General features: G+C 37.9%; 1 protein-coding gene across 5 annotated transcripts; it reads left to right on the forward strand.

The window, feature by feature from the left end:
• Positions 1–5934: 5934 nt before the first annotated feature.
• Positions 5935–47977, forward strand: MATCAP2 (microtubule associated tyrosine carboxypeptidase 2). 5 transcript variants are annotated; one of them, XM_082693167.1, is made up of 7 exons: positions 5939–6249; positions 6336–6631; positions 35291–35434; positions 35991–36123; positions 36648–36953; positions 40151–40248; positions 45224–47977. In XM_082693167.1, the coding sequence occupies exons 3-7, from the start codon at positions 35303–35305 to the stop codon at positions 45383–45385; spliced, it is 831 nt and encodes a 276-aa protein (XP_082549293.1). In that variant the 5' UTR covers positions 5939–6249; positions 6336–6631; positions 35291–35302; the 3' UTR covers positions 45386–47977. The 5 variants fall into 5 exon arrangements, with proteins under 5 accessions (XP_082549292.1, XP_082549296.1, XP_082549293.1 ...); XM_082693169.1 differs by lacking the exon at positions 5939–6249 and adding an exon at positions 33146–33309 and having other exon boundaries at positions 6552–6631; XM_082693168.1 differs by lacking the exon at positions 5939–6249 and adding an exon at positions 33146–33295 and having other exon boundaries at positions 6552–6631.
• The last annotated feature ends 13740 nt before the right edge of the window (positions 47978–61717 follow it).

A 61717-nucleotide genomic window follows, 5' to 3' on the forward strand; every position in this document is an offset into this window, starting at 1 on the left:
ACTGTAAAATAACACAACACTTTGTGAGCAAAAAATGATAGCATCACATTATAAAGAATCGTTACTAGTTGAGTAACACTGAAGTGCTCCTAACTGGGAGTGTGATATTTTTGGGAATCCTGAGGTAAAGTTGACTTTCTTAGTTCCTGAATGACATGAGCAGTGCCTTTTCATCTCTCTCTCTCTCTCTTTTTAACTTACAATTGAGAAACTATATTGGGTTCTGTTGAATTTAGAGATACTAAAATTAGTAGGTTATCTGTTATAATGCAGACAAGTTGGGCAATAAATATGTTTTAGAGATTCTGATTTTTTCATATACCATGTAAATGATTAAGGTGTAACTGAGATACATTGAATTTACAAGTCTTAAATGTGTAGTCCAGTGAATCTGTGCATATATAACCACTGCCTTGATGAAAATGTAGAACATTTCTAGCACCAAGTACCCTGGTGCCTTTTCCTAGGTTATAACCCATCCCTCAGTGGTAACCACTGTTCTGATTTCTAATACCATAAATGAGTTTTGCCTGTTTTTGAATTACTTAAAAATGTAATTATACAGTATGTACTCTTTTGATCTGACTTCTGTTGCACAGTATTGTCTGTGAGATTCATCTGTATTGTTGCTTGCAACCTCAGCTGCTGTTGCAATGCAATATAGTAATCTGGTATATAAGTTAGCACAGTTCATTTTTTTTCTGCTGTTGGTGTTCTATCATTTGAGTTTTAAGTGATGAAGAAGTACTTGATAAAATTAAAGTGTTAATTTTGTCCAGGGACTATACTGTTTTGTTTTGCCTTTTCTTCTGTTTGTAATCAAGCAACCTATGGCCTTGTTACGTAGAATTGGGCCAGGCTCTCAGGTTTTGTCAATATTAGTGAACTGTATGACATTGCCATTTGGTAGGTCAAAATTGATTGAATGGTATTTTCCACCAGGCTTGTTTCTGATGATCTGATCTTCCTTTTAGCCATAATTACTGTGAAACCTTGCCTCTTCACAGTTGTGAAAAATAAAGTTTAGTGAGTCCCTCTCTTTCCCATTCCTTTAGATGAGGAACATGAGGCATTGATGGGGTTTAATGATTAGGTTAATATTACAGAGAGGTCATTGAAAGAACTGGAAAGAGAAGCCAGGAATCCTGGTATCCTTTTCTCCTGTTCTAGATACAAATTAAGCTTTCATTGTGTTGGTAATTTCAGTATATTCACCTACTTGTGCATGTACTTAGTATCAATTTTAATGTAATATTTCCCCTTTTTTCCTTCAAGATAATCAGGTTGGGGTGAATGATTTCTTTGATTAACAAATTATTTTTGTTTACTCTAAGGTTGTAGTGAAGTAGATTGTTGATGGCTAAAATGCCATATAGTGACTTTTAATATAAGAAAGTAGGATTGATTGCCTTACTACTTTTCTGAGAGAAAATGAGTTCACTTCCTCCAAAGAAGCCTGCATATGCTTTTCTTGATTTTTCAAGAAAAAGAATAGGGTATTCTTTAATGAAATCTTCTTATTGACCTTTTATTGTTTTTATGCATTTTAAAAAATATTTTATTTATTTACTTGACAGAGAGGGAGAGAACACAAGTAGACAGGCAGGCAGAGAGAGAGAGAGGAGGAAGCAGGCTCTCCACCAAGAAGAGAGCCCGATGGGGCGCTTGATCCCAGGACCCTGAGATTATGACCTGAGCCAAAGGCAGAGGCTTACCCACTGAGCCACCCAGGCTCTCCTGTTTTTATGCATTTTTAAAAGTTATTTTTTCTTAAACAATAATAGTTAAAATTATAAAAACAACCTCTAGAGTCTCTATTAGTACATTTTAATGAAATAAGATCAGTGGGACTCTGAGAAATTAACTTGTATTCATCTTGTATGAGTTATTTGATCACCTGTCCCACTTTTATGAACTTCATAAGAGATCAGCATTTGGCAAGATTCGTGTTTTATTAAATAAATATACCTTTGGCACTCCCAAACCTTACACATCAGCAGATGGAGCTTAAAAAGGACTGATGTTAAACCTCTCAGGTAGATAATTAGCAAGTGAGCTGAAATGCCATACTCCTGGGGGAAAAGTATTCTGCCCTACACACACTGTCACATCTCTCCCATTCCCCACTCCCCACTGAGGGATTTGGCAGATGGTTTAGGATTTTTATTAAGTATCCTGAAATATATGTCTTGTTTGAGATGAAAAGAAATTCTGAATTTAGGGGTCACTGATGCTTTATGACAAAACAAAAGAACCCTTGGAACTCTGTGGTCATAGAGCCACTGAGTCTTAGGAACGAAAGAAAGCATTTTTACACTGAATATTCATTTTTTTAAAAAATCAACAAAATTGAGGCACCTGGGTGGCTCAGTTGCTTAAGCGGCTGCCTTCAGCTCAGGTCATGGTTCCAGAGTCCTGGGATCTAGTCCCACATCCGACTCTCTGCTAGCCAGAGACCCTGCTTCTCCTTCTGTCTCTACCTGCTGCTCTGCTTACTTGTGTGCTCTCTCTCACTTTCTCTCTCTGTGTCAAATAAATAAATAAATAAATAAAATCTTTTAAAGAAAATCAACAAAACATACATGTAATATGCCATCAAAATTGGATTTTTAAAAAAATATTTTATTTATTTATTTGACAGAGAGAGATCACAAGCAGGCAGAGAGAGAGAGGAGGAAGCTCTCTCCCTGCCGAGCAGAGAGCCCGATGCGGGACTAGATCCCAGGACCCTGAGATCATGACCTGAGCTGAAGGCAGCAGCTTAACCCACTGAGCCACCCAGGTGCCCCTCAAAATTGGATTCTTTAGAATAGTTTTATTCACTGTGTGTTTTTTTTTTAAGATTTTATTTATTTATTTGACAGACAGAGATCACAAGTAGGCAGAGAGGCAGGCAGAGAGAGGAAGGGAAGCAGGCTCCCTACGCAGCAGAGAGCCCGATTCGGGGCTCGATCCCAGGACCCTGGGATCATGACCGGAGCCAAAGGCAGAAGCTTTAACCCACTGAGCCACCCAGGTGCCCCTTATTCACTGTTTTTAATTTGGTTTAACTTTCTCTGTTTTTTAGTATGAGAACCAAATGAGAGAAGAACCTGATTACCTCCCTTTACCTCCCTGGCTGTGCCTACTCCTCACCTGACTTTTCTAAGTTTGGAATAGCCTTTATTCTTATCTCAGTTTTCTTGTTCTTTCCCTTTTAGTATCCATTTCAGTCTTCCTTTCCTAATCACCTTTTGTCTTGTAAAGTTGTATCTTTTTAGGGAAACTGACATTATTCATGGGCATTAGGCTACAGCCTGGGTTCTGATGTTCCTTAGCCTATGTTTGCCCAGCCTGCCCAATTTGGACTACCATTTGGCAACACTTAAGTCTAAAACTCCTAAGGAATTGAGACCTACCAGCCCATACTGAAAGTTTTATTTGTTCTTTTTATTTTTGGCTGTTTTTTTCCATTTATTGAATGGCTTCTTTGTGCAGTCAACCTTCGACATGACCCTGTGCAATCTTGCTCCTATCTCTCAGCATGTACAAGTAGTAGGCATTTAGCCCCTGCAGATTTATGCTTTTATGTTATCTTTAAGACACTGGAATTCAAATTTAAAATGTTCGCCTAGAAAATATTAACTGGCAGGACTTTTAAGTACCTCACATATTTGGATTGTTATCCATTTTTGATCTGGTACTTAACCAGGTCTTTACCCTAAACCCTATGACTATTAAGCTTAAAAAATTTATGTTTAGGGCAGGGTTTCTTTATCATAGCACCAGTTTGGGATGGATATTTTTGTCATAGAAGTCTGTCCTATGCATTGATGGATATTTATCATCATCCTTGGGTTCTAACCGCAAGATGCCTTTAGCACCTGTCCCTCATTGTGACAACAAGAATGTCTCTAGGACTGCCATATGTTCCCTGAGGTGGGGGGCACAACTGTCTCTGGTTAAGAACCATTGGCTCAGGGTTTTTCCCTGTTGTATTTTCACTTCTGCAGTGATCTCCTGGAACTATAGAATGGTTCCAGAACCAATACCTAGCAGATACTTTTTTATCTAGAATGGTTGGAGAGTGATATGTTTAGGGTCCTGTCATTCATTCATTCATTCATTTATTCAGTATACATTTATTAAATGTCTACCAGATCCATGCTAGGTATTGGCAGAAATGAATAAAACACAGTTCTGGTACCTATCTTAGTACATTGGTTATTCAGATTACCATGTCTTACTGGGGTCTGTGTTCTGTGCAGAGGAAGAAAAGATGCAGTGCTGTGCATGTAGCAGACTTAATATTGAATATGTGTTGATGAACGAATGGCCATGCATAACACAACATGCATGGCGTCTGTAATCACATACAACTGCATTTAAATCAGTTTGCAGTTTATTACTTTATTGTTATATAACCTTGAGCAAATAATTTAATATTTCTGAGAGTTAAATGATATAACATGTACAGTTTTCTGTGAAATCCCAAACTCCTATAAAAGTGTCAACAAATGGTATGTCATTATTATTGCTACTAGTATTTACCATTGCTTACTATAGAAAGGATTCCTGAATGTCTGATCTTAATGAATGACAGAGGAATGTGGAGAAAATTTTCAAAAAATTGAAATCATGTTTCTTGGCAAGGCAGGCATCTGTCCAAGTCAGGTAGCATTGAGAATGTTTCCATAGTAGGAGCCAAAGGTTGGGGGATAGAGGCATAAGGATCCATTGAGACTTGGAAAAGAGAACTAGTTGAGAGAATTATATGTCATTTGTAGAGAATTATATCATTTGTAGGAAAGGTTTATAAGCAGGCTTGGCCAGAGATCAGATTTGTAGATAGGAGTCAGCTTGGAATAATATAGTTTTGGTGTAAGTAGGATTTAAGACAAACTCATTTTGTCAGTTTAGAATTAAATCTGAAAGTTCTTAAGGGCCTAGGTGCAATCTCATCTGTTTTTCTTCGTATTGCTTTTGTCCTTCTCTGATTTCTAGGTTATTGTCTGTATTTTCTATTTTTCACATTTAAACTTACACTACCTTGGATGATTATTCAGATCTTCATAGGACTGCCTTGCTTTCAGAGCTAGATTAGAAGCTGGTTGAAGGCAGAAACAATGGATTTATAAAGATGTTTCTCATAGCCATGTACCTAATTAGTAGTATTCCATCTATTTGTGGAATGAAAGAATGCAGGTCAACACAGTTTTAAAGCAGTGCATGACCACCAGTATATCATGTGATTCGTACCTCTTTAAGGCACTGATGAAATCTAAAGGCAAAACTGACCTCTCCTTTATTTATCACATGATATTCTAATATCTATGTAATAGTAATTATAATTTTTTTCAGACTTGGCAAGAAAAAAAAATCTTAGTTTTCTTTCCTATTAACCTATAGCCTAGAATTCAGAAAATTAACCAATCAAGTGACATTACTAAAACATGCTTTAACATACACATATCATTTATTTAATTTTTAAAATGATTTTTGAGATAAATAGGGCAGTGTCCTTCTTTTACTGATGGCTATCTTTATTTATAGCATCCAGTTTGAAGATTGTGTTGGCTTTGAAAATGCCTTCAATTTTACTTTGATACTGGTGACACTATTGAAAATGATATCCTTTCTGTGAAGTCGTTCAGAGTTGACGATACAAATTATTTATGTACATTATCTCACATTGATACTAAACTTTGATCATCTAATAGTTGGAAGATGATAATTTTCATAGATAATTTAGCATGTATATGCTTGTGTTGAAGTGACACTGTCTAGCATGACCAAAGTGTAGTAACATATTTTAATATTTAAAATATCTTTTCTAAAGATTGTTGCAAAATTATACAATTTACAGAACCTTCAGAATACTTTTTGTATAATAAGCAGTTTGCTTCATCTGGTATCTTTGTTATTTCTTTTGTTTTGATTTTTTTTTATTAACACAGAAAAGCTTCACTGGCCTGAGCAAGAACTCGCTAAGAAGTCTGTTCTAAATGCAGAAGAGTCATTGATCATTGACAGCAAAAGAAGCATTTCACATTTATCTTCTGGGATACTAAAGGACATTTTCACAACTGGAACCAGTAGTTATAATGTCCTACTACAGAGCAAAGAGGAGAAAAAGCATCATTCACAAAAACAGTCTTCCTCTACCTACTCCAAAAGATGTAGAAAACCCAGCAAATCTCCTAGTTCTTCTCGTAGCAAAGATCTTCGCAAGATGAAAGCCCCGGTGTCTATGATGAGCAGTGGTACTTGGTATTGCCTAGAAAGGCAGCCTGGTGTCTTTGTCACTAGTTCAGTGTCGAGTCCTCTAAAGTTTACACATGATATCTCTGTTACAGGGAGCAGCATAGTACTGCCACCTAAACCCAAAAACAAAGTAAAGCGACGCCATTTCTCTGCTCTGCCAAAGCCAAAACTGCAGCCTCAGTTGTCTAGAAGTTTTGAAAAAGGAGATGACTTTTCTGGGAAGAAATTTTGTATACTGACTGCTATAAAGCCCACCAACTTGGAAAAAGAGAAACTGAGATTCTTCAAATCTGATTATACCTACAATCCTCAGTTTGAATATGCAAACCCATCTCTGCCAAGTGTGTTAGCCAAACACAGCAATGCATCAGACCGATTTCTTAAACAGGTAAAACACTATTTCAGTAGTGGCGTTTCATTTCTATGTAACTAAAGCAATTATCTGCAATCTTAGAAAAAGAAAAAAAATGACTTCAAAAATAGTTCAGGTATTTGTTTGCAATAGTTAACTCCCCTCCAGGACATGTGAATATGTGACAGGAGATCTCCAGGTGAGTGCCGTAGCCTGTATGTGAACTACTTTGCACTAGTCTGAATCTATGAAGAGTCTGTTAGATAGACTTTGTGACAGGAAGCAACTATATTTGGGAAAAGTTTCAGATTCTGGTTCCAGGCTTATTTTGGGGAGTTACATACTTGCAGTCCATTAGCCAACCCACAGATAAGTGCTGTTAGCTCACACTGTGTTTGTGTTTTCTATTTGTTTTTTTTTTTTAAGATTTTTATTTATTTATTTGACAGAGAGAGATTACAAGTAGGCAGAGAGGCAGGCAGAGAGAGAGGAGGAAGCAGGCTCCCTGCTGAGCAGAGAGCCCGATGCGGGACTCGATCCGAGGACCCTGAGATCATGACCTGAGCCGAAGGCAGCGGCTTAACCCACTGAGCCACCCAGGCGCCCTTCTATTTGGTTTTGAGTCTTCCTTAGATGGATCATAGTCTTTTAGTTCCCCTGTTGTATTACATTCCCATCTTACTTAGGCTCCAGAGGCAATTTGGAAAGTTAGGTTGGATACTTGCCCATGAACTTTTTAATGCTAATGAAATTGTTTTTCGTCATCACATATTTCAGCACTCATTTAAAGAAGATAATAATGGAGTTTTAAAAATTATTTTCAAGGGTAGCAAATCATGATCTAAATGATATGAACAATACTTTCCAAATTGCTCATTTTGGACACTTACCACATAGTTTTGTGTGTTACAGGGCTTAAGAAACTTTGAAATCCATTTAAGTTATTGAGGGAAATTGGCTGAAGGGGGCATAGTGTTGAGTTCATGCAGGTACACCATATTTTGTTCAATTAACTTTCTATATATTTTTATAATACATGAAGTTCAGTTTGGGTTTGTGAGTGATTAGAAATCTGTCTGTAGGCTGGGTGAAACTGCATGGTTCCATTTGCCTGTGCTGTATGCCTAATTTTAACATTTTTCCTACAGAACAATTCCTGGAAGTACTTGTGGTCAGCAGATTTTTGTTGTTAGAAATGACCTAGAATCTGATCAGTCTTTTAAAGCCATTATGTAAATAAAGCTTAAAAATTTAGGATTACAATAGTTTTAGTCTTTCTGTTTATTTTTCCTTTGTTAGAAGAAACCTTTTCATATACTTCTCTGGATTTTTAATGAGTATTCACTTTTCACTTAAATGTGGTGTGTTAAACACTAATAAAAAGGTCATATTATTTTTATTCCTGTTTTGGCAGTGATTTTCTGATTTTTTTATTGTTTGGAAATTGCAATTGATTGAATAGGGCTTTCACTCATTTAAAATTTATGATAATTATAAAAATGCTATTTGCTTTTTCCACCCATTATTGCTGAAAGAGATGGCTGAGATTTACTTACCAGTATTCTTCAATTTGGTCTCCTATCCTAACCCTGGCCAGTTGGGAAGGACATTTTCCACCACTGGATCAAAATGAATGTTCTCTCATTTCCATGGAAGACAATTAGGAAGCATCAGCAGCTCCACAGACTGAGAATTGACACTACTTGACCTATGACTTTACGATCTATTTTAACTCAATTCCAGCTTGAGGAGATAAACCTGTAGTTAGGTTTCTTGAGTATGTGGCACCAGCATAGTATACTGTTTAAACCACTTTTGTCAAATAAAAGAGATTCTTTAGAATAAGCCGACCATAAAATATGCTTAAATTCCTATTTAGCATCTCAGTGAATTATGACATGATGGCATACATCCTTCCCCTCCCTAGCTGTGAAGCAAAAGCACAGCTTCAGGGCTAGTCTCAGGTTTTAGAAACCTGCTGCACAGAGAGAGGCCAGGATAGCGAAGTCGCCTGTTGGTCTCTGGCCTCTACCCTGAAGTGGAGTCTCTAGCAGATTGTCTTCCTAGTGTCAAGATCTGAATCCTTCTACATCGTTGTTGGAGAGTGAGTGACCGTGGTCCTCCAAAATGCACAGACCAGCAGAGCAATGCAAAAATTTCCATGCACAGGGGCGCCTGGGTGGCTCAGTGGTTTGGGCTGCTGCCTTTGGCTCGGGTCATGATCTCAGGGTCCTGGGATCGAGCCCCGCATCGGGCTCCCTGCTCCGCAAGAAGCCTGCTTCCCTCTCTCTCTCTCTCTGCCTGCCTCTCTGCCTACTTGTGATCTCCGTCTTTCAAATAAATAAATAAAATCTTAAAAAAAAAAAAAAAAATTTCCATGCACAGATAATTCTGTCAGAGTAGAACCAAAGGAATGCTCAAGCTCTGGTCATTCCCAGTTGATTGTTCCATCAATGTCAAGGAGTTCCAGGATTCAGGTTTTTATAGTCTAGTTATTAGGTTCCCCAGGAGACAGTCAGGTCCTTTAGGTGGTTCAAGTGATCTAGCAAAGGCTGTAGGACTTGAGCATAACTTTAGGTGGAGCCTGCTGAACCCTTCCAGCCCCTTGCTAACAGCCATGGTGGCTCTCAGCTCCCCAAACCTTGAGTGTGTTTAAGCTTGACAGAAACTGAGAATATCTGTTTTCTCTGGCTCTGGACCTTTGCAGGAAAGAATACAGCACTTCCTGGGGGCTGAAGGGTTCTGGGATGAGAGAATGCTGGAAGCTGTTAAGCAGTGGGTCAGAAGTGGATTTTCAGCAGCACCCTTGTGCCGTAAAATTGACAGCCAGTGCACTGTCTGTCCTACTTCACAGAGGCCGACTACCTCTGTGAAACCTAGATATCAAATCCATTTGGCTTTGCACTCTGCACTTTGTTGAATAAGATTGATAGTGAGAGATGAGAAGAGTCTTCAGGGTGGTAATAAGAGTCCTTGAACTATTTTCAGTATTTCCAGCAGTCAAATGGAAATTATATATTTACATGATAAAGCCAATGGACAGCTTAAGTGATTTGTTTTCTAGCTCTGGCTGAAATCCTATCTCAGTGTAGATCCAGGCTAGCTCATGCTAACTAGAAGTTCTGATTGGTAGAGTGGTATTTAATAACATTGGGGAAAAAAGTCAACTTTTGTTTGGCTAGATAAGCTAAAGGTTAGGGATTATTTTCTTATGTGTTAATAAAACTGGAGCAGTGGGGATAATTAGCACTTGGTAAATGGCGAGCGTTTGTGTGAGAGAAGGCAGGCTTGGGGTGTTGGGTAAAGACCTTGGGACAAGGCTTTGGTTGGCAGGGAAGAAAAGTTAAAGGTGGATGTGCAGAAGTTGCTGACAGAGCAGGCCTGACACTGCTGACTTTAGAAAGGTCTGCCTTGGCCTGGTATCTGGGAACTTGATTGGTAAGGTTTTCTACACTGAAATAAAACTTCCTCTAAATGATAAGTGTAGGTTGCTGTGCTTAAACTGTGCAAATGGTGTTTATATTAGCACTGATTTTTCTTTTGGGAATCTGTATTTTGGAACATGCTAGGTATAGGGGTACTTATGTACCCGCCCCCAGTAAAAGCCTTGGGTGCTGATCTGTAACGAGTTTCTTTGGTAGACCACTCTTTATGCATTCTTAGAACTCAGTTGCGGGAGAAATTAATTGCATTCTTTGTGATTTCATTCAGAGAGGACTCTTGGAAGCTTGCTTCTGGTTTCCTTCAGACTTTCCTGGTTGTAAGAAGTGGGGAATGGTGGGCTTAAGTTGATCTCTTAAAGGCATTCAGATTGACATTCAGATTTTAGAAAAGAAGAAGAAAAAATTCTGTACTCAAAACGTCTATTTGAGGAGTGCCTGGGTGGCTCAGTGGGTTAAGCCTCTGTCTTCAGCTCAGGTCATGATCTCAGGACCCTGGGATCAAGCCCCACATTGGGCTCAGCAGAAAGCCTGCTTCTCCCCATCCCCCCCACCCCAGCCTGCCTCTCTGCCTACTTGTGATCTCTGTCTGCCAAATAAATAAAATCTTTAAAACAAACAAACAAAAACATCTCTTTGGGCTGTTGTACTCCCTGATGGTTTGAGATTCCTGATCAGTTTTAAGGTCTGGTTTCTATAGCTTTGTAAAGTGCCATTGTTTTACACAGTTCTATGGGGGACTGTTCACAAATTGAACAGTCCTGGGCCCTACATTTATACAATAAGGATAACATTTACCATAAGCATGGGGTTCTTTGGCATCATAGTACTTCTATAATTGTTTTCAGTTGTATGATATCTATACAGAACATCAAGGAAATTAAGTGTATGCTAAGTTAGAAATTTTACATTAAGGGTAGCTGGGAAAGAGTGAACAAAAACATATTTCTTCTCCATATACTCGTATTATTATGAAATTGCTGACACTGTTTTTTTTTTTTTTTAAGGGTTCTGTTATTCCATTAATATTGCTTTGAAATTTAAGGACAAAGTCACATGAACTTCAGTGTATGGTAGATTACCGGTATTGATAGGTTACTTAATACTTGCTTGTTACTCTGTTTGCTTAGTACTTTATACCTATTATGATCTTTAGTTTCTCACTTGAGGTGCAATACTTAGAGTTTTGCCAGTTGAAAAAACTGATCTAGAGAAATGAAGTAACTTTTACTGCGGTCACATATAGTAAATTGCAGAACCAGGAGTCTGTTCCAAGTACTACTGTTTTCCACACAATAGCATGTTGGCACACTAGCTCTCAGAGTCCATGAAACAAATATGAATGCTTCCACCATGGCCTGTTTCAAGCAATGGAATATCAACTGGCTTGCAAATTAATAAAAACTCAGTGAGTTTTCACAAGCCAATATGATAAGGCTCCAGCATACCACTGTTTCACACAGCGTGGTTTTAGCCTGGCTTTTCCAAACCCTGATGCCACCACCTCCTGCACCCAAAAAGCACCAGATGAAAAGATCCTCTCATTTTGCTGGCTAGGATCCATGCCTCTGGCATGAGTTTATTATAGGGCCATTGAAGATTTTTTTTTCTCTTTATGGTAAACCTATGAAATAATGATTATTACTGTTTTGGGGGGGAAGCTGTAAAACAAAAATATCTCCCTATAAGGGCACTTTTCAGTTATGGCTTCAGTCTCAATTCAATACACTGGTAATTAGTCCCTTAGGAAGACTTTCAAGGTGAAAATTGTCTCCTCATCTGTAAACTGAGTGAAGTTTCCCCAGAAAGACTATTCCACATTATTTCTCTCTTCTTACCTCTGTGACGACTAAGAATCAAAGCAGAAGCATCCCTTCCATTAAAGCTCCCAAGGTATATACCTTTTCTCTTTTAGAACTGTCCTAAATTGTATTTCATTTATTCCCTTTCTGTTTGATGTGGAGTACATACAATCCAGAACTGTTAAAGTAATTAAAATGAAACAAAATAATTGAAAATAGTTTTCAGTAATTTCTTCTACAATGAAATTGTGTATCCAGTGTCTTCCTGTTTCTAAGATCTTATATTTTTCAAAATAACTCTTTATAAAGATAGCTTTTTTAGGGACGCCTGGGTGGCTCAGTTGGTTGGACGACTGCCTTTGGCTCAGGTCATGATCCCGGAGTCTCGGGATCGAGTCCCACATCGGGCTCCCGGCTCCATGGGGAGTCTGCTTCACTCTCTGACCTTCTCCTTGCTCATGCTCTCTCTCACTGTCTCTCTCTCAAATAAATAAATGAAATCTTTAAAAAAATATATAAAGATAGCTTTTTAAAAAAAATATTTATTAGAGAGACAGAGCATGGGGGGAAGGGCAGAAGGAGAGGGAGAGAGAATCCCAGTAGATTCCATGTTGAGCACAGCACCCAACACGAGGCTCAGTCTTGTGTGCCTGAGATCTGAGGTCTGAGATCATGACCTGAGCCAACCAAGAGTCGGATGTTCAACCACCTGTGCCACCCAGGTGCCCCAGTAGTTAGTTTTTTATTACCCATGTTAATGGAAGGAAGCATTTATATGAATTAGCTAAAGTAGGAAGATACTCCTTCTCTCTCTTTGTTGAATTTTTCTCATCAAAGCAGTCACCTTTTCTTTCCTGCTGGGACAGTGCTCTACCAGCCATGAGTAATTCATTAGAATCAGTAGTAAGTAATAAATGCAGTAATAGAAAAAGCCACAAGCTGGGGCATGCAATAGAGATTATAGAAGGAAATGTTGCTTAAAATCAAGCATCTAAATAAAAATAAAGCCCTGAATTGATGTATAAAGAAAGTTTTTGAATTTTGATTTAGTTCTAGACATCTTGCATCATAACCTCTGGGCGAAAAATGCAATTAGGAAAGACACAAGATTAAATATTGAGGATTGTTAGTATTGATGAAGAACAGATGTTGAAGGCTTGTAGTTACTAGAAGAAACTAGGCTTGTAGTTACTATTTGCAAAATATTTTATGTCAAAAACATACAGTAAAACATTTTCATCATGTCTCCATTGTAGGATACCGAAGTACTCCATAAATGTGTACTTGTTAATCTTTATAATATCTTAAAACCTAACCTTCTCAACCAATAACAAAATGGATTTTAGCTGTTTACAGAAATTGCTATCTTAAATATGAGGTTTGTCAGACATTTAAATGTAACTAAGAAATTGGAGAATTGCCTTCTTTTAAAAATAGTCTTTTTGGGGGGCCTGGGTTGGCTCAGGGGGTTAAATAAAGCCTCTGCCTTCAGCTTGGGTCATGATCCCAGAGTCCTGGGATCGAGCCCCACATCGGGCTCTCTGCTCAGCAGGGATCTTGCTTCCTCCTCTCTCTCTCTGCCTGCCTCTCTGCCTACTTGTGATCTCTGTCAAATAAATAAATCTTTAAAAAAGTAAAAATAAAAATATTTTTTGATTTGGGGTTGATTTGTAAGACTCTTGCTCTATGGGAGAGAGATGGCTCAATCTCTGAAGTTTTCTTTGCACATCCTGATGCAGAATGAGTATATTTTTATTTTTATTTCCAGACTTCATATTCATGTAAATATTGCAGTTTCTGCTTCATTTCTCCCACATACATATTGAGGGAAATAAACTAAATGATTATTGAGAACTATTTCTAGGACAACACAGATCTCTCATTTGAGACCTAAAAATACTGTAGCTAATTAAATCAAGATTCTGTGTCATGTCACATTGTATATCTAAGTTGTGTCATTTATTTTATAAAAACATTTAGGTCGTCTTCCTATTGCATACTAATCACAGAATGGCTCAGTTTTTACCAGCTTTGTTAACTGAAAATTCCTTTTATTTCAGATAGTGCTTTAGTACATCATAATCAGCAAGTGATTTAGTTTGTTAAAACTATTTCTAAGGGTGCCTGGGTGGATCTGTCAGTTGAGTGGCCAACTCTTGATTTCAGCTCAGGTCTTGATCTCAGAGTCGTGAGTTCAGGCCCCATGTTGGGCTCCATGCTGGGCATGGAGCTTGCTTGGAAAAAACCACAATAAATGAATTTTCTAAATAAGTGAAATTTGGTTTTTAAGAATAAGAACCTAAGATTTAATAATTCCAATGCAGTTCTTTCTATAGTGCATATTCAATTTGACAGCTCAGGAGAATGCTTTTCAAACTTTTCTAAGACTGTAACCTAATAGCAGAGATGTAAAGAGAATAATCCAGGAAATCAGGAGCAAATCTATGTTTTATCTTAAATTCATGTAGATTTTACATTATATTTCGTAAAGTATCTTTATGCTAACATAGATATAAATTGCTTATCTTCAGATAAATGTTGGCTGCTAATTCAATTAAAGAAAGACTGTCTAGACCGAAGAAAACCTATTTGATATGAGCCACATTTACCCATTGGGTTGCTGGTTCATCACCTGTGTTTTACCAGATCTGTTAAATATAAGCTCTATTGTATTGGGAGCTATGCTTAGCATAACATAAAGACTTTTAGGTGTGGTCCTCAGACAACAATGTCATATGAATGGAATTGATAATTCATTGTTATGTTAAAGCTCATGCATTGAAATAAGTATTATATCATGTTCTAAAGCAAGACAAATATTTATTCTACTTTTTTGATAGAAGCAACCTAAATGGAAATCAGACTCCTTCACTGTTGGCAGGATGTCTTGATATAATATTTCTTTAAGCCTAAGTTTTCTTTTTTAAAAAAAAAATTATTTATTTATTTGACAGAGAAAGAGAGATCACAAGTAGGCAGAGAGGTAGGCAGAGAGAGAGGGGGAAGCAGGCTCCCTGCTGAGCAGAGAGCCCGATGTGGGACTCGATCCCAGGACCCTGGGATCATGATCTGAGCCAAAGACAGAGGCTTTAACCCACTGACCCACCCAGATGCCTCTAGGCCTAAGTTTTAATTGTACTGACACTGAAGGTGCTTTATCTTGGTAGACCCCCAAGTTGTTCAGATTTAAAAAGGGAAAGGAAAAAGCAAGTCTCCTTTAAATTAGACCTCTCCTGGGGCACCTGGGTAGCTCATTCATTAAGTGTCTGCCTTCGGCTCAGGTCATGATCTTGGGGTCCTGGGATCAAGCCGGGAGCCTGCTTTTCCCTCTCCCACTCTCCCTGCTTGTGTTCCCTTTCTCACTGTCTCTCTATGTTAAATAAATAAACTCAACCAATAAATCAGTAAATTAGACCTCTCCTTCATGACACAGTTTTCTGTTTAGAAAATCACAGACCTTTCACAAATAGCCGAAAGTTATGAGATTTTTTTTTTTTTAAGGATTGAATTTAGTATGGTCTTTATTAGATTGGAGAAGTTTTTAAAGATTTATTTATTCATTCATTCATTCATTCATGAGAGACTGAGAAAGGCAGAGGGAGAGGCATGCTCTCCAGGGAGCAGGGAGCCCAATGCAGGACTTGGTCCCAACTCTCTGGATCATGACCTGAGCCAAGTGCAGACCTCTAACCACCTGAGCCATTCAGGTGCCCAAAGTGGGATCATTTCTTAATCATTTTTTAAAAAGATTTTTATTTATTTATTTGACAGAGTGAGAGACACAGGCAGAACAGCAGAGGGAAAGGGAGAAGCAGTCTCCCCACTGAGCAGGGAGCCCAATGAGAGGCTCCATCCTAGGACCCTGGGATCATGACCTAAGCTAAGGCAGTTGCTTAACCAACCTAGCCACCCAGGCACCCCCTTAATCATTTCTTATATTCAGAGATGGACATACCCCATCAGATTTTATGTCTTTGGAAGAAGTTATGACCTTGATTACTTAAAGAGTATTTTGTTGATTTGCCTTTGAAAATTTGCCTAACATGCATTCTTAGGTTGTTAACAAGGTCTTTGCTACAGAGTAGCTTGAATATCTGCTTTATCCTGGTAGGTGGTAAAAGAAGAGTCTTTGTTACTAGGCTGTTTATAAATATCTTATCCTGGTAGCAGTTACAATCTGATACACTCAGATTGTACATGTTGTATACATTCAGACTACCCCCAACCCCGTTGACACAAACATGCAAAGGGGGTGGAGAGAAGGCAGCAACAGGAGTCATCTTTCTTTGTCCTACTGTGTTCTTACACTTTTCCTTCATTGACATTAGATTCAGTGTCTCAGACCTATTTATTTCCTGGATTCTGCATTTGTAGAGTATAATTTTTGGAAATACTTTTATTATTATCTGATCATAGTCTGTAGGCTATTTCATAGATTACTGAATTATATGTTTGCAAAAGTATTTGCTTCAGTCTCCCCTGCTCTCCATACTGCATTAATGTCTATTTCTATGATACAATTCTGATGTCATTTGCCTTCCTGAAAACCTTCATGGCTCCTCCAATGTGTAGCATGGCCTACTGGTCTTTCATCTTTCATGATCTGGTTTGTGCTTACATTTGCAAGTCAACTCTGTACCACGAGCCGTATGCATCTTGGGCTAAGTATCGTAGTACTTATCATACTGTTATTCACAAATTTTGTTTTTTGGGGTTTTATTTTGTTGTTGTTCTCATCACTGTACTGATTGATAAAAAGTGTATTTTATTTATTTCAGCTATTCCCAGAATCTAGCACGGTTCCTGTGAGTCTCCTGATTCCTCTTCAACCTAGAAACTCTGTATTTCACTTTCTTTACTTTGTATACACGTTTGACTCCATTCTTATTGCCTGGAATGCCCTCTGTTTCCTCTAGTGCCCATTTTTATTTACTTTTCCCTATAATCTCACAATACATATACCTTCAGCAGACTATTACTAAAGTATGTTGATTTATATGTCTTCTCTGCCAGTCCAATAGTTAGGCAGGGATTTAGAGTCTAAAATATAAAAATGAAAAGTGTCAGTGATTAGAGTTGCTTGGCTGGCTCTGTCATAGAGCATGCAACTCTTTTTAAAAAAATTTTATTTACTTGAGAGCACAAGCAGCAGGGTTGGGGGGAAGAGGGGAGAGAGAGGAACACTCTCCACTGAGCAGGGAGCCCCCACACAGGGTTCAATCTTTAGACCTGGGATCATGACCTAAGGCTGAAGGCAGATGCTTAACCGACTGAGCCACCCAGGCATCCCTAGAGCCTGCAACTCTTCATCTCAGGGTTGTCATTTCAAGTCCCATGTTGGGTGTAGAGATTACTTAAAATCTTTAAAAAGAAAAAAAAAAGTACCAGTGATTAGCACAAAGATGATGAATGAATAGTCTTTATTGATAGTATTCGGGAAATTTAGTAATGTACTTTTCAAACAGTGAATTTATATTTGTGGCCCAAGGGTCAGATTTAACCTGAATGTATGTTTTTGGGAGATCAGCATCATGTTTTTTTAAACCATTGGAATATAAAGATGGTCTTCTGTTGCTTCTCCCACATGTTATACTCAGTGGCTTTACACATTGGTTACTGCTTGCAGCTGAACGCATCTGAGTATATGACTGCTGCTGTAGTCGCCCACCAGTTTCTGGTTATTGTACCTTAAATGGAGGCCTAAAGATCTGATTGAGTAATCCAAATCTTACTTTTTTTTTTTTTTTAAGATTTTATTTATTTATTTGACAGAGAGATAGCACAAGTAGGCAGAGTGGCAGGCAGAGGGAGAGGGAGAAGCAGGCTCCCCGCTGAGCAGGGAGCCTGATGAGGGGCTCGATCCCAGGACCCTGGTATCATGACCTGAGCCGAAGGCGGAGGCTTATCCCACTGAGCTACCCAGGCTTCCCCAAATCTTACTTATTTTGCTGCCAAGAAGCAGCAGCTACCATTAAAAAATATTCGACATTTGGAATTTTGCTTTTTATTCTAAGAATCTAAAAGTACCTCTGTGTGTATGTGTACGCGCACGCACGTGTATACCTCATGCTTATCTGCAAATTGATCTGAGGGATACTGCATGAGAAAGAGGGTCATGTAAGTCGGAAAACACAAAATACTATATTCATCCCTCAGTTTGTTTCTCAGAGTTCACAGTCTCTCATGGTTTGTCTCCCCACCTCCAATTCCCCCAATTCACTTTTCCTTTCCTTATCCTAATGTTCTCCATGTTATTCCTTATGCTCCACAAGGAAGTGAAACCATATGATAATTGACTTTCTCTGCTTGACTTATTTCACTCAGCATAATCTCCTCCAGTTCTGTCCATGTTGATAAAAGAAAAAGTTGGTTATTCATCCTTTCTGATGGAGGCATAATATTTCATTGTATATATGGACCATATATTCTTTATCCGTTCATTTGTTGAAGGGCATCTTGGCTCTTTGCACAGTTTGGCAATTGTGGCCATTGCTGTTATGAACATTGGGGTACATATGGCCCTTCTTTTCACTACATCTGTATTTTTGGGGTAAATACCCAGTAGTACAATTGCAGGGTCATAGGGTAGCTCTATTTTTAATTTCTTAAGGAATCTCCACACTGTTTTCCAAAGTGGCTGCACCAACTTACATTCCCACCAATAGTGTAAGAGGGTTCCCCTTTTTTGACATCCTCTCCAACACTTGTTGTTTACTGTCTTATTAATTATGGCCATTCTAACTGGTGTAAGGTGTTATCTCAGTGTGGTTTTGATTTGAATTTTCCTGATGGTTAATGATGATGAGCATTTTTTCATGTGTCTGTTGGCCATTTGTATGTCTTCACTGGAGAAGTGTCTGGTCATGTCTTCCACCCATTTTTTTGATGTGATTGTATGTTTTTTGAGTGTTGACTTTGAGGAATTCTTTATAGATCTTGGATATCAGCCCTTTGTCTTTAGTGTCATTTGTGAATATCTTCTCCCATTCCATGGGTTGCCTCTTTGTTTTGTTGACTGTTTCCTTTGCTGTGCAGAAGCTTCTTATCTTGATGACGTCCCAAAAGTTAATTTTTGCTTTTGTTTCCTTTACCTTTGGAGACATGTTTTGAAAGACGTTGCTGTGGCCAATGTCGAAGAGGTTACTGCCTATGTTCTCCTCTAGGATTTTGATAGATTCCTGCTACATATTGAGGTCTTTTATCCATTTTGAGTTTATCCTTTGTGTATGGTGTAAGGGAATAGTCAAGTTTCATTCTTCTATACATAGCTGTCCGGTTTTCCCAGCACCATTTATTGAAGAGACTGTCTTTTTTCCACTGGATATTTTTTCCTGCTTTGTCGAAAATTATTTGACCATGGACTTGTGGGTCCGTATCTGGGCTCTCTAGTCTATGTGTCTGGTTTTTTAAAATTATTTTTATTAACATATAATGTACTTGCCTCAGGTTCAGGTCTGTGAATTATCAGGCTTACACATTTCACAGTACTCACCATAGCACATACCCTCCCCAATATCCATAACCCAACCATCCTATCCCTATAATCCCCCACCCCCTAGCAACCCTCAGTTTGTTTTGTGAAAGTAAGAGTCTCTTATGATTTTTTTCCCTCCTGATCCTATCTTATTTCATTTTTCCATTCCTTACCCCTGTAACTCACCAGCCCTGCCTCTCAAATTCCTCATATCAGGGAGACATGTGATAATTGTCTTTCTCTGATTGACTTATTTCTCTCAGCATAATACCCTCTAGTTCCATCTATGTCATTGCAAATGGCAAGGTTTCATTTCTTTTGATGGTTTCATAGTATTCCATTGTATATATACCACATTTTTATTCATTCATCTGTTGATGGACATCTAGGTTCTTTCCATAGTTTGGCTATTGTGGACATTGCTGCTATAAACATTCGGATGCATGTGCCCCTTCAGATCACTACATTTGTATCTTTAGGGTAAATACCCAGTAGTGTGATTGCTGGGTCATAGCGTAGCTCTATTTTCAGCTTTCTGAGCAAACTCCATGCTGTTTTCCAGAGTGGTTTCACCAGCTTGCATCCCTGCCAACAGTGTAGGAGTGTTCCCCTTTCTCCGCATCCTCTCTAGCATCAGTTGTTTCCTGACTTGTTAATTTAAACCATTCTGACTGGTGTGAGGTGGTAGTTCATTGTGGTTTTGATTTTTATTTCCCTGATGCCCAGTGATGTTGAGCATTTTTCATGTGTCTGTGGCCATCTGGATGTGTTCTTTGCAGCAATGTCTGTTCATGTCCTCGGCCCATTTTTTTTTTTTAAGATTTTATTTATTTATTTGCCAGAGACACAGGGAGAGAGAGCGAGCGAGCACAGGAAGAGGCCGAGAGAGAAGCAGGCTCCCTGCCGAGCAAGGAGCCCGATGCGGGACTCGATCCTAGGACCCTGGGATCATACCTGAGACGAAGGCAGCTGCTTAACCAACTGAGCCACCCAGGCGTCCCCCTCTGCCCATTTCTTGATTGGATTATTTATTCTTTGGGTGTTGAGTTTGATAGTCTTTATAGATTTTGGATACTAACCCTTTATCTGATATGTGGTTTGCAAATATCTTCTCCCATTCTGTCAGTTGTCTTTTGGTTTTGTTGACTGTTTCCTTTGCTGTGCAAAAGCTTTTGCTATTGAATGTTTTTCCATTTCCCATTAGTTCGTTTTTGCCCTTGCTTCCCTTGCCTTTGGTGATGTTTCTAGGAAGAAGTTGCAGTTGAGGTCGGAGAGGTTGCTGCTTTTGTTCTTCTCAAGGATTTTGATGGATTCCTGTCTCACATTGAGGTCTTTCATCCATTTTGAGTATATTTTTGTGTGTAGTGTAAGGAAGTTGTCCAGTTTCATTCTTCTGCATGTGGCTGTCCAATCTTCCCAACACCATTTGTTGAAGAGACTGTCTTTTTTCCATTGGACATTCTTTCCTGCTTTGTCAAAGACTAGTTGACCAGAGTTGAGGGCTTATTTCTGGGTTCTCTACTCTGTTCCATTGATATATGTGTCTGTTTTTGTGCCAGTACCATACTGTCTTGATGATTACGGCTTTGTAATAGAGCTTGAAGTCTGGAATTGTGATGTCATTAACTTTGGCTTTCTTTCTTTTCCTTTTTTTAAAGATTTTATTTATTTATCTGACAGAGATCACAAGTAGGTAGAGAGAGAGAGGAGGGAGCAGGCTCCCCGCTGAGCAGAGAACCTGATGTGGGGCTCTTTCCCAGGACCCTAAGATCATGACATGAGCTGAAGGCAGAGGCTATAACCCACTGAACCACCGAGGTTCCCCTTTGGCTTTCTTTTTCAACCTTCCTCTGGATATTCAGTTTTTTCTGGTTCCATGTAAATTTTTAGGATTATTTGTTCCATTTCTTTGAAAAAAATGGATGGTATTTTGATAAGGATTGCATTAAATGTGTAGATTGCTTTAGGTAGACATTTTCACAATATTTTTTCCTCCAATCCATGAGCATGGAACGTTTTTCCATTTCTTTGTGTCTTCCTCAATTTCTTTCATGAGTACTTTGTAGTTTTCTAAGTACAGATTCTTTGTCTCTTTGATTAGGTTTATTCCTAGGTATCTTACAGTTTTGGGTGCAATTGTAAAGGGATCGACTCCTTAATTTCTCTTTCTTCTGTCTTGTTGTTGGTGTATAGAAATGCAACTGATTTCTGTGCCTTGATTTTATATCCTGACACTTTAATGAATTCCTGTGTGAGTTCTAGCAGCTTTGGAGTGGAGTCTTTTGGGTTTTCCACATAAAGTGTCATATCATCTGCAAAGAGTGAGAGTTTGACTACTTCTTTGCCCAGTCAGATGTCTTTAATTTCTTTTTATTGTCTGATTGCTGAGGCTAGAACTTCTAGTACTATATTGAATAGCAGTGGTGATAGTGGACATCCCTGCTGTGTTTTTGATCTTAGCGGAAAAGCTCTCAGGTTTTCCCCATTGAGTTGATATTTGCTGTGGGTTTTTCATAGATGGTTTTGATGATATTGAGGAATGTACCCTCTATCCCTACACTTTGAAGAGTTTGAATCAAGAAAGGATACTGTACTTTGTCAAATGCTTTTTCACCATATATTGAGAGTGTCATATGGTTCTTGTTCTTTCTTTTAGCTATTAATGTACTGTATCACACTGATTGGCTTGCGGATGTTGAACCAACCTTGCAAGCCCAGGAGTGAATCCCACTTGGTCACAGTAATTAATCCTTTTAATGTACCATTGGATCTTATTGGCTAGTATTTTGGTGAGAATTTTCCCATCTGTGTTCATCAAGGATATTGGTCTGTAACTCTCCTTTTTGGTGGGGTCTTTGTCTGGTTTTGGAAGCAAGGTAATGCTGGCCTTATAAAATGAGTTTGGAAGTTTTCCTTCCATTTATGTTTTTTTGGGAACAATTTCAGGAGAATAGGTATTCTTCTTTAAATGTTTGGTTGAATTCCCCTGGGAAGCGGTCTGGCACTGGGCTCTTGTTTTCTGGGAGATTTTTGATGACTGCTTCAATTTCCTTACTGGTTATGGGTCTGTTCAGGTTTTCTATTTCTTCCTGGTTCAGTTGTGGTAGTTTATATGTCTCTAGGAATGCAACCATTTCTTCCAGATTGTCAAATTTGCTGGCATATAGTTGCTCATTATTTGTTCTTATAATTGTTTGTATTTCTTTGGTGTTTGTTGTGATCTCTCCTTTATCATTCATGATTTGATTTATTTGGGTCCTTTTTTCTTTTTGATAAGTCTGGCCAGGGGTTTATCAGTCTTATTAATTCTTTCAAAGAGCCAGCTCCTAGTTTCCTTAAGTTGTTCTACTGTTCTTTCGGTTTCTATTTCATTGATTTCTGCTCTGATCTTTATTATTTCTCTTCCCCTGCTGGGTTTAGGCTTTCTTTACTCTTCTTTCTTCAGCTCCTTTAGGTATAGGGTTAGGTTGTATACTTGAAATATTTCTTGTTTCTGGAGAAAGGCTTGTATAGCTATATACTTTCCTCTCAGGACCACCTTTACTGTGTCCCACAGATTTTGAACAGTTGTGTTTTCATTAATTTTTGTTTCCATGAATTTTTTAAATTCTTCTTTAATTTCCTGGTTGACCCATCCATTCTTTAGTAGGATGCTCATTAGCCTCTATGTATTTGAGTTCTTTCCAACTTTCCTTTTGTGATTGAGTTCTAGCTTCAGAGCATTGTGGCCTGAAAATATGCAGGGAAAGGTCCCAATCTTTTGGTACCAGTTGAGACCAGGATTTGTAACCAGGATATGATCTATTCTGGAGAAGGTTCCACATACACTAGAGAAGAATGTGTATTCTGTTGCTTTGGGATGGAATGTTCTGAATATATCTGTGATGTCCATCTGGTCCAGTGTGTCATTTAAGGCCTTTATTTCCTTGCTGGTCTTTTGCTTGGATGATCTGTCCATTTCAGTGAGGGGAATGTTAATGTCCCCTACTATTATTGTATTATTGTTTTTTTGTTTTTATGTGTTTCTCTGATTTTCTTATTAGTTGGTTTATATAGTTGGCTGTTCCCATGTTAGGGACATAGATATTTAACATTTTTAGATCTTCTTGTTGGACAGACCCTTTGAGTATAATATAGTGTCCTTCCTCATCTCTTATCTTAGTCTTTGGCTTAAAATCTAATTTATCTGCTATAAGGACTGCCACCCCACCTTTCTTTTGATGTCCATTAGCATGATAAATTGTTTTGCATTCCCTCACTTTAAATTTGGAGGTGTCTTTGGGTCTAAAATGAGTTTCTTGCAGACAGTATATTGATAGGTTTTGGATTTTTATCCATTCTGATACCCTGTGTCTTTTGATTAGGACATTTAGCCCATTTACATTCAGGGTAACTATTGAAAGATATGAATTTAGTGCCATTGTAATGCCTGTAAGGTGACTGTTACTGTATATTGTCTCTGTTCCTTTCTGGCCTACTACTTTTAGGCTCTCTCTTTGCTTAGAGGACCCCTTTCAATATTTCCCATAGGCCTGGTTTGGTGTTTGCAAATTCTTTTAATTTTTGTTTGTCCTGGAAGCTTTTTATCTCCTATTTTCAATGATAGCCTAGCTGGATATAGTATTCTTGGCTGCATATTTTTCTCATTTAGTGCTCTGAATATATCATGCCAGTTCTTTCTGACCTGCCAGGTCTCTGTGGATGAGTCTGGTGCCAATCTAATATTTCTACTGTTATATGTTACAGACTTCTTGTTTTGAGCTGCTTTCAGGATTTTCTCTTTGTCACTAAGACTTGTAAATTTTACTGTTAGATGATGGGTGTGAACCTATTTTTAATTGATTTTGAGGGGGGTTCTCTGTGCCTCCTGGATTTTGATGCTTGTTCCCATTGCCATATTAGGGAAGTTCTCTACTATAATTTTCTCCAATATATCTTCTGCCCCTCCTCTCTCTCTCTCTCTCTCCTTCTTTTGGGATCCCATTATTCTAATATTGTTTCATCTTATGGTATCACTTAGCTCTCGAATTCTCCCCTCGTGATCCAGCAGTAGTTTGTCTCTCTTTTGCTCAGTTTCTTTATTCTCTGTCATTTGGTGTTCTATATCACTAATTCTTTCTTCTGCCTCATTTATCCTAGCAGTAGGAGCCTCCATTTTTTATTGCACTGCATTAATAGCTTTCAACTTGGTTGAAATTAATAGATTTCAACTTGGTTAGATTTTAATCGTTAATAGCTTTCAACTATTGGTTGAAATTAATAGATTTCAACTTGGTTAGATTTTAGTTTTTTTATTTCTCCAGAAAGGGATTTTATTTCTCCAGAAAGCGATTCTCTCATTTCTTCTATGCCCTTTTCAAGCCCAGCTAGCACCTTGATAATCATCATTCTGAACTCTAGTTCTAACATATTACCAATGTCCATATTGATTAGGTCCCGAGACTTTGGTACTGCTTCCTGTTCTTTATTTTGTAATGAGTTTTTCCACTTTGTCATTTTATCCAGATAAGAATATATGAACGAGAGGGTAAAATACTAAAGTGTGGCAAAGACCCCAGAAAAATATACGCTAACCAAATAGAAAGAAACCCAAAATGGGGGGAGAATATTGGGGGGGTGTGTAAAAATAAATAATAAATTAAAATTTAAAATTAAAAAAAATATATTTATATGTATATATATATTTTTTAGACCAGTGGATAAAACAGAGCGACCCATTTGAGTTTGGGTGTAATCTGGTCTCTTAGAAGAAACTACCTCCCAAAAGTTTGAAGAAAGAAAAACTTATATATATGCAAACATAAGGGTAAACACGATGAAGGGATGGAATATGACTGTAAAGATGAAAATTTAAAACAATTCTAAAAAGGGATTGACAAGTTGGTTGGAAAAAGGAATAAAAAGAGGAGAATGTGATCAGGCTGGAGCTAGATTTAGGGTATAATTTGATCTACTAGAAGAAATTCTATCAAAATTTTAAAGGAAAAAACCCTGTATGTATACAAAAAATGTTAAATACAATGAAGGGATAAAATATGATTATAACAATGAAAATTTAAAAAAATCTTTTTAAAAGTGATAAGTTAAAATAGTTAAAAATGTTAAAAGAGGAAAGAGGAAAAGTTAACAAGGATAGAATAAGAAAGAAATAAAATTTAAAAACTTTAACTTTGCAAGACTAAAGCATCATGGGAGAAAAGCTATGAATTCGGTGTTGCTTTCCTCTAGCTCAGAAGTTCTGCAGTACTCATTGATTGGTGAACTTGGTCTTGGCTGGATGTTCTTGCTGATCTTCTGGGGGAGGGGCACATTGCAGTGATTCTCAAATGTCTTTGCCCAAGGTGGAATTGCACTGCCCTTGCCAGGGGGCAAGCTAAGTAATCTGCCTGGGGTTTCTCTCGGTAGCTTTTTTTCCCTAAACGCTTTCCATACAGCTTTGGAGGATGGAGTGAAGATGGCGGCCTCCCACTCTTCCCATTGGAGGAACCAAGAGCTCAGGGCCACACTCCTCAGTGCGCCCTCAGAAAAAAGCAGTCAATTCCTCCCATCTCCCCGGCTGCACTCTGTGCTCACCTGGCTGATGATGGAGCATTTCTATCTTTGGCACCTGGCCCCCTTTGGAGTCTCCCAATCCAGCAGATTCCTGCCACACACCCCTGTGCAGATCCTCCAGATCTGCCACTTATGGGGTCCCTGCTCAAAGAGCCGTGACTCAACTCTGCCTTGGATCATGGTTTAAGGTAACCTTGAGCTGAGAGCCCACTGCTCAGATCCATCTCTGTAGCCAGCTTCCCTGCTCCTATACCTGTCAGCTCTGCCACACTCAGACACCCCCAGGCTTTCTGTGACCCCATGGGTCCCACACTGTCCCCACGAGAGTTCCACCACCACTTAGCCTCTGGAATGACATCCCTCAGTGGAGCAGACTTCTGAAAGTTTTGATTTTGTGCTCAGCTGCTCCACCGCTTGCCTAGAGCCAGCCCCTCTCCCTGCAGTCTATCTTCCCGACTATTTGGATTCACTTTTCTGCATGTCCTGCCTTCCAGAAAGTGGTCGATTTTCTATTCCTAGAATTGCTGCTCCTCTTCTCCTCTATCTCCTTTTGAGTTTGTAGGTCTTCAGAATGGTTTGATAACTATCTATCCGAACTCCTAGGACCTAATGTTGTTTCAGTCTTTTACTCCTCTGCCATCTTGCTTCCCCTATGTGTCTGTTTTTGTGCTGTCTTGGTGATCACAGCTTTGTAGTAAAGCTTAAATCAGGCAATGTGATGCCCCCTACTTTGTTTTTTCTTTTTCAGCATTTCCTTAGTAATTTAGGGTCTTTTCTGGTTCCTTAAAAATTTTTGGATTGATTGTTCAAGCACTTTGAAAAATGCCAGTGGAATTTTGATCAGGATGCATTGAAAGTATAGATTGCTCTGGGTAGTATACACATTTTAACAGTGTTTATTCTTCTGATCCATGAGCATGGAATGATTTTTCTTTTTCTTTTTCTTTTTTTTTTTTTTTGGTGCCTTCTTCAATTTCTTTCATGAAATTGATCCATTACCTCCTTAGTTAGGTTTATTCCAAAGTATCTTACGGTTCTTGGTATTATAGTAAATGGAATTGATTTTCTAATTTCCCTTTCTTATATTTTCATTGTTAGTGTATAAGAAAGCAACTGATCTCTGTGCATTGATTTTACATCACCACATTACTGAATTGCTGTATGAGTTCTAGTAGTTTGGGGGTAGAGACTTAGGTTTTCCATATAAAGTATCATGTTGTCTGCAAAGAGAGAGAGTTTGACTTCTTCTTTGCCAATTTGAATACCTTTTCTTTTTGTCGTCTGATTGCTGTTGCTAGGGCTTCTAGTATATGTTGAACAACAGTGGCAAGAGTAGGCATCCTTGTCATTTTTCTGATCTCAAAGGGAAGGCTGTCAGCTTTTCCCCATTGAGAATGATATTCACTCTGGGTTTTTCATAGATAGATTTTATGAAGTTGAGGAATGTTCCCTCTATCCCCCTACTTTGAAGAGTATTAATCAGGAACAGATGCTGTTATTTTGTCAAATGCTTTTTCTGCATCAGTTGAGAGGACCATGTGGTTCTTCTCTCTTCTCTTATTGATTTGTTCTATGACATTGATTGATTTGTGAATGTTGAACCACCTTGCATCCCATGCATAAGTCCCATCTGGTCATGGTGGGTAATGTTTTTAATGCACTGTTGGATCCTATTAGCTAGGATCTTGTTGAGAACATTAGCATCCATATTCATCAGGGATATTGGTCTGAAATTCTCCTTTTTAATGGAACCTTTGCCTGGTTTGGGGATCGAGATAATGCTGTCTTCATAGAAAGAGTCTGGAAGTTTTCTTCTGTTTCTATTTTTTGAAACAGCTTCAGGAGAATAGGTATTATTTCTTTGAATGTTTGGCAGAATTTCCCAAGGAATCAGTCATGTCCTGGGCTCTTATTTTTTGGGAGGTTTTTGATCACTGCTTTAATCTCTTTACTAGATATTGGTCTATTCAGGTTTTCAATTTGTTCCTGTTTCAGTGTTGGAAGCTTATAGGTTTCCAGGAATGCCTCCATTTCTTCTGGGTTGCTTAACTTATTGGCATATAACTGTTGATAATAATTTCTGATGATTACTTCTATTTCCTTGGTGTTAGTCATGATCTCTCCCCTTTCATCTATAATTTTATTAATTTGGGTTCTCTCTCTTTTCTTTTGGATTAGTTCGGCCAGTAGTTATCGATCTTATTGATTCTTTCAAAGAACCAGCTTCCTTTTTTTTTTTTTTTAAGATTTTATTTATTTATTTGACAGAGATCACAAGCAGGCAGAGAGAGAAAGAGAGGAGGAAGCAGGCTCCCCACCGAGCAGAGAGCCCCATGCAGGGCTCAATCCCAGAACGTTGGGATCAAGACCTGAGCCGAAGGCAGAGGCTTTAACCCACTGAGCCAGCCAGGCGCCCCGAAGAACCAGCTTCTTGTTTCGATGATGTGTTCTGCTGTATCTCTAGTTTCTAACTCATTGATCTCTGCTTTAATCTTGATTATTTCCCTTCTTGTATGTGGTGTTGGCTTAATTTGTTGTTGATTTTCCAGTTCTTTAAGGTGTAAAGAAAGTTGGTTTATTCAATTTTCTTGAGTGAGGCTTGGCTGGCTATGTATTTCCCCCTTAGGATTGCCTTTGCTATATCCCATAGGTTTTGGACCTATGTGTCTTCATTCTCATTGGTTTCCATGAATTGTTTAAGTACTTTTTGATTTCCTGATTGATCTAAAAATTCTTGAGCAGGGGATGGTCTTTAGCTTCCAAGTGTTTGAATTCCTTCCAAACATTTTCTTGTGGTTGAGCTCCAGTTTCAAAGCATTTTGGTCTGAGAATATGCAAGGAATAATCTCAGTCTTTTGGTATCAGTTAAGCCCTGATTTGTCACCCAGTATGTGGTCTATTCTGAAGAGAGTTCCATGTGCACTTGAGAAGAATAAGTATTCTGTTGTTTTAGGATGGAATGTTCTGTATATATCTATGAGGTCCATCTGGTCCAATATGTCATTCAAAGCCCTTGTTTATTGATTTTCTGCTTGGGTGGTCTATTACTGAGAGTGGTGTGTTAAGATCCCCTACAATTAATGTATTCATATCAATATGACTATTTTGATTAATAGTTGGCTTATGTAGTTGGCTGCTCCCCTATTGGGAAGGCATAAACATTTACAATTGTTAGATCTTCTTGGTGGATAGACCCTTTAAGAATGATGTAGTGTCCTTCTGTATTTCTGACTAGTCTTTAGCTTAAAATCTAATGTATCTGATATGAGAATTGCCACTCCTGCTTTCTTTTGAGATCCACTGGCATGAAAAATGGTTCTCCATCCCTTCACTTTCAGTCTGCATGTATCTTTAGGTTCCAAATGTGTCTCTTGTAGACAGCATATGGACGGGTCCTGTCATTTTATCTAGCCTGCAATCCTGTGCTGTTTTATGTGAGCATTTAGGCTGTTCACGTTGAAAGTGATTATTGAAAGATAAGTTTTTATTGACATCATGTTGCCTGTGAAGTCCTTTTTCCTATAGATTGTCTCTGTAAATTTCTTTTCTCTGTCACTCTTGGGTTCTTTCTTCTTTTATAGAACCCCCATTAATATTTCTTGTAGTGCCAGGTTGGTGATCACATCATCTTTTAAGCCTTGCTGGTCTTGGAAGCTCTTTATCTCTCCATCCATTTTGAATGCCAGCCTTGCTGGATAAAGTATTTTTGGCAGCATGTTCTTCTCATTTAGTGCCCTGAATATGTCTTGCCAACCCTTTCCAGCTTGCCAGGTTTCTTTGGACAGGTCTGACATTATTCTGATGGTCCTTCCTCTGTATTTAAGGAATCTCTTCCCCCTAGTTGCCCTTAAGATCTTTTGTCTGAAATTATGATTTGTGAATTTCACAATTAAATGTCTGGATGTCTTACTAGACTCGCTGATCTTTGAGGGGGGGTCCTTTCTGCCTCTAGGACATGAACACTTGTTCTATTCCCCAGATTAGGGAAATTTTCATACAGAATTTTTACAGCTATATCTTCTAGTCTTCTCTCTGTCTCCACCCCACTCAAGAATCCCAATAATTCTGACATTGGAATGTTTCATGACATCATTTCCCTGATGCTGTTTTCATGGCTTTTTTGTTCCAGGCCTCCTCCTGATCCTTCTTTACTATTGGTTTGTTTTCTAGATCACTAATTCTATCTTCTGCCTCGGTTACCCTAGCTGTAAGAGTATTCAGATTAGATTGGATCTCATTGATAGCATTTTTTAGTACTGCCAGATCAGCTCTTACTTCTGCCCTTAGAGATTCTATGTTGTCACTAATGGTCTTCTCCAACCTAGCCATTGCCCGGGTGATTGTTACCCTGAATTCCTTTCCGACATACTGTTTATGTCCATATCCAATAATTCTGTCTCAGAGGGCACAGTCTCTGAATTTTTCCTCTGTTGGGTCTCCCTCCTCCTAGTCATTTTGGTGAGAGGTGGTTGATGGGTTGTATAGCTGAATATATCAACCACGATCCAGGCAAGTGCTCCCTTTTTTGGCGCCACAGTAAGGATGTCTATGGATAAATCAGGGCTAGATCTCCTCATGGATGAGCGAAGTGGCTGCTTGCTCCAAGATTAGGCCTCAAGAATGCAAGCCATACCAACTCTTCCTAGCAGCAATCTGCACTGCCTAAAAATTACGACAGAAAAATATTTTTGAATTTTCAGTTTTTCTTTTCCCCACGTTTTCTTTTTTTTTTTTTTTTTTAATACAAATACTCCAGAGAAAATATATCAACAACTAACTGGCAAGTGGGAGAAAGGTGTGGAGCCTGATTGATTCACTCTTTCCCTCTTCTTCTGTCCTCCCCCTCCTCTCTACCCCTCTTAAAAAAAAAAAAAAAAGTATCGAGAAGAGAATAAAATCCCATGATTCTATCATCCACAGATAATCACTATTCACATTTAGTGTTTCTTGTCCCATGCCTAATGGTGTTCATAACTGACGTTAGTATACTTTTGTTTACATATTTGTATCTTCTCATGTCATTAAAAACTGTCAGCATTTCCTTTTTGTCAGCATAATTTTCACTGACTGTATATATTTAATAAAATGGGTATACAGTATGCAGTGTATGGGTATGCAGTGAGCCATGCAGTGGAGGTGCTGACTAGGATAGGCTTGCACCAGCATTTAAGTCAAGGAAGGGTGACACAGCTGAACCAGTTGCATAGGAATTATTCTTTCCTTCTCCCAGCCCTCAGTATACTGAAGACAAAGAGAGGCCTAGATAACTGCAGAGGGATGAGAAGGAATCACTCACTATTATACCTTTCTTTCTCAGTGAAGGTTCTTTAGGCCTCAGGGCAGACCTGTCCTGGGAGAGGGGAAAGAACTGTAAATTAGATGTGATTGACATTTTAAATTGGATTAAGTTTGCTTGAAATGGACTTTTTTTGAATACTTGAAAATTACTGGAAAGCTGAAGAAACTGATATTCAGGGATAGGAAGGTGAAATTCTGGATGGCAAATTGAAAGCAATGATTGGAGAAAAATAATTAAGCCACTTCTTGTTTTAATTCCCCACCATGTAATATCGGGAAATGTTTTTTGATTAACTTTAATGATAATGTAGTAGAGAGATTTTACTTGAAATTTATTCCTTCTTAAAATAGCCATGTGGATGAGGCCTGTGAAAGCATGATTCTCCAAGTTGTATTGATAGGGAGTCTCTGAACTCAAGGGAGAAGGGATGATCTTCTCCCTTCTTTTTTCTTAAAAACAAAAACAAACTTTTGGTAGGGGGGGGATGAGGAGATGTGGATCAAAGGGTACAAACTGTCAGTTAAAAACTGAGTAAGTCCTGGGGAACTAATGTACAGTATGATGATTAAAGTTAATAATACTATATTGTATACTTGAAATTTGCTAAACTTTTAGATGCTTTTACCATACACAAAAAAATGGTAATTACAAGAGGTGATAGCTGTGTCAAATTAACTTGATTATGGCAATCATTTCATAGTGTGTACAGATATTAAATATTTACATTGTACCCCTTTAAAAAACACATCACATGGTGTGACCTACATATATATTTTTGTCAGTCATACTTCAGTAAAACAGGAAAATGGCTTTTTCCCCTTGATCATAACATTAATATATTCATACTGTAAAGAATTTTAAAACTTCTGAAAAGTACAGATAATAAACCTCAATGCAGTCCATCACTCCATCCCAAACAGGAACAGCAGCCTTTGGGAATATTCTTGCAGGTTTCCTTGTGTCTTCGTAAATTGCTTATTGCCCCTTCCTTTTTCCAAAGCTGAAATCATACTCATAAAATTTTTGTAGCCTGCAGTTGAGGCTGCATAGAGAAGCAGAAATGGTAACATAAAAATATTCACTGATGAAGTGACCACTCAGCATTTCTGACTTCTCCCGGGAAGCTTGAATTTATCCACTCAATTTAGCCACTGTTTCTTTCTCTGTGCTGGGGGCTATTCCAATGCAGATAAGATTGGGAAGTTATTTCTGGAGGTCAGTGAAGGATACTGGAGATCTATATGCTCACTGACAAATCTGTCTAGGTTGGACCAGTTGAAAAACTGATGAAGCAATCAACAGAGATGACAAGAAGATAGGCATTTTATTTTATTTTTTTTTTAAGATTTTTGATTTATTTTTTAGGAACAAGGGGGCAAGGGACAGAAGGCTAGTGAGAAGCAGGCTCCCTGGGAGCCTGTCACGGTACTTGATCCCAGAACCCCAGGATCATGACCTGAGCTGAAGCTGGACACTTAACCATCTGAGCCACCCAGGTGCCCTGAAAATAGGCTCTTTAAAGAAAAGTATTGCACATGACATCATATTAACCTAACCTTTGGGGAACATCAGTATAGCTCCCAGGTAGTGTTGCTATTGTAATGCCAGTAAGCAAGATGAAATGAAGGATGTGGTGTTCTGTTGTATATCATTTTGTAGGAAAAATCAACCCCCCCAAAAAACCCACTATTTTTATTCATTCTTTGATCCAATATTTAGTACCTGGATATAAAGTTTGCCTAAATGTTGTTAAACTGCCAAGCATGTTTCATCCTAACATTTATAGGGTTCTTTCTCAGTATAAATTCCGTATCAGATTTGTTTCCCATTATGAATATGAATGAATAATTATTATGGATATGAATACTTACTAGCCTTCTACTAATACTACCAGGGGACACCTGTATTTAATTTTTATTAATCCTGTAAACTGCTTATAACTTCCATAATAAACACTGTAGTTCCCCTTATCTGCGGTTTCAGTTACCTAAGATCAGCCTTGGTCTGGAAGCAGATGATCCTCTTTCTGACATGCTGTCAGAAGGTCAGTGGTAGCCTAATGCTGCCTGTGTCATTCACCTCCCTTCATCTTATCACATAGGCATTTTACCATCTCACATCATCACAAGAAGAGTGAGTATAGTTCGGTAAGATATTTTGAGAGAGAGACCACATTCATATTATAGTATAGTGGTATAAATGTTCTATTGTGTTATTATTATTGTTAGCTTCTTACTATACCTGGTTTATAAATTAAACTTTATCATAGGTGTGTTTGTATAGGAAAAACATAGTGCACATAGGGTTTGGTACTCAGTGCAATTTCAGGCGTCCACTGAGCTCTTAGAACATATCCTCTGCAGATAAGGGGGGACTACATAGTAATCAAATAACATTTTTTCTTGTGAGTAAGCATAAGCTAGAAAAGCTATTTTTATCTGAAATTAAGTAAATACTTAAAAACCTGTAATTCCAGGTTATAATATATTTCCTTAACCTTTTTTAGGTCTAAATAATAGTCCAATATAGAATGTACCACTTCTGTCTTTCCTGGAATTAGGGCCAGATTTCTCATATTCTTCTCACTCTGATACATTGATGACTAGTCATCATTAGACTGGTATATTCAAAAAGCTTTGCTAATCTGCTAAAGTGGGTTTTTAATTGTGAGCTTTTATTCTTTTAATTACAATAGTTGTCATATAAATAATTAGCATCTGGGGTTTTTGTGCTGTATTCCAATTCTCCAGGATCCTCCTTTTTACCATGCACATCAATCACCTGGGGATCTTGTTCTGATTCAATAGGTGTGGTGGGGGTAAAATTCTGCATTTGAAACCAGCTCAGATATAAAGCCAATGCTGCAAGCCTTTGGACCACACTTTGAATTGTTGCCTTTTTGATAACAGTTTTGGGAACAAAAGCCAGTCAAAGCTTTTTGAAGCCATTTCTTGTTATAACTTTATGACACATGCCTTGTTTATTAGTAATACATATTTTTCCAACAGGAAAATAGATGTTGAATTGTAGCGTGTGAGTTTTTCTAGTTTTTGTGTTGGGCATACTATCTACAGTGGTGGCATTTAGAAAGAATGAATGTACCGATGACAACAATGATGTAGTAATAACTGACAGGTACTGATGACTTATTAGGCCCCAGACGCTGTGCTATACAAAGATTGACTAAATTTTTTGAACAAAACTATGAAGTAGACATTATTATTGTTACTCCATTTAAAAATGAAAGGCTTGGTAAAAAGTTAAATGACTTGCCTGTGGTCACAGAGCCAGAGCAGGGACAGAACTGGAACATCAACACAAGAAGTTAGTCTGACTCTAAAGCTTCTTGTTTGGAAAATCTTTTCTTGTCTGACAGTAATCCAAAAACTAGACATCATAAAATGGATTTTCTAGCTTCTTTCCCAAAAGATTTTTTAAAGATCATTTTCCTTATGTTTTCCTTCCTTGTGGCTTTCCCAAGATACTGGTGATCTCTAGCTTTTTTAAGTCTTCCTTTTTGTATATTTGTATTTAGATCTCAACTTTCATATTCTTTTGATGTAAAAATTTATAAAGAAGGAGTAGTAGGTAGTACCCTGCCCTGAATGAAAGATAAAAGTGTTTTTAGTAATGTTGAGACTGTTTTATTTGAAAGACGAGCCCTGGAAAACTTTAGATTTATAAGATTATCAGAGAAGAATGGCTATTTCTTTTGAGTGTTCTTAAAACTTGGGCTATTTTTCTCTTTATCTAAATGGCAGTTGTAATTTAGTGATTAATCTGGAGACATACCTTCCGTTCTGAGTTCTCCTGCCAGACCACCAGATGGTCTTAGAGAAGCCAAGGAGCCCCTCTGCCTTGCCTTCTCAGCCTGTCAAATGACAACACTAGTACCTTTAACTCTTAGGCTGTGAAGGGAAAGAGGATTTGTAAGTAGAGATGTTTGTAAAAATTTGTGACAATGAGTGAAAGCTGTTTAGAATTAGATATGGTACCTCCCTTGCAGTTTCATTTGGAAGTCAATAAACACAGCACAGGTCATGATCCCTAAGAATATAACTGGCTTATTACTCATCTCCAAGTAATAAGAGATTATTTATTTTCATTATCCCTGTTTGTTTTTTACAGTCCATCAATATTATGGAACTGACTTTACAGAAATATGGAAGTTATGAAAAATTTGAGCAGGCCACTGGTGGCAGCCTGCTATCTAAAACTCGAATCTGGAGTCATGTTCGGAAGTACATGATGAAAGAAGGCTGCCTGGGTGAGGTATGAATCGGGAGTGACACGAGATGCTGTTGGCATTTTAACTGCTCATTAAATTAGTCACCCAGAGATCTCACTATATTGAATTGTTGTGTTCAACTTCATTATGTTTTTCTTTACTTATACTACCCTTTCTGTATAGCCTATGGGATTATGGGAATTTTTTAATGAAAATTATAATGAAGCAATTTGCCTCAGTGGCCTCCTCTTATTAGCAGCCCGTTCAGAATGACCAAGCAGTGAAGTGGTCTCTGGCTTGTGTACCATCCTTTGCATCATTTTAACTGGGGCCGGGGTCGGGGGGTCTGTATTTGAGAGCACAACAGGGCACTGCTTCCTCAGTATAGCCCTCTACTTTTCTTCATTCCAGGAAAGGCTCTTGGGTTGCCCATGCTTAGAAGTGGAAGGGTCAGAAGTAATTATCATCATCTTGGTATCGGGAGATTCAAATTGGAAATAAAAATGTACTGGTTTATGGGTCTCTTGTTTCCTGTGAAAGCTTCCTCTCCCCAGCCTCTACATTTTGTTTTATATAAATGTATTTGTGTCCTCTTCTTAGATTGTAGTTCATCTCACTGAAGATCTGCTTTCCCGAGCTTCAATGACAGTGGTAAATGGGTGCCCAACACTGACCATTAATGTTTCCACAGCACGTGAGCACTGGCTGGAGGGAATGCTGAGGCATGAAATAGGTAGGGGTAGCCCTTCATTTGTTCACTTATAATATCAGAAATCAGCTGCAAAGAAACCTTTTTATAATGGTTTTTTTCTTAGCAGTATTTGGCGAAAGGTAATGAAATTGTTAGTTTTCATTTGAGCTAAGATATTAATGTCTCAGTTCAGATTAGATTTTTTCAGTACCATGTAGCTGTATTGAGCTTGGATTAACTCCTGGATTTCAGTTCACCTGTGTTTCTGAAACCAAGGGAAATGGAACTGAATGCTGGATTCCTTTCAGATATCAAGTCTCTGATTCTTCCCTTTAAGAAAATAAATTGTACAAAATTTGTACAAAAAACACTTCTTTGAATGATACATGCAATCCTTTTGAAGGCAAGAGTACCTCCTTCAAAAAGCTTTAGGGTCAGGTCATTTTCCACTTTGTTTTGATTCATAGGTACACATCAATTTGGTTTTAGAACTGTTGGTAGAATCTTTTGTGGAAAAGAATTAAAATGTCATTTCTCGTTTTTCACATGCCTTTTCTTCTCCATAGGCACACATTATTTTCGAGGTATTAACAACCTTCAGCAGCCATGGAACAGTTGGACTGGTCGTAAAAAACATGAGCTAAAGCCAAACAATCCCACAGAGGAAGGACTGGCAAGTATTCACAGCGTCCTTTTTAGAAAAGACCCCTTTTTATGGAGGGCGGCCCTCCTCTACTACACTGTTTATCGAGCCAGCCAAATGTCTTTTTGCGAACTCTTCAAAGATATTGGAAAGTTTGTCAAGGACCCCAATACAAGATGGGATTATTGTGTACGAGCCAAGAGGGGATGGACTGATACTTCTAAACCAGGTGGGTGTCCCTTGATTGTGTGTTTGCCTTATGGTCAGTTGTCTGTTGATTTCAATTACATCCTCATCCACCAGAGAAATCACTCACTAGTGAATAATTAAACCGTTGTTACTTGAGGTCAATGCTAGTCTTCCCAAACCATATTTTGTTAGCATTCTTTATTCAGTTATCATTTTGAAAAATTTCAAGCCTATACAAATATGGAAATGATAGAATTAACACTCATATTACCCATCCTCTAGATTCACCAATTATTAACATTTTGCCAGTTCTTTTTCTTGCTCTCATTTTAAAAACAGCTCTACTTCACTTGACCTACAGTTTGCCCATTAAAATATATAGCTCAGTGGTTTTTAGAATATTCATGGAGTTGTGCAGCTATCACCACTGTCTAATGTTCTCTTTGACCATTAAATTCTCTGTCAGGCATACTGCGTAAACAGTTTTGTTGAGCTCTCTGGCTCTAAGTTTGTCTGGTTCTTTTATTTGGGACATATCCTCTGTCTTCCCAGTTTTTTCTGACTCTATCTGTGTTAGAAAATTCAGCTGCATCTGTCTCCTGCTCTTTAGAAGAGTGGCCTTATGAAGAAGAGCTTCTGTAGTGCTGTGTATTTGGGGCTGGGCATGCGGGGCCAGCAAGATCCACAGTGGTCTGCTAGAGGGGATCTAAAGCTGTCTGGGAAAACTCCTGTGGAGGCCAGGTTGGAGGGGGTGGATCCACAGGAGATTGCAGGGGTAGGATGTGCTGTGTGAAGGGTCTGTGTGAGGAGACCTGCAGCTGCTTTGGAGAACTCCTGCAAGGATAGGCTAAGAGAGCAGGGTATGCTGTTGACAAGCTAGGTGGAGAGTATGCTTGTTCTTTCCCGTTTCTATGTATCTAGGCTGGGGCAGGGAGAGGAATGGCACCTGTCAGCTCTTTTGTTCTTAGAGGAGTCTCCTGAAGATCCCTGCTCCTCCAGCACATATTCTGAGATTAGTAAACATAAATCTCCTTCTCATATACCCTACCTAAAGTTGCTGCTATGCTGTATCTCAGTGGGGCTGTTTGTTATGCTGTCTCTTTAAGGGCAAGGATTCGATTTCCTCTTGCTCCCTGGCTCCCCCAAATCTAAGCTTGGTGATTTTTAAAGTTCTTCGTATTAAGCCCCACTAACTATAAGAACTCATGAAGATAAGTCCCTCTGCCTTTCAAAGCCAAACGTTATAGGGATTTGTTTCTGCAGTGTGGGTCCCTTATGTTTGGGGTGGGTGTTATAGGGTCTGCTCCTCTCCTTTCTCTTTGCTTGCAATATTCCTCTCACCCTTCCCCATCCTTACGGTGTCCTCTCCTGAGGATAGTCTTCTGGGTCAGTTTGGTTTCTGACCACACCTCTGCCCTGTCCACCCTTTTCAGTGTGACCTCTTCTCTACATTTAGCTGTGGAGAGTCTGTTCTGCCAATCTGCTGGTTGTTTTCTGTTGGGTATTTACAATGACATGGGTATTCATAACTAGGTCTACCTGGGACAAGGTGAGCTTAGGATCCTTTCTCAACCATCTTCCCTGTGAGTCCTTTGTCATTGGGGTTTTGATTTGGGTTTCCCTGATGACTAATCATGTTGAGCATCTTTTCATGTGCATTCATTGCATATTTTATGTAGAGAAGGGATCTAAATAGACCCTTTGTCCATTTTTAATTGGGTTATTTGTCTTTTTATTATTGAGTTGTAGGTGTTCTTTGTATATTCTAGTTATGAAGCTCTTATGATTTACAAATATTTTCTCTTCTGTGGGTTGTCTTTCACTTACTTAATAATGTTCTGTGACTTTTTAAAAGTACACTGTACACTTGCTCTTTTATTTCTGAAGCCCTGAGCATGCATCTCCTAAGAATACATTTTTCTAATACAATATTATTATCACACTTATGAAAGTGAGCATAAATTCAACAATCTTAACTAATACATAATATTTGGATTTCCCCAAATCATCTATTCTTCTAAGTTCCTATTTTGCTATAGTATTTTTTTAAGATTTATTATTTGATAAGCAGAGATCACAAGTAGGCAGAGAGCAGGCAGAGAGAGAGAGGGGAAAGCAGGCTCCTCACTGAGCAGAGAGTGCAATGCAGGGCTCAATCCCAGGACTCTGGGATCATGACCTGAGCCAAAGGCAGAGGCTTTAACCCATTGAGCCACCCAGGTGCCCCTTTCCTATAGTATTTTAAAGCCATTTCCAAATACCATGTTCTCTACCTGTAAGTCTTTACTGATAAGGACAGTTTTATTCCTCCTGAAAAGTAGGAGCAAACAACTCATGACATCTGAACCTCATTGAAAAAATGTTCCACCTTTTTTCCATAATTCCCATGCTATTAGCATACTGAAAAAATTAATTTCTTAATACAATTTTAGTCCATTTAATAAAGCAGAATTTTATAAAAATTAACACAATTTATGTCATGATGGGAGAAAAGTTTTCTTTGTAAGTGGAACACTTCAACTAGTTCAGATTTCATGAGCTCTTCCTTTTTCTGTCTTCATATTTTCTTCTATTTTTATTTTTTTTTAAAGATTTTATTTATTTGACAGAGAGAGGGGGAAAGCAGGCTCCCTGCCAAGCAGAGAGCCCGATGCAGGACTCCATCCAGGACCCCGTGATCATGACCTAAGCCAAAAGCAGAAGCTTAACCCACCGAGCCACCCAGCTGCCCCTATTTTCTTCTATTTTTAAATCTCATTCTAATTCTTGTTTTCATATGGAAGAAGAGTATCAATATCTGTTTTTAATGGGGTGAGGGGTGGTATTTTTAAAAACTGAGTTTCTGAACTCCCATCTTCACATTGCCCCCGTGAGACTTACTGAGCTATAGCCATCCTCCCTGCTGCCCCAAGTGACTCCTTGCACATGGGAGTTCAGGTTATGAAGAGTCCTAAATGATCAGTGTTTCTTTATAATTAGAAAAAAATTTTTAACTATGTTTTAACTATGGGGAATGGGAATCTGGGGAAAAGAAATTCATAAAGGGAAGCTACCAGTCTGCACATTATCCTGGTCCTACCTAAGACCTTGCATTTTATATTATGAAGATAGGTAATTCTAATTTACCATACCATTTTTATTCAGGACTGATGCCTACAGTAAAGGGAATGTGTTAGTAGCAATTATTTAGTAATTTTTTTTAAATATTAGAAAATAAAAGCTCTTGTCTTCCTCTAGGCTGCTTTAGTAAAGACCAGGTATACTTGGATGGGATCCTGCAAATTCTCCGGTACAGAGAGACCATTGACTTTCATCTACTGACTGCCCTGGGCAAGGTGAGTGAGACCAGTGGCAGGTAGTCTAGAACACACCAGGTCATCATTCCCTTAGGCTTGGTTTAAGGATTAAATAAGATTCAGATTCCAGTGGTTACTGTTAGTTACTGCCAGATCTCTCCCTCATAAAAGGTACCTTTTTTTTTTTTTTAAAGATTTTATTTATTTGACAGACAGAAATCACAAGTAGGCAGAGAGGCAGGCAGAGAGAGAGAAGGGGAAACAGGCTCCTGCTGAGCAGAGAGCCCTATGTGGGGCTCGATCCCAGGACCCTGAGACCATGACCTGAGCCGAAGGCAGAGACTTAATCCACTGAGCCACCCAGGCGCCCCACCTTTCTTTTTTATATTAAGTAATCTGTGGGGTAATACCTAAGAATGTACTGTTCTTTAACAACGTTGCAAGGAATGGTTTTAACATCCATTGATGATCTTTTCCCATATCCGTTAACTACAATAGTGTCGCAAAATAGGGATCTTCAAATTATTACATTTCACTCCCCCTTTAAACAGTATTATTATGGACTTAAGTTCTTTTTTATTCATCCCTTCTAGTGGCTGCTCCTGTGTTTTTAAAAACATGCCACCCTGTTTTCTGGCAAAGTAAAATATTCTGGGTCCATCTTATTCAAATCTCAGACAAGATTATTTCTCCAAGGAAGGCTGGATTCCTTTTAGTGAAAATGGTATTTAGAAAACAAGTACTAGGTGTGCTTATTACTTCTGGAATGTTGATGCTTCTGTGTCTTTCCAGTGAGCAAATCATGTATTTGTTTTAAATCATAGGGTGTTCTAATTCACATCACACACGCAAGTTTTTTTACACCTTTTTTCCCATTCCATATGTGTGTCTCCCTTCTCTTCAAATGAAAATTATGTTTACCAACTGCAGTATTTTATCTATTATGTTTACTCATTCTTTCCTATAATAATAAACTCGGGATGGTTAGAGCACCTGGGTGGTTCGGTGGGTTAAAGCCTCTGCCTTCAGCTCAGGTCATGATCCCAGAGTCCTGGGATCGAGCCCTGCATTGGCAGGAGAGCCTGCTTCCCCCTCTCTCTGTCTGTCTTCCTGCCTTCTTGTGATCTCTCTGTCAAATAAATAAAATCTTTAAAAAAAAAAACAAAACTCAGGATGGTTGAAAGAATTACTGCTACTAAACAGTGGGTATACAAATCAAAATGGTCCAAAACTTTTGGGACACAGCAAAAGCAGTTCTAAGAAGGATGTCTATAGTGATACAGGCCAACATCAAGTAACAAAATCTCAAACAACCTAACCTTACACCTAAAGGAGCTAGAAAAGAACAAAGTAAAATTTGAGTGGAAAATAATGAACTAGAGACTAAAAGATCAATGAAACCAGGATCTGGTTTTGCTAAAGAAAAACAATTGATAAACCTTTAGCCGCCAGACTGATTAAGAAGAGAGGACTCAAACTGGAAGTGAAAGTGGGGAAATAACTGATACTACAGAAATAGAAAGTAGAAACATGCAATCCTCTAAAATGGAATCAGAAAGAAGTAGAGAATCTTTTTTTTTTTTTTCCCTGTTGGAACTCAGTCTTTAATTCACACACACACACACAGCACAAAATGGCCCCTGCTTGCCATGTCCTAGGATTCACGAGGTAGTGTAGGGATGGTGGAGCTTACAAACAAGGGAAGGTCCCTGAACCCCGAGATCCCTCAGCTGCTTTCTAGAAGTAGAGAATCTTTTTAAAGATTTTATTTATTTGACAGAGATCCCAAGTAGGCATAAAGGCAGTAGAGAGAGAGGAGGAAGCAAGCTCCCTGCTGAGCAGCGAGCTATGCAGGGCTCAATCCCAGGACCCTGAGATCATGACCTGGCTAAAGGCAGAGGATTTAACCCACTGAGCCACCCAGGCGCCCCAGAATTAGAGAATTTGAATAGATTACTTACTAGTAATGAAACTGAATCAGTAATAAATGAATTTCCCAAAAAACAAAATGCCCAACAGCTAGGACCATATGGCTTCATGGATGAATTCTACCAAATAATTAAAGAAGAGTAAATATAATTCTCAAACTCTTCCAAAAAAATAGAAGAAGGAAAATTCCCAAATTCATTCTGCAAGGCCAACATTAGCCTGATACTAAAACTAAAACCAGACAGAGTCTCTACCAAAAAAAAAAAAAAAAAAGTATTTTTTTTTTAAAGATTTTATTTATTTATTTGACAGAGAGAGATCACAAGTAGGCAGAGAGGCAGGCAGAGAGAGAGAGAGGAGGAAGCAGGCTCCCCACCCAGCAGAGAGCCCGATGCGGGACTCGATCCCAGGACCCTGAGATCATGACCTGAGCTGAAGGCAGCGGCTTAACCCACTGAGCCACCCAGGCGCCCCAAAAAAATATTTCTGATGAACATAGATGTAGAAATCCTAAATAAAATACTCAAACTGAATTCAGTAATACACTAAAAGGATCACTGACCATGAGTAGGTGGGGTTATTCCTAAGATGCAAGGGTGGTTCAGTATTTGCAAATCTGTCATGATATATCACATCAATAAGAGAATAAAAACCGTATCATTTCAATAGATGAAGAAAAAACATTTGACAGAATACAACATCCATTCATAATAAAAACCCTTGACAAAGTAGGCTTAGAGGGAACATACCTCAACCTAATAAAGGCCATAAATTAAAACCCAACAGCCAGCAATGAAAAAACTGAAAGCTTTTCAAAACCCCTAAGATCAGGAATAAGACAAAGATGTCCATTCTTACCATTTTTATTCAACATAGTCCTAAAAGTCCTAAAAGCTGCAGCAGCCAGACAGGAAAAAGAAATAAAAGGCACCCACATTAGTAAGAAGTAAAACCATCAGTATTTACAAATGACCTGATACTATATATTTAAAAAAAAAAAAAAAACAAAAAAAAAAACCCTAAGAACTCCACCAAAAGACTATTAGAATAAATGAATTCAGTAAAGTTACAGGATACAAAATATATAGGAATCTATTGCATTTCTATACAATAATAACAAAGCAGAAAGAGAAATTAAGAAAACAGTTCCACTTACTGTACTAAAAGCATAAAATACCTAGAAGTAAATTAACCAAGGAGATGAAAGACCTATATTCTGAAAACTAGGAGACATTAATGAAGGAAATTGAAAATGACACTAACAAGTAGGAAGATACACTGTGCTCTTGGATTGGAAGAATTAATTTAATTATGTTCATACTACTCAAAGCAATCTGCAGATTCAGTGCAATCCCAATCCAAATACCAGAAGCATTTTTCACAGAACTAGAATAAATAATCCTAAAATTCATATGGAACCACAAATAATGTCAAATAGCAAAGCCATCTAAATAAACAAGAACCAAGCTAGAAGTATAAAAACCCAAGATTTCAAGATATACTGCAGAGCTATAGTAATTGAGACAGTATGGAATTGATACAAAAATGGATACATACATCAGTGGAACAGGACAGCCTAGATCATTTAATCCCCGTCAGAAGCAGAGTATACAGTGAAGAACACTTCCTCAATAAGTGGTGCTGGGGAAAACTGGACAGCTACATGCTAAAGAATGAAACTGTACCACCATTAAACTAAACATGGATTAAACACCAAAAACCTAAAAGGAAACCTAGGCTGCTATCTCTTGGACATATTTATGGACAGGTCTCCTCAGTCACGGAAGGAAGAAAAAAAAAATACTAAGCCACACCAGTATCAACAACAAATCTATTTTCATTACACTTTTTGGTATAAATAATAACATAATTTCAATAACTTAAAAATTAAAACTTAAGGGGTACCTGAGTGGTTCAATTGTTAAGTGTCTGCCTTTGGCTCAGTTCATTGTCCTGGCGTCCTGGGATTGAGCCCCATGTTGGCTCCCTGCTAGGTGGGGAGTCTGCTTCTCCCTCTGCCCCTCCTCCTGCTTGTGCGTGTTCCCTAGTAGATAAATCTTTAAAAAAATTAAAACTTATGAAAATATAAATGAACATGATTTCTTTATTTAAAGCCTCTCTACTGGGGCGCCTGGGTGGCTCAGTGGGTTAAGCCGCTGCCTTCGGCTCAGGTCATGATCTCAGGGTCCTGGATCGAGCCCCGCATCGGGCTCTCTGCTCAGCGGGGGGCCTGCTTCCTCCTCTCTCTCTGCTGCCTCTCTGCCTATTTGTGATCTCTCTCTGTCAAATAAATAAATAAAATATTAAAAAAAAAATAAAATAAAGCCTCTCTACTGAATCAGGTTACAGTGTTGGTCAGAAGACAGTAGTTTTTAAAGCCAGCCATGTTTTGGAATTTAAAGTTGCAATGTTAATTTATAGAACTTAGAGTTTCATCCATAAACTCAATGTAAATATTTATGAAAGACTGGCTTCTTATATAAGTAATTAAAACATTTTTATAGCATACTTTTTCACAAAGAGAATCTAACATAAAACACAATTTTCCTGGGTTCTTTCATTTAGCTTTAGTCCGGACATTTGTTTAGGTTTTAGAGTCTCTCACATACCTGTATTAAGTTTAGTTGTGTAATTTCTAAACAAACTGGGTATAGGTCCAAGATAGAGTGTTAAGTATTGACTTGTTTTTTTATGGTCATGGTATTTTTATGGTCATGGTATTAGCAGGCAGATAAATATATTCTTTTTTTTTTTTTTTTTTTAAAGTAGGGATGCAGAGGTGGGGGAGGAGAGAAAGAATCTCAAGCTGACTCCATGCCTAGTACCTGAGCCCAAGGTGGGGCTTGATCTCACAACCCTGAGATCACAACCTGAGCTGAAATCAGGAAGTTAAACACTTGACCTACTGATCCACCCAGGTGCCCCAATACATTCTTATTTAATATGGTAAAGGAGTGGAAGCCAATGATTTTTGTTATTTTGCAGGTATTAAAGTAATTTGAGGGAGAGTCCCCATAAACTTTTTCTTAAGACTTAGGGAAGATGTTATGTATATTTAAAAATGAACTCATCTTCCTCTTTTCAGGTCTCTTATGAAGATGTGGATCGCTTGAAAGGATTGGCAGTTACTGAAAACATGAGGGTCCCTCATTTCCTGCAGGACCATGGCCGATACATGGAACATTTAGAGAAAATTATGGAAGTGAATGAACTGACCGACAGGGAACTGAAAGATCTTATATATTAATCAGCATTCTTACAGATGTAGCTAATCTATTAACCAATTAGGTGCATTAGCACCAGCATATTTATAAAACAATGACTGTTTACATGACTTTTCTGTAGAATGATCTGCAGTATTCAGCTGAATTTTTAAAAGTACAAACCTTAAACTGTTTCCTTAACATGTTCCTGTAGGCTGCAGGGGAAAGTTATTCCTATTTTTATCTGAATCTCAGCAGAGTCCAACGAAAATACTACTGGTGAGTTTTTTTGTTTTGTTTTGTTTTTTTGTTTTGTTTTGTTTTGTTTATTTTAAGAATCTTGGTCAAATTGAGTGATAGGCTGTCTGGGCAGTGGGCATTGCTCCTTGGTGCTTCTGCCTGAACACCAAGACTAGCCCCGACTATAGAGATAGAACACTGGAATTCAGACTCCCAAGATTATATTTTATTTTATAAATAATGGTAATTCTCCTTTGAAAAATTAGTTTTGTTATGCTCCCCAAATGTAGCTGTATTTAAGATTTCTTATTTCTCTTCGATGTTAAGTAATGTTAAAGAGAGGGGGAAAGTAGTTTGAAAAGTTTTCATTAGTTCTTTTCCATATTGCTTCACCTTATCAGTTTATAGGAACTAAGAGAATTACCTCATTTTCAATTATTTCTTAACTAAACTTTATTTGCTATATTTTAAGTTTTAGATTTTCCCTTCAAGATTTTAAGTTTTAGGGTCTTTCCCTCCCTATTCCTTCATATAAAATAAGTAAAAGTTCCAGAGAGGTTTGTCTACATAGATTAAAATAGTTGGGGAAGAGAGAAGCTACTCAGCTTTTTATTAAATGGAGCAACTAGCAAGACACAAATCGACTAATATAGCTCCTATAGGCACTGGATATTGACTGTGTAGTATCTACCATAGACTTCACCGTGCGCTGGAGAGTGGAATTCCTAGACATTGCTGTTTGATAAACTGGCCCGGTCATGTTGGCTCAGTATATTTTGTGAAAATCTTTGACTTCATCAATCCAACAATAACCTAGTTTGCTTTCAAAAATCAGAATTCTGTTTTGCTGCATTTTCTCTGTTAAAAGCTTACACACCTAGCTCTTTATTAACTTAACAATTTTGATATATATTGGATATATATACTTGGGATCCAATGATTCTTCAAACAACATTTTAATGATCAGGAAGAGCACTGCTGTAAACACCCATTCAAAATTGCTACTGTAATTTTTACCCAAAACTATCAGAGTTCATCTTTACCTCAGTTCAGGCTTAAATATGGTGCTAACACTGGTAGATGCCTACTGCAAAGCCTGGTCTACATTCATGCTAGGAAAGGATTATAGGAAGTCTTCTGCAGGCTAGGTTATGTGATTTTTCTCATCCACATATCTAGAAGGGCTTGCCTCGAAGAATGTTGCCGCAAACAGAATGTATTCTGACTGGCACCTGGTAATTCTTGAAAGCCATACATCTCACCTTTGGTAAGTAGCAGGCCAGGCTCTTTGGACCATTAAAGGCACCCACAAACGTGTCCTGATGGCTGGAGTGTGGTCTCTGGATCTCTGTGCAGGCTTTGGGCACATTGTGCCAACACTAACCAGGTACTGGAAAACACTCTTGACCCCTCAAGCATATTTCCTTGTAGCAGAGTCATCCAGTTTCAGCTTTGGTGTAGCATTTTTCAAACTTATCCAAGATGATTGTGAAAATGGTGTTTTGTTAACTGGAATTGAAATAGACAGAAATGACAATATTTATGTCCTGTGATTTAAACCCCACATGCTTAAAAATTCAACATTTGTAGGCAATAACACTGTTACTCTTACGTTATGGTTTAAATGTAAAGGAAAATCACAGAAGCCTTAATATCCTGTTGTTGGTAGGATTATTTACAATGATTCTAGTCCCTGAATTTTAAAAATGGATATTCTCTATCTGATTCGGAAAAAGAAATACTTTCTTGCCTTATTGCTTTGGTATAAAGACAAAAAAAAAAAAACAGTGCTATCCAGACAAACAAAAAACAGACCTTCAATCACATTGGTTGTCTTAAGATCTTTTAAAAGTTAGCAATGAACCAAAAATAGTCCAGATTAGCAGAATACTTAAAGTACTCAAAGCTTTAAAAGTTGGGAAAGATTTAATTAATGTTTATTCTCTTTCCTGAAATAGCATTAAGGTGAGTTTTGTTCCCTTAAAATTGAAGTTTTAATAAATTGAAAATTATATCAACAGTACTTAGAATAGTTGAAGGTTGCATTAATTTTAATAGTTTTTAATATAGGCTATTGAGGATTAGGATTTTATCAATTTTGTCCACTGTAATTCTAACATATAGTTGTATCAAATATAAAGTCTGATAAACTGTTAGGTTTTCACATCAGATGGGATTCAGAGTAAATTGTTTGTAGACATAAATCCAGTCTTGATTTCTTTATACTTTCACTTTGTAAAAATGTTTAAAATTTGTATGTTTTGTATATATCTGGGCATTTTACGTTTAGCTGTAGTAGAAAGAGCGCTGAGGTTCTCAAATGAAATATGAGACTATGTATGCATGCAAACTTCTTTGAAAACTTAATTATATTTTTTGTGGTATTTCTGTGTTTTTATTCGGTGGTAATTATTGATTATGTTTGTCTTCTAATATCCTTGTTTATAAGGAAATACTAAATTTACCATATTCCACCTTTCTCCTAATTAGTTCAGCTTATACTCTCATGGGTGAAGGGAAAAGGAGAGAGGGATAATTTCATCTTAATTTACTTAAATACAAAGACAACGATTCAAAACTCTAAGGAACTTGAGAAATCAAGGAAACATGACACCACTAAAAGATTATGATAATCTAGTAACTAAACCCAAAGTCATAGAGAGCTGTTTACCTGATAAGGAATTCAAAGTATCTGTTTTAAGGAAGCTCAATGAGGTACAAGAATACAGACAATTTAATGAAATCAAGAAAACAATACATGAAAAAATGAGCAGCTTAATAAAGAGATATCATAAAAAGAACAAAAGCATACTCTGGAATAGAAGAATACAATGAATGAAATGAATATAATAGCACCAACACCAAAGGATCAAGCAAAAAAATACGAGGATGGGAATTTTGAAATTATCCAGTCAAGGGAGAACAAAGAAAAAAATGAAAGTGATGAAAGTCTATGTGATCTCTAGGATACAATCAAAAGAAATAATTTGCAAATTATTGGACTTGCAGAGAAGAGAGGGAGAAGGGAAAAGAAAGCTTATTTAAAAAAAAATAAGGCTAAACACTTCCCAAATCCGAGGAGAAATTTGGATATCCATGTTCATGAAACTCCTAGGTTACCAAAAAATCTCCAAAAACTTCTCTGAGAAACATTATTTAAAAGCTACCAAAAATCAAAAAATCTTAAAAGCAGCAAGTACATAGGTAACATTTGCATCAGAATGAAATGATGAAATGAAATTCTTACCAGAAAATGGCCCAAAGACTGGCAGAACAAACTCCACTACTAAGTGCTAGGAAGGGGCCACATCAGTGAAGGTAGGAAAGGCAACAGTGCAGTCTGGGAGCAAAACAGACAATGACCCTCCACTGTGGGGAGGGAGCTAGTGGCTTAGAGAAGGGTGGAAAACAGACTTACACTGGGGAGCCCACGAATGGGGAGGATGAATCTCCATAATATTTATGGACGTTGCTCCAATGAACGTGGGGGGTCGATGTGCCCCTTCTTTTCACAACATCTATGTCTTTGGGGTAAATACCCAGTAGTTCAATTGCTGGATCATAGGATTGCTCTATTTTTAACTTTTTGAGGAATCTCCATACTGTTTTCCAAAGTGGCTCTACCAACTTGCATTCCCACTAACAGTGTAAGAGGCTTCCCCTTTCTCTGCATCTTCCAACATTTGTTGTTTCCTGTCTTATTAATTTTTGCCATTCTGAGATGTCTTTCAACAGATAAATGGATAAAGATATGGTCCATATATACAGTGAAATATTACTCAGTCATCAGAAAGGATGAATACCTACCATTTGCATCAACATGGATGGAACTAGAGGGGATAATACTAAATAAGTCAAGCAAAGAAAGACAGTTATCATATGGTTTCACGTATATGTGGAACACAAGGAATAGCATGGAGGACATTAGGAGAAGGAAGGGAAAAATGAAGGTGGGAAAAGCAGAGGGGGAGACAAACCATGAGACACTATGAACTCTGGGTATCAGAGGGGAGGGGGCTGGAGGGAATGGGTTAACCCGGTGATGGGTATTAAGGCAGGCACGTATTGCAATGAGCACTGGGTATTATACGGAAACAATGAATCATGGAACACTACATCAAAATCTAATGATGTACTGTATGGTGACTAACATAGTAAAAAAAATTTTTTTTAAAAAAGTAAGTTAGAGGGGCTGAATTTCAGGAGTTCTGAAAACCAATGACTTAAAGCCAGGAATTTAAAAAAAATCTTTGGGCTCAGTTCTGGGAGAGTCTTGAGGGAATCGGGAAGCTGAGTCCCTGCCCTTAGCTCAACAAACAGCTCATGCAGATAATAGCATAGAATCAGCAGTTTGAAACATGCTGGGGGCAAACAGAAGGGAGAGTGATTTCCTCATATCAAAGCATGGCTGGACAGATACATCACAGAGAGACTCCTCAAGGGACAGAGGAACTAACAGGTGCCATTTCCCTTCTCCAACCACTCCCCACCTCTCCATAACTCGCTACCGCCATATACAGTGGGCATCTGCAGGAACCAGTACAGTGCTGCCTCTCGTTAGCCAATTTGCTTACACCAAGCCCCATAACCCTTGCTCTAGCAGATCTGCCCTTCCTAGTCTAACTTGCCTGAGTTCCTGCACTGTAGGTCCCCCAGAAGACCTGCAAAAACTCTGCCAACACCACATCTCCAGACCTGTATGTCTTGTGGAACCTCTGTGCTGGTAGTGGAGGAACCAGGTCTCATTTTACAAACACATCACCTCATTAAAATTCACCCCCACACACACCGTTGGTGACCGAACACTGCCTACAATTGGCAAAGACAGCCCCCGCAGACAACTGGAAGAAGGAAAAAGAGGCCAAGACTCAACAGCAGAGGACATGCAAAACACATAAGAGACCCTCCCTCAAGCACCAGGCCCTGGGGAATAGGACATTACACTGCAGGGCACTATAGGACCTCTCCTTCATAAGGCTATTATTAAAAGCAAGAGAAGTAGCTGATTTTTCTAACACATAGAAAGTCAAACAAAATGGGGAGACCAAGAAATATCTCCCAAATGGAAGAATAGAACCAAATCACAGCAAGAGATCAAAGCAAAAAAGATATAAATAACATGGCTGATAGATAACTTAATGATCATGAAAACACTGGAGAAAAGAGTTGAGGAAATCAGTGAGACCGTTAATGAAGATAAAAAAGAACCTATCAGATCAAGAACACAGTAAATGAAATAAAAAATACACTTGATGGGATAAATAGGATGCTAGATGAAGCAGAGGAATGAATTAATGCCTGGAAGAGAGAGTAATGGGAAGTAACCAAGCTGAGCAAAGGAGAGGAAAGAAAATAATGCAAACAGAATATCTTAGGGAACTCAGTGACTCCATCAAATGTAATAATTGCCTGATAGGATCTCAGAAGAAGGGGGTGGGGAGAAACTTTATTTGAAAAAATAATATCTGAAAACTTCCCAAATCTGGGGAAGGAAACAAATATCCAGACCCAGAAGTCCAGAGATTTCTCCAAAAATTCAACCCAAGGAGGTCCACACCAAAACACACAGTAATTAAAATGGCAAAAAGTAGTGATAAAGAAAAAGAATTTTTAAAGCAGTAAGAGAAGATAGTTATATACAAGAGAGCCCTGATAAGATTATCAGCTAATTTTTCAGCAGCAACTTTACAGGCCTGAGGGGAGTGACATGATATATTCAAAGTGCAGAAAGGGGAAAAAATCTGTAGCTAAGAATACTCTATCCAGCAAGGCTATCATTCAGAATAGAAATAGAGATAAAGGGTTTCTCAGACAAGCAAAAACTAAAGGAACTCAGGACCACTAAACCAGCCCTATAAGACATATTAAAGGGGAGTTTTTGAGTTTTTGAAAGGACGACCATATATTCAAGTATGAAAAAGTAAAAAACACAGAAGCAGTAAAGAGTATTTCTTTAAAGGAAAATCAGTCAAGGGATCCATAAAATAAAAGGATGTAAAATATGACACCATATACCTAAAATGTACTGGCGGGGGAGAGAAGAGGAGTAAAGAATGGTTTTAAACTTAGTGACCATTAACTTCAGAGAGACTACTATATGCAAAAAAATCTTATACACAAACCCAAGGGTAACCACAAAACAAAAACCAGTAATAGATATCGAAAAAATAAAGAGAATGGAATCTAAGTATACCACTAAAGAAAGCCAACAAAGCATGAAAGAGAGCAAGAAAGGATCCAAGAAAAATCTATAGAAACAAGGTAACAAAACAGCAATAAATACATTCTATCAATAATTATTTTGAAGGTAAGTAGACTAAATGCTCCAGTCAGACATAGGGTGACAAAGTGGATAAAAAAGTAAGACCCATCTATATGTTGCCTACAAGAGACTCAATTCAGATCTAAAGACTTGCAGATTGAAAACGAGGGAATGAAGAAATATTTTTCATGCACATGGATGCCAAAAGAAGGCTGGGGTAGCAATACTTAACATTGGGCAAAACAGACTTTATTAAACAAAGACTGTAAAAGACAAGGACATTATATAATGAGAAAGTGGAAAATCCAACAAGAAGATGTAACAGTTGTAAATATTTATGCACCTAACATGGGAGGATCCAAATACATAAAACAGTTAAAAACAAACATAAAAGAAATAATAAAATAGTAGGAGACTTTTAACACCCCATTTACATCAATGGACAGATCATCCAAATAGAAAATCAGCAAGAAAACAGTGGATTTGAATGACACACTGGACTAACTGGATTTTATAGACCTATTCAGAACATTCCGTCCTAAACCAGCAGAACACATGGTACATTCTCTAGAATAGACCACATATTAGGCCACAACACAAGTCTCAGCAAACTCAAAAAGATCAGAGTCATACCATGCATCTTTTCTGGCCACAATGGTATGAAACTAGAAATCAGTCAGAAATTTAATAAGAAAAAAAAAAAAAAAGGGAAAGAACACAAATACATGGAGGTTAAGTAACATCCTATTAACCAATGAATAGGTCAACCAAGTGATCAAAGAAGAATTAAAAAACTACATGAAAACAAATGAAAATGAAAACACAACAATCCAAAATCTTTGGGATGCAGCAAAAATGGTTTTAAGAGGAAAGTTTATAGAAATGCAGGCCTACTGCCTCTCTGCCTACTTGTGATCTCTCTCTGTCAAAAAAAAAATCTTAAAAAAAAAAAAAAAGAAATGCAGGCCTAGCTCAAAAGGAAGAAAAATCTCAAACAACTTAGCCTTACATCTGAAGGGGCTAGAAGAAGAAACAAAACCCAAACCCAGCAAAAGGAAGGAAATAATATCAGAGAAGAAATAAATGATATAGAAACTAGAAAAAACAGAACAGATTGATGAAACCAGGAGCTGGTTCTTTGAAAAGATCAACAAAATTGATAAACCTCTAGCAAGATCATGAAAAAGAAAGAGTATCCAAATAAAATAAAATTACGAATGAAAGATGAGAAATAACAACATAGAAATATAAATAATTGTAACAGAATATTATGAAAAACCTATACACCAACAAATTGGACAACTTAGAAGAAAGGGATAAATTCTTAAAAAATATATAACCTGCCAAAACTAAAGCAGGAGGAAATATAAAATTTGAACAGACCAACTAAAGCAGGAGGAAATATAAAATTTGAACAGACCAAGTATCAGCAATGAACTTGAATCAGTAATCAAAAAATTCCCCCACAAAAAACAAAGTCCAGGACCAGATAGTTTCACAAGAAAATTCAACTAAATATTTAAGTTAACCCATTTTCCCCCTCAATTTATTCCAAAAAATAGAAGAGGAAGCAAAACTTTCTATGAGGCCAATATTACCCTGATACCAAAACCAGATACACCAAAGGGGGAAAAAAAAAAAAAGGAAAAGAAAGAAAAAAGAATACTACAGTCCAGTATCTTCCATGAATATAGATGCAAAAATCCTCAACAAAAAATTAGCAAACTGATCCCAATAATACATTTTAAAAAATCATACACATTATCAAATCTGATTTATTCCCAAGATGTAAGGGGCGTTCCAGTATTCCCAAAACAATCAACATGATACATCACATCAATAAGAGAAAGATTAAAAACCATATGATCATTTTGATGCAAAAAAAGCATCTGACAAAGTACAACACCCATTCATGATAAAATCCCTCAACAAGGTAGGTCTAGAGGAAACATACCTCAACATTATAAAGGCCTTATATGAAAGACCCTCAGGTAACATCATCCTCAATGGGGAAAAACTGACAGCTTTTCCCCTAAGGTCAGGAACAAGACAAGGATGACCATTCACCACTTTTATTCAAGAGAGTAGTGGAACACCTAGCCATGCAATCAGACAAGAAAAAGAAATAAAAGGCATCCGTATTGGTAAGGAAGAAGTAAAACTTCATTATTTACATATGACATAATACTGTATATAGAAAATCCTAAAGACTCCAGCAAGAAAGCTATGATAAATGAATTCAAAACAGTCACAGGACCCAAAATCAATGTACAGAGTTCTGTTGTATTCCTGTACAAAAATAATGCAACAGCAGAAAAGGAAGTTAAGAAAAAAAATCCCATTTACAATTCCACCAAAAATAGGAATAAACTTAACCTGTGAAAGACCTGTACTCTTAAAACTGTAAAACACAGATTAAAAAAAAAAAATGAAAAAGAAATGGAAAGACATCCCACGCTCTTGAATTGGAAAAAGTAACACTGTTTCAGTGTCTACTGAAAGCAACCTACAGATTTAATGCAATTTGTATCAAAGTACCAATAGCAGTTTTCACTGAAATAGAACAAATAATCATAAAATTTGTACAGAACCACAAAAGACCCAGCTGAAACAATCTTGAAAAAGATAAACAAAACTGGAGGTATCGCAATTCCAGATTTCAAGTTATATTACAAAGCAGCAGTAATTAAAACACTATGGTGGAGTGCCTGGCTGGCTTAGTTGGAAGAGCATGTGACTCTTGATCTTGGAGTCATGAGTTTGAGCCTGTTGGGTGTAGAGATTACAAACAAAAATGAAAAACAAACACCAAACAAACTTTAAAACAACAATACCACTACAGTACTGGCATAAAAATAGACATAGATCAGTGTAGCAGAACAGAAAGCCCAGAAATAAACTCACAATTATATGGTCAATTATTTTTCAACAAAGAGGGCAAAAATATACAATGGGAAAAAGACAAATGGTGTTGGGAAAATTTGACAGATACATGTAGAAGAATGAAACTGGACCACTTTCTCTCATCATACAGAAAAATAAACTCAAAATGGATGAAAGACCTAAATGTGAAAGCTGAAACCATAAAAATCTCTGAAGAGAGCATGGGCAGTAAGCTCTCTGACATCAGCCATTGCAACATTTTCTAAGCTAGATCTCCTGAGACAAGAGAAATAAAGAGAAATAAAAATAAATGATAGAGGCTATATCAAAATAAAAAGTTTATGCACAGTGAAGGAAACAACAAAACTTAAAGACAACCTATAGAATTGAAGATATTTGCAAATAACATATCCATAGAGGATTGGTATCCAAAATATATAAAAAACTGACCTAACTCAATACTCCAAAACCAAATAATCCAATTAAAGTGGGCAGAAGAAACAGACATTTCTCCAAAGAAGACACATAGATGGCCAACAGACACATGCTCAACATCCCTCATTATCAGGGAAATACAAATCAAAAGTACAATGAGGTATCACCTCATTGTCTGAGTGGCTAAAATAGCACAAGAAACAGTGTTGATGAGGTGTGAAGAAAAAGGAACCCTGGTGCACTGTTTGTAGGAATGCAAATTGTACCACCACTACAGAATACAGTATGGAGGCTCCTCAAAAAATTAAAATAGAACTACTCTATGCACTAGTGGGTATTTACCCAGAAAATTAAAAAAAAAAAAAAAAACTAATTCAAAGGGATATATGCATCCTGTGTTTATTGCAGCATTATTTGCAATAGCCAAACTATGGAAGCAATCCAAGTGTCCATTGCTAGGCAATTGAATAAAGAAGATTATATTAGTCACCATAAAAAGGATGAAATCTTGCCATTGGCAACACATTAATGGAGCTGGAAGGTATGCTCCTAAGCAAAATAAGTCAGAGAAAGGCAAATACCATATGATCTCACTCACATGCAGAATTTAACAATACAAATAAGCAAAGGAAAAAAAGAGACAAACCAAGAAACAAACTTTTATCTATAAAGGACAAACTGATGGTTACCAGAGGGGAGGTAGGTGGGGGTATAGGGGAAATAGGGAATGGAGATGAAAGAGTGCACATATAATTAAAAAAAAAATTTTTTTTAAAGATGTATTTATTTTAGTGAGAAGCTGGGAGGATGGGGCGGAAGAGAGAGAGTATCTCAAGCAGACACCCTGAGCATAGAACCCAGTGCAGGGTTGGATCTCATGACCTACTGGAGCCACCTAGACACCCCCTAAAAAAAAAAAATTAGAAAAAATTTTTAAAATAATTTTTTTAATAAACATAAAATGTACTATTAGCCCCAGGGGTACAGGTCTGTGAATCGCCAGGTTTACACACTTCACAGCACTCACCATAGCACACACCCTCCCCAATGTCCATAACTCCACCACCATCTCCCTACTTCCCTCCCCCCAGAAACCCTGTTTTTTTGTGTGTGAGATTAAGAGCCTCTTATGGTTTGTCTCCCTCCCGATCCCATCTTGTTCCATTTATTCTAAAAAAGAGATTTTTTAAAAGGAGAACGAAAAATACCTGCCAACCAAGAATACTTTCTAGAAAACTTGTTCTTTAGCTATGAAAGGGTGATAAAGACTTTCCCAGACAAAAGCTGAGGGAGTTCATCACCACTAGACCTGCCTTATGAGAAATGCTTCCAGTCACAATCCCAAGAGGATATTTTCGATAATTTGATTCTAGAACTGTTAGAAAATACATGAAAATATTAAAAGCACATACTTTTTTAAAAAAAGATTTTATTTGAGAGAGTGAGAGAGAATACAAGAGGAGGGAGGGTCAGAAGCAGACACTCTGCTAAGCAGGGAGCCCGACATGGGGCTCAATCCCAGAGCTCCAGGATCATGACCTGAGCTGAAGGCAAATGCTTAACCTCCTGAGCCACCCAGGTGCTACAAAAGCATATACTCTTTGACCCAACAGCTCAACATCAGGAATTTATCTAATATATATACTATCACATACACTTAACCATCACATATACATAGCATATTTGTATAAGGATATTCACTGCAACACTGTAGTAACAAGAGAGTAGAAAACAACCTTAAAACCTTAAAATTCATTATTCATTATAGTCTGTTTCTATTTTTTTTAATGGGAAAGGAGAGGAGTGGTATGTATTTGTACAGGAATATATACTATCTCAAGTAGGCTTGAGTCACATACTATCTCAAGTAGGCTCCACAAGAAACTGGTAAGAATGGTGACATCTGAAGGATTGGGGACCACAGGTTCATTTTTACTGCATACTCCTGTTTGGATTTTTTCTACCGTATGCACATAATATCTTCAGTATAATACTAGAATCCAAGGTTTACTCAAGCACTATTTTTCATTGTTTTACATAATAAATAGTTTATTAAAAATGAAATTAAAAAGGTATACAGCAAATTCTCCTTTCTCTACCCCTGGCACCCATCCCTGAAGTTCTCCCCTAATAGTAGATAAGTGCTATTTTCAGCTTATACTGTTTATGCATATATAAGCAAATAAACACATATATTCTTCTTGTCCCTCATCCTTTCTTACAGAGACAATTATTATATAAAAAACTCTGTACACATGGTTATTTTTACTTAGAACCAAAATTATAACCCACAACAGAAAAAATAGAAAAATAGACTGGACATCCTAAAAATAAAATACTATTGTGCTTCAAAGCCATCAAGAAAGTGAAAAGACAACCCACAGAATGGGAGAACTTTTTTGCAAATCATGTATATGATAAGGAACATATACCTAAGAACTCTTAAAATTCAATAATAAAAAAAATGCTGACTTCCAGAGAAGCTGGCAGAGTAGGAGGATCCCAAGCTAACCTCTTCCTATGGTTATAATACCAAATAACTCCCATATCAAAGTAAATAAACCAGAAAATGACCCGAGGACTGGCAAAAATGACTCTCCACAGGTAAGCAGAGAAGAGACCACATCAATGAGGGAGGGCAGGAGCCAAACTGACCCACGGATTGCACTGGTGAGAGGGACACCCTGGGCATGGAAAGGGGAGAGGAGCAGATCCCACACCAGGCACCCCAGACACAAAGGACCCACTGGGAAGACAAATTCCAGTAACATTTGGCTTTGAAAACCAGAGGGGCCCAATTTTGTTTATATAATGAGACTTAACACCTGAAATTTTAAAAATCAGTGGATTCGGAGGGCAATAGGAAGCTGAGTCCTCTCCCTTAAAGTGACAGCACAACAAACAGCACTGCAGAGATACAGCACAGGAGCAGCAGTTTGAAATGTGCCTTGGGGATACAGCAAGATTTACTGCCTAATCTCAGTGCATGTGTGCTGATCTTTGGGAGACTTCATCAAGAACAAAAGAGCTGGTGGGTGCCATTTCTTCTACCCCTGTACCCACAGACACTTGTGGGAACCAGTATAGCATGAACAGTCTCATCTAGCTTGCTAACAGCGCATTTCACAGTGGACCAGTGCAGAACTTCCTGGCACCACATGACCTGCCTCTGCATTCTCCTGCAGATCCACCCCTCCCAATGCACCTTGGGCAAGTGAGAAACTGAAGCAGTGTCAAAAACCTGGCAGGGTGCAAGCAACCCCAGCAGTGGCCAGCACCACCCTAAAGTGACTCATCTGGGGAGGGAGGGGAAGATAATCACACATACCAGTCACACTGCAAACCCAGCCGTGGACAGGGGCAGATAACTGGTCTGACTCCAGGCCCTGCCCACCAACAAAAGCTTCTCAGACAACACAGGGAAAGCACCCTGCAGTTCAGTGCTACCTGGGCTCTAGCAAATATCTGTTCTGACCCAATTCAAGCTCAAGGTGTCCCCGAATTGGCCTACTAACAACATAGTAACCAAACCCTACCCACAACCAGGCAAATAGAGCCAGTGCAGATGACTAGCCTAAAGGCAAATGTGCCTCAGCAGTAGGGCACACATGACACAAATAGGAGACACCCCTTAAGTGCCAGGTTCTCATAAATAGGGACATTGCACCGCAGGGCACTACAGGACCTCATTATCATAAGGCGATTACTCTCAAGGGCAGGAGACAGAATTGACTTTCCTAATGCATAAAAACAGACAAAATGAGGAGAGAGAGTATCTCCCAAATAAAAGAACAGGACAAAATCACAGTAATAGCTAAATGAAATGGAAAGAATATGCCTGATAGAGAATTTAAAGTAATGGTCATAAAAATACTGGTCTTGAGAACAGTGTGGAGGATCAGTGAGACCCTTAAGAGAGAGAATACAAAGAGCCAATCAGAGATGAACTTATTAACTGGTATTAAAAATACACTAGATGGAATAAATGGTAGGCTAGAGGAAGCAGAAGGGATGAGCGACCTGAAGGACAGAGTAATGGAAAACAAGCAAGCTGAACAGGAGAGACAAAAAAGAATAAAAAATGAAAATAGTTGAAAGAGACTCAGTGTAACCATCATACATTACAGTATTTTCATGATAGGGATCCCAAAATAAGAGGGCAATAAGGGCACAGAAAATTTATTTGAAGAATAAGATGAATTTATGAATATGATGATTTATTTGATGAATATGGGGGAAAGAAACAGAAATCCAGATCCAGAAGGCACAGAAACCTCCAATAAAATAAACCCAATGAAGTCCACACTAAGACACATAATAATTAAAATGGCAAAAAGCAGAGATTCCAAGAGAATCAAAAGCAAGAGAAAACAGTTATATACAAGGGGAACCCTATAAGGTTATCAGCTGAGTTTTCAGCAGAAAGTTTGTAAGCAAGAAAAGAGTGGCATGATATATTCAAAAGACTATATGAAAGAAAAGATGAAAGATGAAAGAAAGAGGAGAGCAAAACTTCAACCAATATTCTACCCAGCAAGGTTAACATTCAGAATAGAGAGTTTCCCAGACAAACACAAATTAAAGGAATTCAAGACCATGAAACCAGCCTTACAGGAAATGTTAACAGTGACTCTCTGCGAGTGAAAAGAAAGACCAAAAGCAGAAGTAAGAAAAGTAGAAAGCACAAAAGCAATAAAAAAGTATTCACAAAAATCAAGGGATTCACTAAATAAAAATGTGAAGTATGACACCATATACCTAAAACATGGTGTGGAAGGGGGAGGAGTAAAAATGCAATGTTTTTAGAATGGATTCAAACTTAAGTAACCATCAACTTAATATAGAGTGCTATGTGCATAAGATGTTATCATTAGGTAATGATAACCACAAATCAAAAACTGGAACAGATATGCAAACAATAAAAAGGGAAGATTCCAGGTATATCACTAAAGAAAGCCAGCAAACTGAAGAAGAGAGCAAGAGAAGAAAGGAACAAAAGAACTACAAAAACAACCATAAAACAAATAACAAACTGGCAATAAATGCATACTATCAATAGCCAAATATGGAAGCAACCCAAGTGTCCCATGATAGGTGAATGGATAAAGTAGATATGGTAAACATAAACTATGGAGTATTATTCAACCATAAAAAATGCAATCTTGGGGCACCTGGGTGGCTCAGTCGTTAAGCGTCTGCCTTGGGCTTGGGTCATGATCCCGGGGTCCTGGTATCGAGCCCCTCATCTGGCTCCCTTCTCAGCGGGAGATCTGCTCCTCCTCTCCCACTCCCTCTGTTTCTGTTCCGGCTCTTGTTGTGTCTCTCTCTGTCAAATAAATAAAATCTTTTTAAAAAAAATGCAATCTTGCCATTTGCAGCAACATGGAAGGATCTAAAGAGTAAAATGCTAACTGAAATCAGTCAGAGAGACAAATGCAGTAGGATTTCACTCATATGTGGAATTTAAGAAACAAAGAAAAAAACGAGACAAACAAAAAAAAAAATATGGAGAACAAGCTGATGGTTACCAGAGGAGAGTTGGGAGCAGGGAGATGAGGGAAATATGAAGGGGATGAAGAGTACACTTATCACAAGAGCACTGAGTAATATATAGAATTGTTGAATCACTATATTGTGCACCAGAAACTAATATACCATAGCATGTTAAATATACTGAAATTAAATTTTTAAAAAGTGGGAAAGGACTTTCGAAGGTCAAGTTCAATAACTTTTTTTAGATTTAAGAGGGATCCCTTGTTTTTTGAACCAAGGAAATGAGAAAATGAAAGCTGTGCTTCAAGAAAACTAATTTAGAAATCGAACTGAGATATTTCCTTTGAACCCAGTGGGACTTAGTCATCTGTTTATACCAAGTATCCTACTTGGTACAGTTATGCAACTTCGGCAACGATTCCTGTCATAAGAAACTTACTTATTCTGGTGGATTCGAGAAACTGATTTTGAAAAGTCTGACTCAATAAAATTTCAGTAGCAGAGTTGATGTCAACTTACATTTTCATTGGGTAGTTGTTTGGTGTTGACAATGTAGTGCCACAATAGTCACAGATTGAGTCTGTCATGATTTTACACCACTAAGGTGTATTCTGTGATTCTCACTGGATGTTTAGTCTACTCCCAAATCACTGGAATCCTGTTGTATGACAAATATGGATGAATTGTAAACAGCAGCATTTTGTATTTCATGTTTCTGCCTTTGTTCATTTCTAAATCAGGTTTCCATCCATCCTTAAGGCACCTCACCCCTCTTCTAGAGCACTCTTACCACTCCACATCTTCTAATTATCCCCTCCTGACACCTCCTTCTCTAAAATGCTTTATTCCCTTGTAATGGATGTCCCTGGCACTTTGTTATGCAGTTTTTCTCTCTTTTTCAAAAAGATTTTATCAGGAAGAGAGAGAGGCAGGCAGAGGGAGAAGCTTCCTTCTCAGTGGGACTAATCCCAGGGCTTTGGGATCATGACCTGAGTTGGAAGGCAGACAATTAACTGACCCACCCAGGCATCCTGCTGTGCAGTTGTTTTTGTCAGTCTTGCTT

This window comes from Mustela nivalis (assembly GCF_964662115.1).
Source record: "Mustela nivalis genome assembly, chromosome: 12".
NCBI lineage: Eukaryota > Metazoa > Chordata > Mammalia > Carnivora > Mustelidae > Mustela > Mustela nivalis.

Excerpts from the sequence above, each read along its gene's own strand:
- MATCAP2 (XM_082693166.1), top strand. The coding sequence starts at position 6,212 with ATGAAAGCCCCGGTGTCTATGATGAGCAGTGGTACTTGGTATTGCCTA. Across the intron at positions 6,632-35,290 it reads CAGACCGATTTCTTAAACAG|TCCATCAATATTATGGAACT; the intron begins GTAAAACACTAT and ends TGTTTTTTACAG. Across the intron at positions 40,249-45,223 it reads TACTGACTGCCCTGGGCAAG|GTCTCTTATGAAGATGTGGA; the intron begins GTGAGTGAGACC and ends TCCTCTTTTCAG.